Genomic DNA, 72,089 nt, shown 5'->3' on the forward strand with positions numbered 1-72,089 from the left:
TGAGTATCCTTGAATATTTCTTGGAGTGCATGGGGGCATCCCTAAGCTTGAGCGCTTGACACTCATGTATCTTCTTTCATCATCTCTCCCATCGCATACTTCAAAACTCCCTTCATATGAAACTCATCATAAGATGATTAGAGTGGTTAGTACCCTTAATAAAATAATTCATTGTCTGCTGGAAATAAAGATTTGCATGGAAACATACTGCTTACTATTAATGCCAATAGGTTTTTTAAATAAAAAGTAACCTTAGGATTTGCAAAACAATGAAAACGCAAAACATGGCAGAATCTGTGAAAAACAGAAAAGGAGGTAGTAAATAATTTATTCGTGGTATTTCTGCAACTCAAATAGAAAATCTCAGAACATATGCCAGAAAGGAAATTGTATAGATCATGCTTTCAAAAAAAATCAGATAAAAACGATGATCTGGTGATTTTTGGCGAATTTTTCCGTCAGCCAGACAAAATCTGTTTCTAGACAGCATGTCACAATTTTTGAACTTTCTTGCAATCGGAGGCTATAACTTGGCACAAGGCTTACAAATAAAGATACAATGATGTTGCTACAGTAGTAACACACATCAATACCACTAAAACAGAAAGTAAAAAAACAAATTGGGTTGCCTCCCAACAAGCGCTTTCTTTTATGCCTTGGAGCTAGGCATAATGCAAGAAGATCAAGTTGTATCAATTGAACCATCATTAAGATAATCAAAGAGCTCTTCAATAATACAACTAGTCTTAAGAGGACTCTCAAAGAGAGGCTTAGTGGCAACACTTCTAGGAGAAAAATCAAAGGTGGTAAGACCGATTGATATTTCATTTCTAATTCTATTTAAGAGAGGTATCTCTTCCAAGGTCTTCAAAGTTTCAACACCCTTAGCAATAGGTATACTTGTTTTGTGTTGAGGAACCTTGGGTAAGTTAGTGAACCTAGGTCCCTTCCTTGCGGGGGTTTCTACCTTTTTAGTCTTGATGGAGGATAGAGTAGTTCCTAAAGTTTCAAAAATATCCTCGATCTTATCAATCCTAGAAGGATCCACGTCATGGGATTTAAGGGTCTCCAAAATTTTGTAAATTTTGTTCATGGAGCTATCAAGTCTATTAAAGTTCCCTTGAATCCTACGGTGTACTTCATTAATTTTACTCATGATTGGCATCTCTAGCTATATTTTCTCAAGTTTACTCATAACATGAGATAAAGTGATATTATCCTTTATGGCAACAATAGGTGGGATTCCGACAATATTTTCCATAACGTTAAGAGCCTCCCCAACGGGAGCTTCCAAGAAATTCCCTCCTATTGCTGTGTCTAGAACAAACCTATGACAAGAAGTAATACCAGCATAAAATTTTCTAAGCAAAATAGTGGTGGATTGCTTCTTGGTGGCTCTATCTTGAGAATTTTTAATTCTATACCAAGCATCTTTCAAACTTTCTCCAACCCTTTGTTTGAAGGTGAGAATCTCTCCTTCGGGTACAACACTAGAGGCAAATGATTTAGGCATACTGACTAAACAAAGCAAAGTAACTAACTTTTTTTTGTGGTTTTTGGTATAAGACTCTAAAGCAAAAACTAAAAAGCAAACTAACAAGACTAAAAAGCAAAGGTAAAAGATAGTGTGCAACTCCCCTATCTTGAAGACTAGAGTCCCCGGCAACGGCGCCAGAAATTCACTTGATGACGAGTTGATGGATATACTTCTCCCCCTCGTTGGATACCCCAAGTGGAAGGTGGAGATGTAGTCAGCAGGAAATTTGCCTTACACGGAGATTGTAAGGCTTATAGAACCAAGAGGACTCCTAAGCTCAACAAGTAGGTGTCTCATGTCCTGGTTAGTAGAAGACATGGACCTGCACACACAACAAATAACTTTGCTCCCAACAAGTACAGAGAGGTTGTCAATCTCTTCGGCCTTGTAGTTTGCAAAGGATCAAAACACAAGCGGGAAGGTAGTAGTGATTGCAACGGAAAAGTAAATGAAAGCGGTAAATGATGGAGGTGTAAACAATGATGGTGATATGGACCAGAGTCACATGATGTTCACTAGTGATGTCTCTCTCCCAAAATACTATAAAAAACTATGCTTGGGTAAACAAATCACAGTTGGGCAATTGACAAAATTATGATCGCACCGCAATGCTAATTATGCTACTTGATAGTTAGAGGTTCAATAGTAATGGGCAGTACGCCAAGACAAGTAGACCGTTTATTCATCAGCATCTACTTACTAATCATCCACCTTGAGATATCTATCCAGAACATCTCTCCGGTATTAAGTTGTGAGCCCCACCCAAAGTGTAAACTCAAAGCAACGGACAACTGCATTAACGAACTATGCGTAAGGTAAACAATCCTTGCAACCATGGTCACAAGCACCGTTGTTTTCTCCCTGGTGGCAACAAGCACATCCCCTAGTCTCATGTTTCTGTCACTCAAGCTAGACATCGAGGGGCCTGAACCCACAATCATGCATAACGCTCCCTCTTGGAGTTACAATCTACTACTTGGCCTAAGAAATAAAAAGCAACGGAGAACATGCATGAATCACTAAGGAACATAATATAAAAGGATAATCAAATATATAACTCATAACAATCTGAACATAATCTCATAATCCATCGGATCCCAACAAACCGAGCATAAAAAAAGCAAGAGAATTGCATAGATGCCTTGATCATGTAGGGAAGCTCACAAGGACATCACATAGTTACTGGTCATGGACTCATGGTCCAAGGAGGACTACTCACGACATGTCCAGGAAGCGTCCATGGCGGTGGAGAAGCTCTCGGAGGTCAATCCTCCCTCCGGCAGGGTGCCGGGAAGAGATCTCGTGACGCTCTCGATCTTGGAAGCGCTGTAGCGGCAGAACGATGGAGAAATTCGTGATTCCAGAAAGTCTGGGAGGGTTTCCTCTCGGGACCCTAAATATAGGCCAAAGGAGGATACCGGAGGAGGTGGGACCCACCCAGGCGACCTCCTGGCGCGGCCAGCAGGCCGCCTGGGAGGCCCCTGGCCCCCTCTGCCCTCCTTCGCTGATCCGGAAGCTTCTGTTTCGTTGATTTTTTATCTATTTTTTCTGGATTTTTTCGAGCTTCAGAAAATTGGGTAAAAGCCCCTGCAAAATAGACATCAGCAGACAGAAACTGGGATTGGGTGCACTGAGTTAGTAGGTTAGTCCAAATATGTGTAAAATGATATAAAAGTGTAGCAAAACATATAACAATGTCACCCAAAAGATCATGGAACAAGCAGAAATTATAGATATGTTTGGGACGTATCAGTACTCAACATAAATACGAATGAAAACTATCATGATGTATGCAAATGTATGCCTCTGCCAGTGTAGCAATATATGCAATGAAACTAGCACATCATGTAGCAATAATAAGGGCAAGCCCCAACTAGCATGCGACTCCTCGATCAAGCAAAAGCATGTATGACATGAAGATCAAGTCATGAGATGGTGGATGTTGCATGGCAATGTTGTTGGAATTATGCCCTAGAGGCAATAATAAATGTAGTTATTATTATAATTCCTGTATCAAGATAATCGTTTATTATCCATGCTATAATTGTATTGAATGAAGACTTATATACATGTGTGGATAAATAGACAAAACACTGTCCCTAGCAAGCCTCTAGTTGGCTAGCCAGTTGATCAAAGATAGTCAGGGTCTTCTGATTATGAACAAGGTGTTGTTGCTTGATAACTCGATCACGTCATTAGGAGAATCACGTGATGGACTAGACCCAAACTAATAGACGTAGCATATTGATCGTGTCATTTTGTTGCTACTGTTTTCTGCGTGTCAAGTATTTGTTCCTATGACCATGAGATCATATAACTCACTGACACCGTAGGAATGCTTTGTGTGTATCAAACATCGCAACATAACTAGGTGACTATAAAGATGCTCTATAGGTATCTCCGAAGGTGTTCGTTGAGTTAGTATGGATCGAGACTGGGATTTGTCACTCCGTGTGACGGAGAGGTATCTCGGGGCCCACTCGGTAATACAACATCACACACAAGCCTTGCAAGCAATTGACTTAGTGTAAGTTGCGGGATCTTGTATTACGGAACGAGTAAAGAGACTTGCCGGTAAACGAGATTGAAATAGGTATGCGGATAATGACGATCGAATCTCGGGCAAGTAACATACCGAAGGACAAACGGAATGACATACGGGATTATATGAATCCTTGGCACTGAGGTTCAAACGATAAGATCTTCGTAGAATATGTGGGATCCAATATGGGCATCCAGGTCCCGCTATTGGATATTGACCGAGGAGTCTCTCGGGTCATGTCTACATAGTTCTCGAACCCGCAGAGTCTGCACACTTAAGGTTCGACGTTGTTTTATGCGTATTTGAGTTATATGGTTGGTTACCGAATGTTGTTCGGAGTCCCGAATGAGATCACGGACGTCACAAGGGTTTCCGGAATGGTCCGGAAACGAAGATTGATATATAGGATGACCTCATTTGATTACCGGAAGGTTTTCGGAGTTACCGGGAATGTACCGGGAATGACGAATGGGTTCCGGGTGTTCATCGGGGGGGGCAACCCACCCCGGGGAAGCCCATAGGCCTTGGGGGTGGCGCACCAGCCCTTAGTGGGCTGGTGGGACAGCCCAAGAAGACCCTATGCGCCATAGGAAGAAAATCAAAGAGAAAAAAAAGGAGGTGGGAAAAGGGGGAAGGACTCCTCCTTCCAAACCTAGTTGGATTCGGTTTGGAAGGGGAGGACTCCCCCCCTTGGCTCGGCCGAACCCCTTGAGGGTCCTTGGACCCCAAGGCAAGGCTCCCCCTCTTCCCCCTATATATACGGAGGTTTTAGGGCTGATTTGAGACAACTTTGCCACGGCAGCCCGACCACATATCTCCACGGTTTTACCTCTAGATCGCGTTTCTGCGGAGCTCGGGTGGAGCCCTGCCGAGATAAGATCATCACCAACCTCCGGAGCGCCGTCACGCTGCCAGAGAACTCATCTACCTCTCTGTCTCTCTTGCTGGATCAAGAAGGCCGAGATCATCGTCGAGTTGTACGTGTGCTGAACGCGGAGGTGTCGTCCGTTCGGCACTAGATCGTGGGACTGGTCGCGGGACGGTTCGCGGGGCGGATCGAGGGACGTGAGGAAATTCCACTACATCAACCGCGTTCACTAACGCTTCTTTTGTGTGATCTACAAGGGTACGTAGATCGAATATCCCCTCTCGTAGATGGACATCACCATGTTAGGTCTTCGTGCGCGTAGGAAAATTTTTGTTTCCCATGCGACGTTCCCCAACAAATGTATCTCGGAAAGGCTATGGAAATGCCTTAATAGGTACGTATGGTGGCTGTCTTGAGGAAGGATATAATGAGGCTTATGATGACATAGCATATCATGCCAAGGGTTTGGATGCACCAACGAAGTTTGCACCAACTCTCAAGATGAGAAATGGCAATGCACGGTACCAAAGAGGCTAGCAAAATATGGACGATGGAAGTGCCAACTATCGTATACTCGCATTAGTCCTAAGAACTCATGCACTCATTATAGGTAAATCTCTATCTAGTGAGGAGATTCACAAAGAGACAAGTACCCCGAGGAGGAGTGTTTGGGGGTTTGGTTATCCTTGCGCATCCTCAACCCATGATAACGTGAGGGTACTCTATATATTCCAACCCCTCCAGAGGTTAGCGATCCATATAGTAGCTAGAGTTCTCCACTAATTTTTTAGATTTTGAAAATACACAAGGATTTCCCAAAATACGACACCTATCACTAATAGCCTCAAGCTCTTGACACCAATAGTCCAAACATTACTCAAATCAATAGCTCAAAACTATTGCAAGTTACTACTACACTTAAATAGCAACCTCAATTACCTACCCATGCAAGACACACAACTCAGTGCAACAAGCCAACTCTCTAAACAAGATAAGCATGATAACTCAAGAGAGTTGCAAAAGCAACCTAAATAAAAGCTCTTAAAGAGATAAAGCATGAAAACTAAGAACTAAGCATGACAACAGCTATGAAAAGATAAAGAACACACAAAAAGATAAGCATGAAAACCTATGTTGTGTTCTAGGGTGGAGTGGAGCGTGTTTCTCTCTCAAACAAAGAATGCTAGGTTCCAACTTGTTATGAAGAGCAAGAAAAACTAAAAAAAGTAAAAAGTAAAGAGCGGGACGCTCCAAGCATAGCACATAACATATGAAGTGATAAAAATATAGCATGGAGAAGGACGAACTGATAATTGTTGATGGAGAAGGGGATGCACGTCGGCGTCCCCAAGCTTAGACACATGAGTCTCCTTGAATATTTCTTGGGTGTGCATGGGGGCATTCCCAAGATTGAGCGCTTGACACTCCTGGATCTTCTTTCATCATCTTCCATCGCATACTTGAAAACTCCCTTAATACAAAACTCATCATAAGATGATTAGAGTGGTTAGTACCCATAATAAAATAATTTTTCTCCATTGTAAATAAAGATTTTTCTCCACTGTAATTCTTCCAACAACTATGGAAATTCCTATGGTGATCCCTATGAAAATTCCTCTACAAATTATAATAGGACACCCTCTGATCTTGAGAACACAATTAAGGAATTCATTAATTCTCAAAATGTTTTCAATACTATGGTAGAGGAAAAATTGCATATTGTGGATACTTTGGCTAAGAATGTGGATATAATTTCTCTTGATGTAGAGACTCTTAAAAGTAAAACTTTGCCTCCTAAGCATGATTTTAATGAGACTATTAAATCTATCCAAGTTTCAATCAATGAGAGTAAGGAGAGGACCGCTAAGTTGAGAGCTAAGTGAGAATTCCTAGAAAAGGCTCTTCCACCCGGTTTTTACCGTAATCATGATGAAGACGTTAAAATGATTGGTACTTTTCCTATTTAATCTTTGTTTACTTCTCGAAATGCTAATGATAAAGGGACTGGATATGAGTCAACTTTAGTTAAGGAGTGCCCCGTTTGCTTGGAGGGTGATGATTTCAATGATAAAATTGAAAAAGTGGATTTGGAGAGCCCACTATCTTGGATTACAAGGAATTTAATTATGATAATTTCTCTTTAATATATTGTATTTCCTTGCTACAATCCATTATTAGATCACCCAATGCTTATGAACAAAATAAAGCTTTTACTCAACATATAGTAGAAGCTATGGTAAAAGCTTATGATGAGAAACTTGAGCTTGAAGTTTCTATTCCTAGAAAGTTGCATGATGCGTGGGAACCTACTATCAAAATTAAGATAAATAAATATGAATGCAATGCATTGTCTAACCTTGGTGCTAGTGTTTCAACTATACCTAAAGCTTTATGTGATGTGCTTGGTCTCACTAGTATTGACGAATGTTCCCTTAACTTGCATCTTGCGGATTATACCATTAAGAAACCCTTATGTGGAATTAATGATGTTCTTATTATTGCAAAAAAAATGTGCGTGTAGATTTTATTGTGTTTGATATTGATTTCAATCCTACTTGTCCCATTATATTTGGAAGACCCTTCCTACGAACTATAGGTGCAATCATTGATATGAAAGAGGGCAACAGAAGATTCCAATTCCCATTAAAGAAAGGGATGAAACACTTACCTAGAAAGAGAACTAAACCACCTTATGAATCTAGCATGAGGGCCACTTATGATCATTCCTTCAAGGATGAAAACACTTGAAACTATGCAATATGACCAGCTAGGGGCGTAAAACAATAATGCTTGTTGGGAGGCAACCTAATAGTTATCTTTATTTTTTTGCTTTCTACCTTCTATTAAGTTGTGATAACATGATTTCTGCTAATGTAATGATTGTGTTTTTATGTTTAAATTAGTGTTTGTATCATGTAAAGCCGTTGAGATGATTCGCATGATGAGTAGAATTGATAGAGTGCAAAAAACAAAAACTTTTACGTCTAGTGCAGAATTTCTATGGTTTTACTGGAACGTCTTTTAAGATAAACTCTTACACAATACTTATATAAAAATTCATCATGTCTTCCTAATTTTTCAGAATTTTTGGATTTACAGAAGTATGTAAATTAAATATATTACTACTGACTGTTTTTTTAACATAATTTGTTGTTGTATGCATAGTTTGCTTGTTTTGATTATGCTATGAATTATATCGGGGGTATAAACCATGGAGAACTTACAATATAGTACCTTATGCTAAAATAAAAGAAGAATAAATTTATAACAATACCTAAAGGTATTCATTATGTTGCCTATACTAACGGATCTCACGAAGTTTTGTTGAGTTTTGTGTGGTTGAAGTTTTCAAGTTTTGAGTATTATCTCGATGGACAAAGGGATGGGAAGTGACAAGATCCTAAGCTTGGGGTTGCCCTTCGCCGTCGGTTTGTCGGTGAGCGCCCTTGTCGACCTTCGATTCCTTTCCTCGTCATTCGGGCGCTACCTTTATCGAAGGGTTGGCCCTCTCCCAGCCGCGGTCCATCGCTTGTTTCGCGCCTGGTGGCAGGACTAAGCTCGTCTCGTGCCCGGCAGCATGACCAGACTCGTCTCGTGCCCGATAGAAGGACCGAGCTCATCCCGCGCCTGGCACCAGGACCGGACTCGTCTCGCGCCCGGTAGCAGGACCAAGATCGTCTCACATCCGACAGCAGGATGGGCCGATGGCGGCCAGTTTTGGTCAGCGCTAGGGCAGCTCAGGGGTGCTGAAGGCGGGGCCTTTCCACTCGTCTCTTTGGTTAGGGTAGCGGTGGGTGATGGGTGAGGTGGCGTCGAGGTCTCTAATGTCTGGGCGGCGACCCTGGTGGTGGTATCGTGGTGCTCTTGGGCAAACCCGTGGCTTGGTTCTGCTCGATGACTGCTACTGCAACAACAGACCTTCCCTCGCAACGGCGCCAGGAATCCTTCTGTCACGGCCTACGCCTATAGGGACTTCCTTGGCAAATATGCAAAGGATTTCTCCGTTGCCTTGGAGCCTTGCGTTGGTGTTCCCTTGAAGAGGAAAGGGTGATGTAGCACAGCGGCGGTAAGTATTTTCCTTAGTTTTGAGAACCAAGTTATCGATCCAGTGGGAGGTGCACGTCGAGTCACAAGTACCTTCACAAACACAAAGAGCTTGCACCCAACGCTATGAAGGGGCTGTCAATCCCTTATAGATTGTTTGCAAAGTGAGAATTGAAAGCAAAAAGAAAACAAAGCAAAGTAAAAGCAAAAGTGGAGACAATAGTTGTGAGTAGACCCGGGGGCCATAGTGTTCACTAGTGTCTTCTCTCATGAAAGCAAGTAGACGGTGGGTGAACGAATTACTGTCGAGCAATTGATAGAACCGCGCAAAGTTGTGACGACATCTATGGCAATGATTATATCTATAGGCATCACGTCCAAAACAAGTAGACCGATACTTTCTGCATCTACTACTATTACTCCACACGTCGACCGCTATCCATCATGCATCTAGTGTATTAAGTTCATAAGAACAGAGTAACGCCTTAAGCAAGATGACATGATGTAGATGGACAATCTCATATCTATGATAAAAGCCCATCTTGTTACCCTTGATGGCAACAACACGATGCATGCCTTGCTGCCCCTTCTATCACTGGGAAAGGTCACCACACGGTATGAACCCAAAACCAAGCACTTCTCCCATTGCAAGAATCATAGATCTAGTTGGCCAAACAAAACCCAAGACCCGGAGAGACTTACAAGGATATCAAATCATGCATATAAGAAATCAGCAAAGACTCAAATATATATCATAGATAATCTGATCACAAATCCACAATTCATCGGATCTCGACAAACACACCGCCAAAGAGGATTACATCGGATAGATCTCCATGAAGATCATGGAGAACTTTGTATTGAAGATCCAAGAGAGAGAAGAAGCCATCTAGCTACTAACTACGGACCCGTAGGTCTGAAGTGGATTACTCACGAGTCATTGGAGAGGCGATGCTGTTGATGTAGAAGACCTCCAACTCCAAAGTCCCCTCCGACACGGCACCGGGAAGGGTCTCCAGATGAGATCTTGCAGAAACGGAAGCTTGCGGCGGCGGAAAAGTGTTTTCGTGGATGCCCTGATTTTTTTCTGGATTTTAGGGAATATATAGGCGAAGGAGCTAGGTGAGGGGGGCGCCAGGGAGGCCACAAGCCTGGTAGCCACCGCCCCCCTGGTGGCGGCTACAGGGCTTGTGGCCCCCCTATGGCTCTCCTGCCTTGGCCCTCAAGTCCCCCGATCTTCTTCTTTTCTGGAAAAATTTATTTCGCGGATTTTATTCCATTTGGACTCCGTTCCAAAATCAGATCTGAAAAGAGTCAAAAACACAGAAAAAACAGGAACTGGCACTTGGCACTGAATTAATAAGTTAGTCCCAAAAAAGATATAAAAGGTACATAAAACATCCAAAATTGACAAGATAACAACATGAAACCATCAAAAATTATAGATACGTTTGAGACGTATCAAGCATCCCCAAGCTTAACTCCTGCTCGTCCTCGAGTAGGGAAGTGATAAAGAATGAATTTTTGATGCTTTCATGCTACCTAGCATAGATGTCCTTTGTAACTCCTCTTATGTGACGTGAATGTTCAGATCCATTAGATTCAAAACAATAGTTTGCTATTGATGTGGAGACAATAATAATTCAAGCAAACTAGCAAGGTAATCATGAACTTTCAAAATAACAAGGCCAAAAGAAAGTTATCCCTACAAAATCATATAGTCTGGCTATGCTCTATCGTCCTTGCACAACGAATTTAAATCATGCACAACCCCGGTATTGGACAAGTAATTGTTTTCACACCTTTACTTTCTCAAACCTTTTCAACTCTCACGCAATACTTGAGCGTGAACCATGGTTTTAGCACTATAAGTGGAATGGAATGTGCTGGAGGTTGCAAGGCAAACAAGGAGAAGATGGTCACATTAACTAGGCATATCAATGAGCTATGGAGATGCTCATCAATAGATATCAATGTGAATGAGTAGGGATTGCCATACAAATGATGCACTAGAGCTAAGAGTATGTGAAATCTCTTAAAGAAAACTAGTGGGTGTGCATCCAACTTGCTTGCTCACGAAGACCTAAGGCAATTTTGAGGAAGCCTATCATTGGAATATACAAGCCAAGTTATATAATGAAAATTTTCCCACTAGCTATATGGTGGTGACAAAATGAGAGACTCTCAATCATGAAGATCATGGTGCTTAATAAGCACAAGTGTGGAAGGATAGTAGCATTGTCCCTTCTCTCTTTTCTCTCATTTTTTTGGTGGGCTCTTTGGCCTCTTTTTTTTGGTGGGCATCTTTGGCCTCTTTTTGTATATGGGCTTCGCTGGCCTCTTTTATTTCCTCACATGGGAAAATGCTCCATCAATGATGATCATCACACTTACAACTCAAAACTTAGAGCAATGATGACTCTATATGGAATGCCTTCGGTAGTGTACCGTGACAATGATCTAGCATGGCATAGACATTAATGGAAACATCATGCTAGCTATCTTACGATCATGCAATGGAAATGTAGAAGTGGTGGCACATGTCATGGTGCTAGTTGCATGGCAATATATCAAGGAATGGCTTTGAAAAAGCCATAGTAGGTAGGTATGGTGGTTGTTTTGAGGGAGGCTAATGGTGGGTTTTGTGCACCGGCGAAAGTTGCACGACACTAAGAAGATAGTGATGGTGAAAGGTGAAAGTGCATCTAAACCATGGACTCAACATTAGTCATGAAGAACTCATATACTTGTTGCAAAAGTTTTAGTAGTAATCGAAACAAAGCATTCAACGCATACTCCTAGGGGAAGGGTTGGTAGGTATAAACCATCGCGCAATCCCGACCGTCACACAAAGGATGACAATCAATAGACTAATCATGCTCAGACTTCATCACATAACGGTTCACCATACGTGCATGCTACGGGAATCACTAACTTCAACACAAGTATTCCTAGATCCACAACACCTTACTAACAACTTAAATATTACCACAACCACAACTCAAAACTAATTGAGATGAATCAAACTTCTCTTACTATTCAATGCACATGAAGGTGGAAGTTTTCAGATCCCTTTGGATAACTACCCCTTTTGAGACTACTTTCATAGCATAGATCAACTACCAAGCCACGCGCTTCCATGCTCTAAAAGATATAAGTGAAGCACACAGGGCAAAATCAACTAGCTCAAAACATATAAGTGAAGCACATGTGAGCTGAATTGTCTACCAAAGGATATAAGTGAAGCTCGACAAAATCACGGTGAGTGCATGTCTCTCTCTCTCTAGGTGTGCAGCAAGGAAGATTGTGACACAACAAAAATAAAAGACTCCTACGATACAAGACGCTCCAAGCAAAACTCATAACATGTGGTGAATAAAAATATAGCCCCAAGTAACGTTACCGATGGATTGAAGACGAAAGAGGGGATGCCTTCCCGGGGCATCCCCAAGCTTAGGCTTTTACGGCATCCTTGAATCAACTTGGGGTGCCTTGGGCATCCCCAATCTTGAGCTCTTGCCACTCTTTATCTCTTGGTCCATAAGAACTTCACCCAAAACTTGAAAACTTCACAACACGAAACTTAAACAGAAACTCGTGATATCATTAGTATAAGAAAGCAAACCACCACTTCCTTAGGTACTGTGGCAAACTTAAATTCTACTTATGTTGATGTTGGGTTACTGTATTTTCAATCTTCCATGGCTAATACCCCCCCCCCGATACTATCCATAGTTTCATCAAAATAAGCAACCAACTCAACAAAAACAGAATCTGTTAACAGAAGACCAGTCTGTAGCAATCTGTATACTTCGTATACTTCTGGTACTTCAAAAATTCTGAAAAATTACTACAGTCTCAATAATTTGCGTAGCAATCAGCAGCAAAAAGAATCAACTCAAAAGCTCTTACAGAAAAAAAAATGAAAATTATTTTCGTGAGCAGAAAGTTTCTGTCTTTTCCAGCATGACCAAACGATCATCCCCAAGACTAATCATAACGGTTTTGCTTGGCACAAACGCAAAAATAAACACAAAAAACACAATCATAACAGAATTATGAAAGTGTGTAAAACACAAAACAGAAAGAAAAAGGGTAGTTTCGATGGGTTGCCTCCCAACAAGCGCTATTGTTTAACGCCCTTTAGCTAGGCAAAAGGTGATGGAATCACGTATAGTCATCTTTGGTGCTCAAACCATAAGTAGCCCTCATCATAGATTCATAAGGCAATCTTATTTTCTTTCTAGGAAAATGCTCCATGCCCTTCTTTAGAGGAAATTGAAATCTAATATTCCCTTCCTTCATATCGATGATAGCACCAATAGTCCTTAGGAAAGGTCTACCAAGAATAATGGGACATAAAGGATTGCAATCTATGTCAAGTACAATGAAATCCACGGGTACATAGTTCTTATTTGCAACAATAAGAACATCAGCGATCCTTCCCATGGGTTTCTTGACAGTAGAATCCGCAAGATGCAAATTAAGAGAACACTCTTCAATCTCATGAAAACCAAGAATATCGCATAAAGACTTTGGAATCGCGGAAACACTAGCACCCAAATCACACAAAGCATTGCATTCATAGTTTATGATTTTGATTTTGATAGTAGGTTCCCACTCATCATGAAGTTTTCTAGGTATAGAGACTTCCAATTCGAGCTTCTCTTCAAGAGATTTCATCATAGCATCTACGATATGAGCGGTAAAGGCTTTGCTTTGGCTATAAGCATGTGGATAGTTTGCAATGGATTGCATCAAATAAATGCATTCAAACAAGGAGCAACTATCATAATTGAATTCCTTGAAATCCAAAGTGGGAGTTTCATTACTACCCAATATTTTGATTTCTCCTACTCCACTCTCCACACCTTTATCATCAAGATAGGTGGACTCCGAATCATTGGGGCGTTTTTCAACCAAAGTGGATTCATATCCAGCCCCTTCATCAATAGGTTTGACACGCGAAAACAAAGATTCAAGAGGAGTCGCACCAAGCATTTTAAGATCTTCGTGATTTGCATCACTAGAACGCACCCTTTTAAACCATTCATGCCTAGCGCGAATTTGGGCGGTTCTTTCTTTGCTCTCATTCATGGAGACACGCATAGCTTTTAAAGTTTCATCCAAGTTGACCTTGGGAGGAGCACATCTAACTTTCAAAGCATCAATATCACAAGACATCCTATCAACGCTCTTAGCCAAATCGTCTATTTTGAGTAGTTTTTCCTCTATGGACGCATTGAAAATCTTTTGAGAGTTGATGAACTCTTTGATATTACTCTCTAAATCAAAGGGTAATTTGTTGTGATTTCCATAAATGTTCTTGTAGGAATTGCCATAATTGTTAGAGGAGTTACTAGGAAAAGGCCTAGGAACATAGTTTCCTCTAAAAGCATTGTTGTTGCCAAAATTGTTCCTACCAATAAAATTAACGTCCAAACTAGCGTTGCTACTCTCAATCAAGGAAGATAGTGGCATGTCATTAAGATCTAAAGGAGTATTTCTACTAGCAACCAAATTCATCAACTTGTCCATCTTAGCACTAAGCGAGTTAATTTCTTCTATAGCGTGTACCTTTTTGCTAGCACGTGACCTTTCAGTGTGCCACTGAGAGTAGTTGGTCATGATATTGTCGAGGAGTTTTGTAGCGTCTCCTAATGTGATTTCCATGAACGTTCCACCTCAGGTGGAGTCCAAGATATTGCGAGAAGCAAAATTCAAGCCAGCGTAAAAGATTTGTATAATCATCCACAAACTCAAGCCATGAGCGGGACAATTTCTAATCATTAAGTTCATCCTCTCCAAAGATTGTGCAACGTGTTCATGATCAAGTTGCTTGAAATTCATGATATCGTTACATAAGGAGATAATATTAGCCGGCGGAAAATACTTGGATATGTAAGCATCTTTGCACTTATCCCAAGAGTCGATACTATTTTTAGGCAAAGAAGAAAACCAAGTTTTTGCGCGATCTCGCAACGAGAAAGGAAAAAGCTTCAACTTAATCACGTCATTATCCACATCTCTTTTCTTTTGCATATCACAAAGTTCAATGAAGGTATTGAGATGGGATGCGGCATCTTCACTAGGAAGGCCAGAGAATTTCTCTTTCATAACAAGATTCAGCAAGGCAGCGTTGATTTCATACAATTCCGCACTAGTGGCGGGAGCAATCGGAGTACTAATAAAATCATTATTATTGGTACTCGAGAAGTCGCAAAGTTTGGTGTTTTCAGCCATGATGACTTCAACAAACCAACAAGAACACAAGCAAGCAAGAAAACTGGCAACGGAAAACAACAAAAGGCAAAAGAAAACGGCAAAGGAGAAAGGCAAATGAAAACGACAAATGTGAAGTGGGGGAGAGGAAAACGAGATGCAACTGGCAAAAAAGGTAAATGCAAGAGATGAGTTTGTGACACCTACTTGGATAGATCTTGACTTGATCTCTCATTGGCAAGCGATCCTCCTCCCCGGCAACGGCGCGAGAAATCCTTCTACTACTGCGACAACAGACCTTCCCTGGCAACGGCGCCAAGAATCCTTCTGTCACGAGCTACGCCTATAGGGACTTCCTTGGCAAATATGCAAAGGATTTCCCCGCGGCCTTGGAGCCTTGCATTGGTGTTCCCTTGAAGAGGAAAGGGTGATGTAGCACAGCGGTGGTAAGTATTTCTCTCAGTTTTGAGAACCAAGGTATCGATCCAGTGGGAGGTGCACGTCTAGTCACAAGTACATGCACAAACACAAAGAGCTTGCACCCAATGCTATGAAGGGGTTGTCAATCCCTTATAGATTGTTTGCAAAGTGAGAACTGAAAGCAAAAAAGAAAACAAAGCAAAGTAAAAGCGAAAGTGGAGACGATAGTTGTGAGTAGACCCGGGGGTCGTAGTGTTCACTAGTGGCTTCTCTCATGAAAGCAAGTATACGGTGGGTGAACGAATTACTGTCGAGCAATTGATAGAACCACGCAAAGTTGTGACGACATCTATGGCAATGATTATATCTATAGGCATCACGTCCAAAACAAGTAGACCGATACTTTCTGCATCTACTACTATTACTCCACACGTCGACCGCTATCCAACATGCATCTAGTGTATTAAGTTCATAAGAACAGAGTAACGCCTTAAGCAAGATGACATGATGTAGATGGACAATCTCATATCTACGATAAAAGCCCATCTTGTTACCCTTGATGGCAACAACACGATGCGTGCCTTGCTGCCCCTTCTGTCACTGGGAAAGGTAACCACACGGTATGAACCCAAAACCAAACACTTCTCCCATTGCATGAATCATAGATCTAGTTGGCCAAACAAAACCCAAGACTCGAAGAGACTTACAAGGATATCAAATCATGCATATAAGAAATCAGCAAAGATTCAAATATATATCATAGATAATCTGATCACAAATCCACAATTCATCGGATCTCGACAAACACACCGCCAAAGAGGATTACATCGGATAGATCTCCATGAAGATCATGGAGAACTTTGTATTGAAGATCCAAGAGAGAGAAGAAGCCATCTAGCTACTAACTACGGACCCGTAGGTCTGAAGTGGACTACTCACGAGTCATTGGAGAGGCGATGATGTTGATGTAGAAGCCCTCCAACTCCAAAGTCCCCTCAGGCAGGGCACCGGGAAGGGTCTCCAGATGAGATCTCGCGGAAACGGAAGCTTGCGGCGGCGGAAAAGTGTTTTCGTGGATGTCCTGATATTTTTCTGGATTTTAGGGAATATATAGGCGAAAGAGCTAGGTCAGGGGGGCGCCAGGGAGGCCACAAGCCTGGTAGCCGCCGCCCCCCGGTGGCGGCTACAGGGCTTGTGGGCCCCCTGTGGCTCTCCTGCCTTGGCCCTCAAGTCCCCCGATCTTCTTCTGTTCTGAAAAAATTTATTTCGGGGATTTTATTCCGTTTGGACTCCAATCCAAAATCAGATCTGAAAAGAGTAAAAAATACAGAAAAAACAGGAACTGGCACTTGGCACTGAATTAATAAGTTAGTCCCAAAAAAGATATAAAAGGTACATAAAACATCCAAAGTTGACAAGATAATAGCATGAAACCATCAAAAATTATAGATACGTTTGAGACGTATCAGTGACCATGGTCGTGTGGGCGGCATGGTTGCTGGGGTGTGGCGTTCGGTGATGGTGAGTATTGGCCGGGGTGAAAATCTGTTCTATCTACGTATGCACCGACGGCGGCGAAGCTCTTCTCCTTCTTGAAGGCGTCATCGCGGCCATCACTGCCTGTCATGTTGCTCTAGGGGAAACTCCGACCCTCGGGTCGGGCGGTGATGGTGCTCCAGTGTAGTATCCTTCGTGAAGGCGTCGTATGCGGCTTGGGGTGGCTTCACCTCTTCGCGGTGGCGTGTTCATGGTCAAGGACCCGACTGCTCTTGTAGTGTTTGGGACGGTGTTGCTGCGCTCAACGCCTTTGTATCTTGACTTGGGTGTGTGCGTGTGTGGTTGTGGCGTGCGTTATATCGAGTTGTTGTTGGTCGTTGCTTTATATATAAAACGGGACGAAGGCCTTTTTCGGTTAAAGGAGGTTGAGTTCCTTCAGCGAGGAAATTCCCATAAATCAATCAGGAGGCTACCCTGATAATTTGAAGTAAACATGAACCCGGAGACACAGTATAAAGGTGCCTTCGGTTCATGATGAGACTGCGTTCAGAAGTGAATTATCGGAATTGAGTGCAGCGTTTGGTGCCCAAGCTCATCTGCATCCGGCTAGAAAATAAATAACAAAAACATTCAAAAAATCCCCCCATAAAATTGCATGGTAAAAAAGTTTTTGTGTGTGGTCCATTTCAATTTTTAGATCATTTGAACATGTGAGCAGCTCTCAGCAAAAAAGACAAATCGAATTAGAACAATGCATAAACAATAAAAAAATTACAGACTGCGAATTTGTCTTTTTTGCCAAGAGTTGTTTAGATGTTCAAATGATATGGAAATTGTAGCAGACCTCACGCATCAAATTATCTAGCATGCAAAAGAAATTGGAATATTTTGAAATTTTCTAGTATTTGTTTTGATTTTTTTCTTCAGCGCTGGTGCAGATGAGGCTGGGTTCAGAAGTGGATTATTGGATTTCTGAAGCAAAAACAGATCCTAATTGGATTTCTTATTAACTTTCATTCATCCGTCATCAGAAGTTTGTAATCCATTGTCATGTAGATTTACAACTGTATGAGAGGTATGATACAGTGATTGGATTTCATCTTTCGAGAAACTGAGGGGTGCAGGTTTGTAACCCCTTTAACACATACAGAACAATCAGGCAATCAGCTATGCTGCTCTATACAATGGCACTATATATCAATATATGTATGTACTCGATACAAGAGAACAATGGCAGTGTTTTCGCAGTGTTATGTGCAACCAAACCCTGAATTCTCAAGGCACATTATGGTCGAGCTCCCACCCCTACAACTCCGGTTTGCTTCATCCAGAGGGACCACTTGACTGCTTCTAGGAAATTCTCATTCCTCTGTAGAGCTGCTATGAGGTTAGTATACGTTACTCGATCAGCGTTGATACCTTTGATCCTCATCTCTTGCATCAGCTTGACAGCATCTTCGGGCATTCCCGCTATCCCGTAAGCCTTTATCAAGGTATTGTAGCTGTACAGGTCTGGCTCAACGCCACGGCTCTTTAGTTCTGAAAGAACATAGGCGACGCCTTCGATCCAACCCTTTCTGCCATATATGTTCATCATAATATTGTAAGTGTAATGGTCGAAGTCACATCTTGCTCTCCTCATTTTCTGCAAAACAGCAGAGAACTTCTCCAGCTGGCCTGACTTTCCATAAGCATTCAGCATGCAATTGTACGCCTCGAGAGAAACAGGAAACCCTGCGTCCTGCATCTTTTGAACGAAGTAATTCATGCTGCGGAAATTCCCACTTTGCGCGTACGCCGCGATGATGGTGTTGTATGATATGGTATCTGCAAGTCCTTGCTTCCGGGCCATGCTAAATACCTTCTCAGCCCTGTTGAAAAGCCCAGCTTTTCCATATATATCTAGCAATACATTCAGGGTGACAGTGCTAGCCAGGTGTCCTAGTTGAATCATTTCGTCGAAAATTCTCGAGAGCTCATCAACTGGTATCGCTGGCCCACAGCAGTTAATAATGCAGTTATACATGGCTTCATCCCATTCAACTTCGCTCTTGAGTATCCGATAATATGTATCAGTCAACTTCTCGAGCATACCGCATTTTTGGTAAGTCCGAAGCATGTCAAGGAAAAGGTATTTATCAGGAACTATTTCCTTTTGCTTCTCCATATCTTCCAGAACTGAGCAAGCATCTTCTGGTCTCCCAGCTTTATTATACATCCTCACAATTACACTATAAGCAATCATGTCAAGAACACAAGCCGAAACCTTCAGCTCAAGGTACAAAGTTTCAGCATGAGTAAATCTCTCCATGGCGCTGAAAACATCAATCATAGTGCAGCAAATGCGGAGATTTGGATGCGTTTGGGATTCTGGCATTTGGTTGTATATCCTTACAGCATCTTCATAACTGCCAGTCTCTTTGCAAGAACATATCAAGATATGATACAGATTGTCTTCAAAATCAGAATCTTGCCACTTCTTTTCACGCAAAACACAAAGAGCTTCTTCTAATAAAGAATTCTGAACAAGCGTTGTTACTAAAATAGAGCATGAGGTAGCATCATACAAAACCTTCTTGTAGAAGCATGATTGCAGAATTGGTAGAACTTTATGCATTCTCCCAACAGTTCTGTATGCGCGGACAAGAATAGTGACAATAGACGAACACTGGCAACCTGCTGCCCTCATGTCCCTAAGAATTTCAGCCGCACTTTCACTGTCATCATGCCTTGCTATTAAGTTAATCATTGTGTAGAAGTTGGACGCGTTTGGTTGAAAACCGGAACTCTTGAGCTTTTTGTAATAGGAAATTGCCTCTTTGTGTTTATCTGCTCTACCAAAACCTTCTATCATTGATCTGTAAGTGGTTTCATCGGGAGCTAAACCAGAACTTCCAAGTCTGTCGAACACCTCTTTCGCTTTTTGCATGTCAGAAACCTTCCCATACCCTGTAATCACGGTATTGTATGCCACCACATTTGGGGAAACACCACCATCTTCCATGGACTGCAATACCAACTCTGCTTCTTCCATTTTGCCCTGCTGACTGTAAGCATTTAGCTGCACTAACCAATTCTCCATGTTTGGAACAACTCCATCATGTTTCATCAATGTGATAACCTCCTCAGACTTATCGAAAAGGCGTGAACGCGTGTACAGAGTAATCATAGCTGAGTAAGCATTGACACACTTGACATTGCATTCCCTCGTTTTCACGAAAGCGAATTCGGCCTCCTTAAGGTTCCCAGTCTTCTGGTAAAGGCCCATGAGCATACCGACTGTGGACACATTGGGCTGCACCTTCCTCTCCAGCATCATATGAAACCACTTCGTCCCCCAATCAGCAAGCCTCCTCTTGGCACAGACATAGATCAGCCCATTGAACGCCCCGGCATCGAGCCGGCAACCCGAAACGGCGACCATCTCGTGGAGCAACAGCTCGGCTCTCCTCCAGTCCTCCTTCCAGGCAATGGCTTGGAGAGCCAGCCGGTACGCGTCGGCGTTCCTCTCGAGCTTCCCGTTGGCCTTCATCCACACGAAGAAGTCGAGGGCCTTCACATCGCTGTGCTTCTCCAGACGGATCAGAACGGAGTTGCACTCCGCGATGCTGGAGTCCCGGCTGACACCGGACAAAATCGCATTCACATCAGGATTATTCACTAGAACTCTGCGAACTTGTGGATCTTCTCTCACAGGGGCGCGCCTGGGAGCTCTCGCCGGCTTGTCACCGCCCGACGGTCTCCTCCATAATCTCCCCCCTTTCTTCCTCCCCATGGAACTCGTCTGGCTGGCAGTGATGCCGTCCGCGATACCCCGGCCAAGATCCGCTGCCACTCCACCGGTGGCGCGGCTGGCATTTTCAGACGGACCGGACACGCACAGCGTGGACTCCGCGCCGCCGCCGCCGCCGTCCTCAGTAGAGCAAACCACGCTATCCTTGAGAGTTGTCCTCGGATGGCTACGCCAGGCAAAGAAGCCGTGGGATGCGGCGGCTCCACCACGGGCGTGGCGCCGGTCCGCGGCGTACCCGGCGCTGGTTGGCAGCACCCGAGAGCTGAAGCCGACCAAATCCAGCCCCATCTCAGCTGGGTTCCCGGCCGGCAGCAATCACCAGGACCTAGCGTGGGGGCATGGAGGTTCCGAGTGGAGCTCCACTCCACTGCAGTAGAGCGGAGGGAGTGGGGGCTGGGTAGGCGCGCGGGGTGGTGGTGGTGGGTTCTGGGTGGGGTGGCCGGATAGAGAGCGGGTGACGCAGGAGGAGCAACCGTTGGACCTGGAGAAGTGGAGATGCAGCTGCTGCCGGCCAGGAACCCAAACAACATACGTGCTCTGATCTTTTTTAGAAAGAGGTAATATACTGGTAATCATTAAACTTGCGATTTGATGCGATTTGATGTGCAGTTTGATGCTAAAATTAAAAATAAGGTTTTTTATTATTAAATCTGCATTTAGATGCAGGTCAGTCGACTGCGCGCATATTCTATGCATACGTGGCATGCCCATGCAAGCATAGGCCCACTCTCAGCGTCATGGGCTGCGGGAGGGCGATACAGGTGTTTTTTTATAGGGGTCTTTAAACTTAGCATTTTTATTGAAAAAGGTCCCCGCTGACAGCGGCCCCAACAAATCATGGTTTGTCTGCTTCATTTGCAACTCCCCTCCCCCGTCCCGATTTGATCCCCAATTTAGAACCCTAGGCGCGCGACATCGGCTGGTGCTAGCTATGGGAGGGGGTCGTGGTTGAGTTTTGTCGGCATTGAGGTTTGGAAAAGGTCACCGGCGGCGAGATCTTGTGTTCCCATCTATCTCTAGCGAGATGGACGACGCCGGTGCCGGGGGCAATCACGACGGAGATGGGGAATGGAAGGCCATGTTTGTTTAGCATTTTGGATCGAAGAAAAGCTGGGAGGCAATGGACATGGAGTATCTGCTCCCGAGCTCATTTGAGCTCGCGTGAACAGTAAAATCGGAAAAAATTCAAAAAATGTTTTAGAAAATCTGAAATTTTTTTGAGACCAACTTTGACAAAAGTCCTAGGTGCATGCAAAAATTTGGCATGAACTAACATTTCTACAAGGCGTGGCAAAATAAACAAAATGAATGCTCTGAAAATGCGCATTTTCAGAGTGTCTATTTTGTTTATTTTTCCACACCTTGTAGAAATGTTATTTCATACCAAATTTTTGCATGCACTTAGAACTTTTGTCAAACTTGGTCTAAAAAAATTCAGATTTTTTTGAATTTTTTTTGATTTTTTTTTGATTTTACTGTTTACCCGAGCTCAAATGAGCTCGGGAGTAGAAAGGCACTTTCGGGAGGCAATGCATCTTTCTCCTGTTTGAATCTTGCTACAATGGTTCTTCCGTTTGATTTGACTAAAAGGAATTGCTTGCTTTTTTAGGTAGATGAGCTCCCGCAGATTGAGTTCGAGATGCGGCGCCCCAAGTATGATGCCCAGTTCAGTGTTGTGGAGCTGATTGCTGATAAGTGTGGGCACATTACTATAATTTCTGATCTGGCTAGGAAGAATTAGGTCTTGGAGAAACTAATTTAGAAGAATGAAGAAGAGAACCAATCCATCTGGGACAGGCACAAGGTGGAAAAGAAGATGTTTGCAAGGATTCAGAAGGAACAATTGATGTGTAGGGATAGGATGCTAGTGTTTGCAATTAGCATTTGTTTTGGCATGTGTGCCATTCTGTATGCAGTAGCAAGTAGGAGGCAGGATGTTGTGTGCCCTTTTGTTAGCCGCATGAGAATGAAGTGATGTGTGATGTAATGCTTGCATTTTGAACATGATCATGATATTGGTTTGAATGGCAAGGATTTATTTGTTTTCTTGAAAATTGACACTTCTTGTATATGACAGATATTAAAACTGGATTTAAATATGATATACATTAGAGCGAACATAATTCGGGAATTTGGGCATGGAGGGATACGTTGTTTAAATTTGGGCATGCAAATCTTAGTAAATCAGCAGTATATTAAATGAACACAAAAATGCATATGTAGAGGCATATATATAGCTCCAAGATGAATATTAATAGAATATCATCCATAGTAAATAGGGAAATTACTAATGACAAAAGCATGGTTCATTTGTCATCTCGAACCTAAACAGGGCAATATTTTTTTCTTCTTTACCACAACAAAAGGAGCAGTTCATGAACTATTTTACACAAAAGTTCATTCATGAACTTCATCACTTGGCCATCTAACTCCAGAGATAGGAAATCATGCATGTCTTGAGGCCAACCATATGCAAACAGACCATCTTTGGGGTGCATTTTAGCTCACGAGAACCTCTTATTCTCCCTACATAAAAAGTGGTGGTTGCTGGCTACTTTGTCCATCATATCCAAAAAGCAAGTTGTAGAATCCTGGAGTAGCAGCCCTTGCTCCTCTGGGAGGATTGCCACGAGCACTTGGAGCTATGACTCCCCTTGTTGCATTGCATCCGCTGCTGCCACCCTTGTTGCATTGTTTGCATTTCTCCACCCCTTGTTGCATTGCTTTCACTTCTTCCATCCCTTGTTGCATTGCTTGCACTTCTTCCTCCCCTTATTGCATTGCTTCCACAGATGCCACCCCTTGTTGCATTGCTTCCACTTCTGCCTCCTCTCACCCTGCCCCTGGACATGGTTGCTTCCACTTCTTCTTCCTCCCTAGGAGTAGCAATAAGCTAGACTCGGATAGGGGGCCAAAGCCCATAGGTGCTACGTATGTAAATTTTCCTGCCAATATAATAAACACATAATATATCATATGAGCAGGTGATAACACTCATTTTAAAAAAAAAATAACAACACTGAATATTTTACCCTTTCCTGCATCTTGTAAACCATAAAGTCTGGAGTTTGTGTTGGATCAAGCTATCGGTAAACTCTGTGTGGCATAATGTTCTACAAAAGTACAAGTACTATATCAATGTACTGCATGCATGAGTAAAAATAGAAATTAACGCAATAACTACCAAACTTACAACAATGATGCTTGGATTATCATATTCTTCTTCCGTTTCCCCAGGTGCTTCCTCAGTAGGTGGTTGATTGACATACTTGTAATGGCCTTTCTTGTTATGATCAACACCCCCAAAAACCGAGCAATGCATGCTGACACCATGCTTGATCAAATTTCTCACTCCTTCCTTATCCTTCTTCTCCTTTGGATCTTTTTTCCTCCTTTTCTTTGGCATGCCCATCACTTCAGTGTATATGGGTGAAAGAACAGGAGTGACATGCATCTTCCCCCATTCCTTTTGATCTCTCATTAGCCTCATATTGAAGCCATATCACTTCTTGTAATCCTCAACGGCGTAGCGGGAATACACTATGCTCTCAGAGTCAATTCTCTCATGGCTAAAACAAACTATTGCATGATGACAAGGTATGCCACACAATTCCCAACTTTTGCAGTTACAACTGAGCATATTCAGATCAACTATGTAAGTGTTGTTCAATGAGATAATGTAACACCCCACTATTTTCTCCATGATTTTATTCCCCTCCATAAAGAAGCTTTTGAAATTTTTTGTGGAACTTGAGTACTTGCTTAAAAATACTTCATGTCATTTGGTAGCTTCAGTGGAAACATTATTATAATAAATCTTGCCAAGTTTTACTTCTTTTAAGTGGCATTTTTATTCTTTAAAGGGCCTCCATTGCACTAGAACCTCTTTATAAATTCTTTCAAAAATTCTACAAAAATTTGGAAATGTTAAGTGATGCATGTGGCTCACTTTTATGCAAAAACCCTTCTTGGCCTTTACTAAATTTTGAGCACGACATCCTCATTTCTGTTCTGGTCCATTTTGGTGATTTGTACTGCGGCCCTATTTTATTTTGCCTCAATCCCCATGAGATTTTTCCTTCTTGTAGTAGATCCTACCAAACCCTTAAGTCCAAGAGATTAGAGTAATTGGAATATTGTTAGCCCATACAATAATGCCCTAGAGTTTCTGTCCACAAAAGCTTTTCTCCAAAACTTGTACTAGCAACTTTCTCCTTCTCTCAAACTAACCTTGCCATCATTCTTATCCTCTAAAGAGACCTTGTTCTGGAAATTTTTGGTGGCCAGCAAAGCTCCCTAGATTCCCATGGCATTCTGTTGAGCACCTTGTGTGCCTCGCCAGAATTGGCATGGACATGAGATTGTATTGTGGATTTGTTTTTTTGCCAAACCATCATGTCCACTGGATCCCTAGCACCCACACTGGTGAGCCTGTTAATTGCCAACCTCATCCAAGTCCTCTAGCATGCTCTAGCATTTTGTCGGGCACATGCCGTGCGTGCCTAGAGTGCGTCCAGAGCGCGCATATTGCATGACAGCGCATCCAAGCCGCCATGCCCACCTACCTCGCGCCCGTGACTTTTCCATGGTGTCAAGCCTTGCAGCCTTTCCCCTGATAGCCTCGCTGACCCCCTGGCGCCGCCTAGAGCCTCCGTTGTAGGCGGTTGCCTGCACGCCGGCGACCGCGTCCGCCCCTCTGCCATTGCAGCGCCTCCCACCCTCTCCCCACCAGCCAGCTAGCCCCAGGAGCAGTGTAGAGCCCGTCCTCTAGCTCCTATCAGCGTGAGCCACCGCCACATTGCCCTGCAACCCACAGTAGCGATGAGCCGCCATGCTTACCCTCTCGACGTCGCGGCACCAACGTCGCCACGCTATAAATAGGCTGCCTTAGCCTCCCCTCGACCTCACAAGCACCCCTACTGTCCCTGTGAAGCCCTTGGTAGACGGTAATTGAGACCGAGAGGACCATCCTATCCGCCTCGTGTAGCTATGGATGTCGCCGTCATCCAGTCGACTCCGACCTGACCAGAGCGTCCCCCTCCTCTCTCTCGCCACCTCTAGACTCCCCATGACCCCACGAAGCTGTCCCACCTCCCAAATTTGAGCGGAGGCCGTCGTAGGCCAATTCCCCCTTTGCTCCCAAAGCCACCGTCCGCCTTGAAGCTCGCTGCCGACGACCCTGCCCACCTCTCCGGTCATAGTGACCACCGGAAGGATCGCCCAGACCGTCTCCATCTATTACCACATCAAGGGCCCTGAAGGAACCGCCAAATTGCCGGCGACGATCACTGGAGCACCGCCTCTATCCAACCGCGAGGAAGAAGACGCGGGCGACTAGGCAAACCTGACCAATAGGCCAGGAGGGCGAACTGACAGTGACCCCGTGTCGGCACGCATTGACTTATGTGGTGCTGTAATCTTGAGAGTATGTCTCCTCTCTCTTGAAAGCGTATTCCAATGAAGTGTTTTCTTTTTCTGTTTATTAATAAAATCAGAAATTTTACCACACTTTGACTAGCCTTATCTTTTAAACTACAACTCGGATTGATATGATTCTTTTTCCCGCCTCCTTCAAATTTCCTCTAGTTTATTTTAGTATTTATTTGAAAAATTTCCAACCAAATTTTAGGTACTGTTTTTGGATTGTGTGTTGATTCAGATATTTCAAAAATAGGATTAGAGGGGAGAATAAAACTTTCAAAGATTTGGAGTGCACTCTACTCTTATACATACAAGGCAAGCATATTGAACACTGATATGATTTGGTGAAGGGTAAATTTTGGTGGTGCTTGATTTGCACGATTATGGCGATGAAGTGAGCATGTTTACATGGTGATAATTCATGCATATTTATTGTGCTGAAAACTTCATCTCTATTCAACATGAAGTGCATGTGACAGTATTCACTTCTTCAGGCCACACATGCCAATGCTAACTGGATGAAATCTAGAGGAAGTTCACGTCTCGGGTAGACACGATCGTGGGATGGGTATCCCGTTGTGATGGGGATGATCCGTCGAGGCATGGTGGGGCATGATAGGAGTGACTATATCAGATAAACTGCTAAGAAAATCTGTTGTGCTAACGATACAGGAAAATTATAAGCCTCCTTAGTCGACCCTAGATCAAGTCTTGTTCCAGTAACCTCCCCTACTTGCTTCGTACTACCACTTGTCTCTGCCATGGGTAGGGTTAAGGATGACAATTTTACCCATGGGTACGGGTACCCGTGGGTACCCTACCCGTATGGGCAAGGTACGGGTACAATTTTATACCCAAGGGTAGTACCCGTACCCTATCCGTTAAATTATGGACAGGGCATGGGTATTTTTTTACACCCGTGAGTATACCCGTACCCTATCCATATATACGTATATGTGAAATTTCTTTAAGAGTCGTTCAATGCAGCCCAAATAAATGTAGCCTACGCATTGACAGAGCAGGTCGGTCAATGAAGATGGCCGCTTTAACTAGAAAACAGAGCTCGTCGCTGGTATTCTTGGTACTCCCTCCGTTCCTAAATATAAGTCTTTTAAGATATTTCACTACGAGTCTACATACGGAGCAAAATGAGTGAATCTACACTCTAAAGTATGTCTATATACATCCGTATGTAGTTTATTATAAAATTTCTTTAAAGACTTATATTTAGGAACAGAGGGAGTAGTTTATCTCCTCGTATTCTTATCCCTCAATTAAGGATCAAAATTCCAGGAACTTGCCATCTATTCGAGCGACATCTTAGGCTTCAATTTAGCATCTCCCATTCTCCCCGTCAGCCATCTCTCATTCTCCCCGTCAGCCCGTCTCTAATCAGGTTGCTGCTCCTTCCTGTAGATCATGCACCCCTCCCCCATCTCTCTCTGTTTTCACTCCGGCGACGAGAGGAGCACGACAGGGCTCGCGGCTAGCCGGTTGGCGGCATGGCGGCGGTGACGTGCGCGCCAGCAAGAGGGCGACGCCAGGGCTTCGTTTCCAACTTTCCATGGCGCGGGCGAAACGACGAACAGTCACAAGATCTCCGTCTATCCGATCTAGTGATAACCAGTAAGGGCCTCTCAGTCTAAATTTACTGATCTTATTCTCAATTGTTAGTACTCTGACGGACTTGTGATGCATTTTTCATTTTTCATCACCGTGTACTAATTATTCTGTATAGAGTACTTGTCATCCTAAATGTACTAATCGGTATACTCGTAAAATAGCTATTGTCTACTTGTAAATTAGTACTAAACTAATGATCAGTTCATGAGAATCATGACTAGTCACCGTGGCTGGCTCCCTGTAGCCCTTTTTGCCGGCCAAGGAAATTAGTACTAAACTACTGCTGTGGCCTGTGGCTGTACTTGTCATCCTAAATGTAATAATTTATTATGTGTCATGTATAGATCAATGGCTTCCAGATGGAGCAGAAGGCTCGGCTGTGGCTGCTGCCAGCAATGGAAATTCGGCTCTTTCAGCATCTCTGCATGGTACTCCAACACCTGAAGTTGTTCCGACACTTGCAAATAACTTGCCATTTGCGCTTTAATGTTGGTTCTTTCTTCATCAGATGGTTGGAATTCTACTCTCTTTGCTACATTTCAGAATGTTCTTGATGATGAAGAAGAAGAGATGGTAAATTACTAAAATGCTATGATCTTAAATTTTAGGATATTGCAACATCATAATTTACTCATATTTTTCTCATTTGGTTGATGCGAAGGATAAGTCTACTTCAATCATCATTCAGGAGTGAAGATGCAGTTGATGTTTGTGTTGGATGGTGGCTTCTACCTATTTTATGCGATGGCTGCTAGCTTCTGCTTGTGTTGGGTGATGGCTGATAGTTGTTGGATGGTGGCATGGTGCCAACTATTGTATCAATTTTTATTTTGTTACATGACTTGTACTCAGTTGAGTTATTTGCCAACTAGCTTATGTTTGTATCGGATGATGGCTGTGTTGCGTAACGTAGCATAAATTTAAAAAAATTCCTACGCATATTCAGATCTTTCTATGAAGAGACCAGTAACGAGAGAGGGGTGAGTGCATCTTTATACCTTTGAAGATCGCTAAGTGGAAGCGTTGCTAGAACGCGGTTGATGGAGTCGTACTCGCGGCGATTCAGATCGTGGTGTGATTCCGATCTAGTGCCGAACCACGGCACCTCCGCGTTCAACACACGTGCAGCCCGGTGACGTCTCCCGCACCTTGATCCGGCAAGGAGGAGGGAGAGGTTGGGGAAGATCTTCGGCAGCACGACAGCGTGGTGTCGATGGAGAGACGAGGTCTCCCGGCAGGGCTTCGCCAAGCACCGGCAGAGAGGATGAGAAGGAAGAGCAGGGCTGCGCCGAGGGAGATGGAAAACTACGTGTGAAACAGCCCCAAAACCCCCACTATATATAGGAGGAGGGGAGGGGGGTGCGCCACCCCTAGGGTTCCCACCCTAGGTGGTGCGGCAGCCCACATGGGAGAGGGGGGCGGCGACCAGGGCAGGGAAAGGGGGGGGGGCGCCCTAGGTGGGCCTTGGGCCTCCCCTGCGCCTAGGGTTTCCCCTCCCTCCCTCTCTGGTGCGCATGGGCTGGGTGTGGGGGGCGCACCAGCCCACCTAGGGGCTGGTTCCCTCCCGCTCTTGGCCCATGTAGCCCTCCGGGGCTTGTGGCCCCTCTCGGTCGGCCTCCGGAACCCTTCCGGTGGTCCCGGCACTTTGCCGGTGGTGCCCGAAACATTTCCGACGTCCAAACCCATCCATCCTATATATCAATCTTTACCTCCGGACCATTCCGGAGCTCCTCGTGACGTCCGGGATCTCATCCGGGACTCCGAAAAACTTTCGGTAACCTCGTACACCAATTCCCTATAACCCTAGCGTCATCGAACCTTAAGTGTGTAGACCCTACGGGTTCGGGAGACATGCAGACGTGACCGAGACAGCTCTCCGGCCAATAACCATCAGCGGGGTCTGGATACCCATGGTGGATCCCACTTGCTCCACGATGATATCATCGGATGAACCACAATGTCAAGGATTCAATCAATCCCGTATACAATTCCCTTTGTCTGTCGGTATAGAACTTGCCCGAGATTCGATAGTCGGTATACCTATACCTTGTTCAATCTTGTTATCAGTAAGTCTCTTTACTCGTTCCGTAGCACGTCATCGTGTGACTAACTCCTTAGTCACATTGAGCTCATGATGATGTTCTACCGAGTGGGCCCAGAGATACCTTTCCGTCACGTGGAGTGACAAATCCCGATCTCGATTTGTGCCAACCCAACAGACACTTTCAGAGGTACTCGTAGTGCACCTTTATAGTCAGCCAGTTACGTTGTGACGTTTGATACACCCAAAGCACTCCTACGATATCCGGGGGTTGCACAATCTCACGGTCGAAGGAAAAGACACTTGACATTAGAAAAGCTTTAGCATACGAACAATGCGATCTAGTGCTATGCTTAGGATTGGGTCTTGTCCATGACATCATTCTCCCAATGATGTGATCCCGTTATCAATGACATCTAATGCCCATGACCAGGAAACCATGATCATCTATTTGACTAACGAGCTAGCCAACTAGCCAATGATGGGACACATTGTGATCTATTTATTCACACATGTATTACTGTTTCCTGTTAATACAATTATAGCATGAACAATAGACGATTATCATGAACAAGGAAATATGATAATTACCATTTTATTATTGCCTCTAGGGTATATTTCCAATAGTCTCCCACTTGCACTAGAGTCAATAATCTAGTTACATTGTGATGTATCGAACACCCATAGCATTATGGTGTTGATCATGTTTTGCTCGTGGAAAAGGTTTAGCCAATGGCTCTGCAACATTTAGATCCGTATGTACTTTACAAATCTCTATTACTCCACTCTGGACATGGTCCTGGATGGAGTTGAAGTGGCGTTTGATGTGCTTCGTCTTCCGATGAAACCTGGGCTCCTTGTCAATGGCAATGGCCCCAGTGTTATCACAAAAGAGTGTCATTGGACCTGACGCGCTTGGAACCACTCCAAGGTCGGTGATGAGCTCCTTCATCCAAATTCCTTCATGAGCTGCTTCTGAAGCAGCTATGTACTCCGCTTCACATGTAGATGCTACCACGACTTCTTGCTTGCTGCTGCACCAGCTCACTGCCCCACCATTCAAAACATATACGTATCCGATCTGTGACTTAGAGTCATCCGGATCAGTGTCGAAGCTAGCGTCGACGTAACCCTTTACGACGAGCTCTTCGTCACCTCCATAAACGAGAAACATTTCCTTAGTCCTTTTCAGGTACTTAAGGATATTCTTGACCGCTGTCCAGTGTTCTATACCGGGATCACTTTGATAACTCCCTACCAAACTTATGTCAAGGTTTATATCAGGTATGGTACACAACATGTCATACATAAGAGAGTCTACGGCTGAAGCGTAGGGGACATAACTCATCTTCTCTCTATCTGCTGCCGTGGTCGGCGACTGAGTCTTACTCAATCTCATACCTTGCAAAACTGGCAAGAACCCTTTCTTTGATTTTTCCATATTGAACTTCTTCAATATCTTGTCAAGGTATGTACTTTGCGAAAGACGTATGAGGCGTCTCGATCTATCTCTATAGATCTTGATGCCTAATATGTATGCAGCTTCTCCAAGGTCCTTCATTGAAAAACTCTTTTTCAAATAGGCCTTTATGCTCTCCAACATCTCTATATTATTCCCCATCAATAATATGTCATCCACATATCGTATGAGGAAAGCTACAAAGCTCCTCACTTTCTTGTACAGACAGGCTTCTCCGTAAAACTGTATGAACCCAAACGCTTTAATCACCTCATTAAAGCGAATGTTCCAACTCCGAGATGCTTGCTGTTGGAATCATGCCCTAGAGGCAATAATAAATATAGTTATTATTATAATTCCTGCATCAAGATAATCGTTTATTATCCATGCTATAATTGTATTGAATGAAGACTTATATACATGTGTGGATACATAGACAAAACACTGTCCCTAGCAAGCCTCTAGTTGGCTAGCCAGTTGATCAAAGATAGTCAGGGTCTTCTGATTATGAACAAGGTGTTGTTGCTTGATAACTGGATCACGTCATTAGGAGAATCACGTGATGGACTAGACCCAAACTAATAGACGTAGCATGTTGATCGTGTCATTTTGTTGCTACTGTTTTCTGCGTGTCAAGTATTTGTTCCTATGACCAGGAGATCATATAACTCACTGACACCGGAGGAATGCTTTGTGTGTATCAAACATCGCAACGTAACTGGGTGACTATAAAGATGCTCTACAGGTATCTCCGAAGGTGTTCGTTGAGTTAGTATGGATCGAGACTGGGATTTGTCACTCCGTGTGACGGAGAGGTATCTCGGGGCCCACTCGGTAATACAACATCACACACAAGCCTTGCAAGCAATGTGACTTAGTGTAAGTTGCGGGATCTTGAATTACGGAACGAGTAAAGAGACTTGCCGGTAAACGAGATTGAAATAGGTATGCGGATAATGACGATCGAATCTCGGGCAAGTAACATACCGAAGGACAAAGGAAATGACATACGGGATTATATGAATCCTTGGCACTGAGGTTCAAACGATAAGATCTTCGTAGAATATGTGGGATCCAATATGGGCATCCAGGTCCCGCTATTGGATATTGACCGAGGAGTCTCTCGGGTCATGTCTACATAGTTCTCGAACCCGCAGAGTCTGCACACTTAAGGTTCGACGTTGTTTTATGCGTATTTGAGTTATATGGTTGGTTATCGAATGTTGTTCGGAGTCCCGAATGAGATCACAGACGTCACGAGGGTTTCCGGAATGGTCCGGAAACGAAGATTGATATATAGGATGACCTCATTTGATTACCGGAAGGTTTTCGGAGTTACCGGGAATGTACCGGGAATGGCGAATGGGTTCCGGGTGTTCATCGGGGGGGGGGGGGGGGCAACCCACCCGGGAAAGCCCATAGGCCTTGGGGTGGCGCACCAGCCCTTGGTTGGCTGGTGGGGCAGCCCAAGAAGGCCCTATGCGCCATAGGAAGAAAATCAAAGAGAAAAAAAAGAGGAGGTGGGAAAGGGGAGAAGGACTCCACCTTCCAAACCTAGTTGGATTCGGTTTGGAAGGGGGGGACTCCCCCCCTTGGCTCGGCCGACCCCCTTGGGGCTCCTTGAGCCTCAAGGCAAGGCCCCCCCTCTCCCTCCTATATATAGTGGGGTTTTAGGGCTGCTTTGAGACAACTTTTGCCACGGCAGCCCGACCACATACCTCCATGGTTTTTCCTCTAGATCGCGTTTCTGCGGAGCCCGGGCGGAGCCGTGCCGAGATCAGATCACCACCAACCTCTGAAGCGCCGTCACGCTGCCGGAGAACTCATCTACCTCTCCGTCTCTCTTGCTGGATCAAGAAGGCCGAGATCATCGTCGAGTTGTACGTGTGCTGAACGCGGAGGTGCCGTCCGTTCGGCACTAGATCGTGGGACGGATCGTGGGGCGGATCGAGGGACGTGAGGATGTTCCACTACATCAACCGCGTTCACTAACGCTTCTGCTGTGCGATCTACAAGGGTACGTAGATCGGAAATCCCCTCTCGTAGATGGACATCACCATGATAGGTCTTCGTGCGCGTAGGAAAATTTTGTTTCCCATGCGACGTTCCCCAACAGTGGCATCATGAGTTAGGTTCATGCGTAGATGTCTTCTCGAGTAGAACACAAAAGTTTTTGTGGGCGGTGATGTGCGTTTTGCTGCCCTCCTTAGTCTTTTCTTGATTCCGCGGTATTGTTGGATTGAAGCGGCTTGGACCGACATTACTCGTACGCTTACGAGAGACTGGTTTCATCGTTACGAGTAACCCCGTTGCTCAAAGATGATTGGCAAGTGTCGGTTTCTCCAACTTTAGTTGAATCAGATTTGACCGAGGAGGTCCTTGTATAAGGTTAAATAGCAATTCATATATCTCCGTTGTGGTGTTTGCGTAAGTAAGATGCGATCCTACTAGATACCCATGGTCACCACGTAAAACATGCAACAACAAAATTAGAGGACGTCTAACTTGTTTTTGCAGGGTATGCTTGTGATGTGATATGGCCAACGATGTGATGTGATATATTGGTTGTATGAGATGATCATGTTGTAATAGATAATATCGACTTGCACGTCGATGGTACGGCAACCGGCAGGAGCCATAGGGTTGTCTTTAAACTAACGTTTGTGCTTGCAGATGTGTTTACTATTTTGCTAGGATGTAGCTTTAGTAGTAATAGCATGAGTAGCACGACAACCCCGATGGCGACATGTGGATGGAGATCATGGTGTGGCGCCGGTGACAAGAAGATCGTGCTGGTGCTTTGGTGATGGAGATCAAGGAGCACGTGATGATGGCCATATCATGTCACTTATAAAATTGCATGTGATGTTAATCCTTTTATGCACCTTATTTTGCTTAGAACGACGGTAGCATTATGAGGTGATCTCTCACTAAAATTCAAGACAAAATTGTGTTCTCCCCGACTGTGCACCGTTGCTACAGTTCGTCGTTTCGAGACACCACGTGATGATTGGGTGTGATAGACTCAACGTTCACCTACAACGGGTGCAAAACAGTTGCACACGCGGAACAATCGGGTTAAGCTTGACGAGCCTAGCATGTGCAGACATGGCCTCGGAACACATGAGACCGAAAGGTCGATCATGAATCATATAGATGATATGATTAGCATAAGGGATGCTTACCACTGAAACTATACTCAACTCACGTGATGATCGTACTTGAGCTAGTGTAAGTGGGTCATGAACCACTCAAATGACTAGAGAGATGTACTTTTTGAGCGGGAGTTTAGCAAGTGATTTGATTAAGTTAAACTCTAATTATCTTGAACATAGTCTAAGTCCACTTTGAATATATTTGTGTTGTAGATCATGGCTCACGCGACAGTCACCCTGAATTTTAATACGTTCCTAGACAAAGCTAAGTTGAAAGATGATGGAAGCAACTTTGTAGACCGGACTCGTAATCTTAACTTAATCCTACAAGCTGGGAAGAAGGATTATGTCCGTAATGCTGCGCTAGGAGATGAACCACCCGCTACGGCTGACCAGAATGTTAAGAACGCTTGGTTAACACGTAAGGAGGACTACTCAGTAGTTCAATGTGCAGTCTTGTATGGCTTAGAACCGGGACTTCAACGTCGCTTTGAGCGTCATGGAGCATATGAGATGTTCCAGGAGTTGAAGTTCATCTTTCAGAAGAACGCCCGGATCGAGAGGTATGAGACCTCCGATAAATTCTATGCTTGCAAGATGGAGGAGAATTCGTCTGTCAGTGAACATGTGCTCAAAATGTCTGGGTACTCAAACCGTCTAGCTGAGCTGGGGATTGAACTCCCGCAAGAGGCTATCACTGACAGAATCCTTCAATCACTGCCGCCAAGCTATAAGGGCTTTGTGTTGAACTACAACATGCAAGGGATGAACAAGTCACCCGGCGAGTTGTTTGCGATGCTGAAAGTCGCAGAGTCTGAACTCCGTAAAGAGCATCAAGTGTTGATGGTGAATAAGACCACTAGTTTCAAGAGAAACGGCAAAGGCAAGAAGGGTAATTCAAAGAAGAGCGGCAAGCCTGTTGCCAATCCGACGAAGAAACCCAAAGCTGGACCTAAGCCTGAAACAGAGTGCTACCATTGCAAGGGTATGGGTCACTGGAAGCGCAACTGCCCCAAGTATCTGGATGATAAGAAGGCGGCCAAAGAAAAATCAGGTATATTTGATATACATGTTATTGATGTGTACTTAACCGGCTCTCGTAGTAGTGCCTGGGTATTCGATACCGGTTCTGTTGCTCATATTTGCAACTCGAAACAGGAACTGCGGAATAGGCGAAGGCTAGCGAAAGATGAAGTGACGATGCGCGTAGGAAATGGTTCCAAGGTTGATGCAATCGCCGTCAGCATAGTTTCACTTCAGTTACCATCAGGATTAGTTATGAACTTGAATAATTATTATTTAGTGCCTGCGTTAAGCATGAACATTATATCTGGATCTTGTTTATTGCGAGACGGTTACTCTTTTAAGTCAGAGAATAATGGTTGTTATATTTCTATGAGTAACATCTTTTATGGTCATGCACCCAATGTGAGAGGATTGTTCATATTGAATCTTGATAGTGATACACATATACATAACATTGAGACCAAAAGAGTTAGAGTTAACAATGATAGCGCCATATTTTTGTGGCACTGCCGCTTAGGTCATATTGGTGTAAAGCGCATGAAGAAACTCCATGCCGATGGACTTTTGGAGTCACTTGACTTTGATTCACTTGACACGTGCGAACCATGTCTCATGGGCAAGATGACTAAAACTCCGTTCTCCGGAACAATGGAGCGTGCCACTGACTTGTTGGAAATCATACATACCGATGTGTGCGGTCCGATGAGCGTAGAGGCACGCGGCGGATATCGTTATTTTCTCACCTTCACTGACGATTTGAGTAGATATGGTTATGTCTACTTAATGAAGCAGAAGTCTGAAACATTTGAAAAGTTCAAGCAATTTCAGAGTGAAGTTGAAAATCATCGTAACAAGAAGATCAAGTTCCTACGGTCTGATCGTGGTGGTGAATATCTGAGTTTCGAGTTTGGTGCTCACTTAAGACAATGTGGAATTGTTTCACAGTTGACACCGCGTGGAACACCACAGCGTAATGGTGTGTCCGAACGTCGTAATCGTACTTTATTAGAGATGGTGTGATCTATGATGTCTCTTACCGATTTGCCGTTATCGTTTTGGGGTTATGCATTAGACATAGCTGCATTCACTTTAAATAGGCACCATCAAAATCCGTTGAGACGACACCATACGAACTGTGGTATGGCAAAAGGCCAAAGTTGTCGTTTCTTAAAGTTTGGGGATGTGATGCTTATGTCAAAAAGCTTCAGCCTGAAAAGCTGGAACCCAAAGCGGAAAAGTGCATCTTCATAGGTTACCCAAAAGAGACAGTTGGGTACACCTTCTATCTCAAATCCGAGGGCAAAGTGTTTGTTGCTAAAAACAGAGCTTTTCTCGAGAAGGAGTTTCTCTCGAGAGAATTGAGTGGGAGGAAGATAGAACTTGATGAGGTTGTCGAACCTCTCATCCCTCTAGATGGTGGCGCAGGGTAAGGGGAAACCTCTGTCGTTGCGACGCCGGTTGAGGAGGAAGTTAATGATGATGATCATGAAACTCCGGTTCAAGTTCCTGTCGAACCACGCAGGTCGACGAGACCACGTGCTGCTCCATAGTGGTACGGTAATCCCGTGATGTCAATCATGTTGTTAGACAACAATGAACCTGCAAATTATGAAGAAGCAATGGTGGGCCCAGATTCCAACAAATGGCTAGAGGCCATGAATTCCGAGATAGGATCCATGTATGAGAACAAAGTGTGGACTTTGGAAGTACTACCTGAGGGCCGCAAGGCTATTCAGAACAAATGGATCTTTAAGAAGAAGACGGACGCTGACGGCAATGTGACCGTTTATAAAGCTCGACTTGTGGCAAAGGGTTTTTCACAAGTTCAAGGAGTTGACTACGATGAGACATTCTCACCCGTAGCAATGCCGAAGTCCGTCAGAATCATGTTAGCAATAGCTGCATTTTTCGATTATGAAATCTGGCAGATGGATGTCAAAACGGCGTTCCTTAACGGTTTCCTTAAGGAAGAGTTGTATATGATGCAACCCGAAGGTTTTGTCGATCCTAAGAATGCTAACAAGGTGTGCAAGCTCCAGCAATCCATTTATGGACTGGTGCAAGCATCTCGGAGTTGGAACAAATGCTTTGATCAGGTGATCAAAGCATTTGGTTTTATACAAGTGGTTGGAGAATCTTGTATTTACAAGAAAGTGAGTGGGAGCTCTGTGGCGTTTCTAATATTATATGTGGATGACATATTGCTGATTGGAAACAACGTAGAGTTTTTGGAGAGCATAAAGGATTACTTGAATAAAAGTTTCTCTATGAAGGACCTAGGAGAAGCTGCTTACATTCTAGGCATTAAGATCTACAAAGATTGATCAAAACGCCTGATAGGACTTTCACAAAGCACATACCTTGATAAAGTTTTGAAGAGGTTCAAAATGAAACAGTCCAAGAAAGGGTTCTTGCCAGTTTTACAAGGTACGAGATTGAGTAAGACTCAGTGCCCAGCAACGGATAAGGATAGAGAGCATATGAGCACCGTCCCCTATGCTTCAGCCATAGGTTCTATCATGTATGCAATGTTGTGCACTAGACCGGATGTTAGCCTGGCCATAAGTATGGCTGGCAGGTTCCAGAGTAATCCAGGAGTGGATCACTGGACGGCGGTCAATAATATCCTGAAGTACCTGAAAAGGACTAAGGAGATGTTTCTCGTGTATGGAGGTGACGAAGAGCTCGCCGTAAAGGGTTACGTCGATGCAAGCTTTGACACAGATCCGGACGACTCTAAGTCGCAGAACGGATACGTATTTATTCTTAATGGGGGTGCGGTAAGCTGGTGTAGTTCCAAGCAAAGCGACGTAGCAGATTCTACATGTGAAGCGGAGTACATGGCTGCCTCCGAGGCGGCTAAGGAGGGTGTCTGGATGAAGTAGTTCATGACGGATCTTGGAGTGGTGCCAAGCGCACTGAATCCAATAACCTTGTTCTGTGACAACACGGGTGCCATTGCCTTAGCAAAGGAACCACGGTTTCACAAGAAGACCAGACACATCACATGACGCTTCAACCTCATCCGCGACTACGTCGAAGGGGAGGACGTAAATATATGCAAAGTGCACACGGATCTGAATGTAGCAGACCCGCTGACTAAACCTCTTCCACGGGCAAAGCATGATCAACACCAGAACTGTATGGGTGTTAGATTTATTACAATGTAATTCGCATGATGATGTGAGGGCTAGATTATTGACTCTAGTGCAAGTGGGAGACTGTTGGAATTATGCCCTAGAGGTAATAATAAATATAGTTATTATTATAATTCCTGCATCAAGATAAACGTTTATTATCCATGCTATAATTGTATTGAATGAAGACTTATATACATGTGTGGATACATAGACAAAACACTGTCCCTAGCAAGCCTCTAGTTGGCTAGCCAGTTGATCAAAGATAGTCAGGGTCTTCTCATTATGAACAAGGTGTTTGTAGCGATCCGACTCAAGACGAGTCAAGCCTCTGTGTTTCTGTGCCATCCCTGGATCAGTATGCTGGCACACACAGTACATCATTGTATATATCAAAGTGCAATCACATGTAAATAGCGTAAAACTGATATATACCTTAAATATCACAGCGGAAGCAGTAAAGGGAGTGGAAGCCCAATAAACACCAACGACAAATTGAGTGTAGACCGTAACCCTGAATCGTACTCTTACTCGTCGAAGAAAAATATCTGCAACATAAGACGTTGCAGCCGTGTAGGTCAGCATATTGAATATGCCGGCAAGTCACATATGAGAGGGGTGAAAAGTAATCATCTATACTATATGCATATATGGCAGGTGGGGCTATAAGTTTTAGCGTAAAGAAAATTTTCTCCTACAACAAGAGGGGCTAAAAGCAACATGCTACTACATTGTTGGTTGTTAACGAGATGGTTCCACCAACCAATTCTCGTACCCATGTTGTCAATAATACCCACATCAATATTATTATTTGTGTTGAGAATTTCAGATAACTTCAGTTCCTTTGGCTCAAGTTGTCCATGACCGTGGACACGGCTAATCGATTATGTTTGAGTACTCTGCAGAGTTTTGCACACGTTCCCCACAAGATTTGATCGCCTCCGAGCATGTCCTCGCACTTCAGGGTGTTTGAAGACCGAATGATCAAAACATGGTCTTTCAACGGGTCCCTCTGAATCCCTGTCGGTGCCCATCCAATCCTACCGTTTTCTAGATCTGCTAGCACCGCCTGTCTAGAGTCGCCGCGTTGTCCAACCAAGGCAGGGCCCATAATGACTTGTGGCTGTGCAGGTAAGCCTTGGGTCTTGAAAATATCCGTCCGTCCCTTTGAGCCTGGGTGAAGCTTTCCGCAGGATGTCATGACCTCTCCAGCATCCCGGGTCATCCACTGGGTTCTCCAGGGAGCCGATCAACCGTCCTTCACCCAGAGTTGCATTGCGTCCGAGGTCTTGAAAATCTTGTCTTAACCTGTCTTGATTATTTAATCAACCTCGCATCACTCGTGTTATGCACTCAACCGAAATCCCGTCTACTCAAGCATAGCAATATGAAAGTTGTCGTCCCGGGGCCAAGTATCGGGGTTGTTGTGTGCCTACCACATGATACTACAATCTATACTAAAATTTCCAAGTACCTAAGCAGCATGTAATTGGGCATAGGATGGTGGAACTACGATGCATAAAACATAGGTGATAGTATGATCAAAGTGACTTGCCTAGTGATGTTGACGAAGAAGAATTTTCGTTCTCGCGAAATACGTGATAGAACTATTCGTCACTCTTCGATGAAATCTATATAATCAAACATAGTATTCACATAAGCGCTCACACTAGCAATCATTCTAGCAATCAATTAACAAACAACAATAAAAGTTGATGCAATCAAAAATCAATAAGAGAGAGCGGATAAAAATCCAAACGAAACTTCAAAGAAGCTAGGAAGCCTTCTATTACATCAAACACTATATAGTTTTTGTTCTAACTGAAAATAAAACACTAAAATAGAAAAAAATAACAGAAAACAAAATATAAAATAACTAAGATAACATAAGTAAAATTTACAAAACAATATTATTTTATAAGTGTTTTCAAAATAGGAAATCAAACTAGCAATGCAATCAATTCGCAAGTTAGTATAGAACTAGAATTGATTCCATGCAAACAAATAAGAATAAATAAAATAAAATTTTGTTGTTGTTGAAAAGTCACGGATATTCCCCAGGAAATAGTCACGGATGCGATGCCAGAGATCGAAGGTGGTGGTAGCCCCAACGACATGGTCGACGAGGTTGTCGGCGAGGGTGGCATAGATCCAGAGTACGATGTGGGCGTCGATCTCGCGCTGTTGGGGGGTGGCGGTGGCGGGGAGGGGTTGTTCGATGAACTGGGCGACCCCGTAGCGGATGAGGACGAGCAGGAAGAACGACTTCCATTTGTGGTAGTTATGGTCGTCGCGGTTGAGGAGGAACTTGATGTGGTTTTGAATGCTGTCGAGGAAGATGGGATGACGCGGAGCCGGCGGTAAGGAGGACGGCAAGGAGGCGGGGGGAGAGGAGAAGAGGGGCGCAAAGTGGGAGGGTGGTGAGGCGCCGCTGTGAGACGAAGGAGTGGTGCCGAAGACGAAGGGGGAGGTGGCGGCGGTAGTGATGCCGTCGCTGGTGGTCGAACTGGAGGAGAGCGCCGACGAGGGGGCAGAGCTGGTGCCGTGGGAGACGGCGGCGGCGGGATCGGCCATTGGGTTGGTGTATGATACCAAGTAGGAAGGAGAATTATCTCTTGTATATTGATCCTTCCTCACCTCTCTCTTATATACACATGAGTTGGTTACATGGCCCTATCTAGATGGCACGCAGGCCAGGGCATGGGAGTAGTGGATGCTATATACAAGGAGTGTAGTTACAACACGTAGTGGTACATCATGTGTTAACAATTACTACATTTAGGATGACAAGTACTCTATACAGAATAATTAGTACACGATGATGAAAAATGAAAAATGCATCACAAGTCGGTCAGACTACTAAGAATTGAGAATAAGATCAGTAAATTTAGACTGAGAGGCCCTTACCGGTTATCACTAGATCGGAGAGACGGAGATCTTGTGACTATTCGTCGTTTCGCCCGTGCCATGGAAAGTCGGAAACGAAGCCCTGGCGTTGCCCTCTTGCTGGCGCGCACGTCACCGCCGCCATGCCGCCAACCGGCTAGCCGCGAGCCCTGTCGTGCTCCTCTCGTCGCTGCAGTGAAAACAGAGAGAGATGGGGAGGGGTGCATGATCTACAGGAAGGAGCAGCAACCTGATTAGAGACGGGCTGACGGGGAGAATGAGAGATGGCTGACGGGGAGAATGGGAGATGCTAAATTGAAGCCTAAGATGTCGCTCGAATAGATGGCAAGTTCCTGGAATTTTGATCCATAATTGAGGGATAAGAATACGAGGAGATAAGCTACCAAGAATACCAGCGGCCAGCTCTGTTTTCTAGTTAAAGCGGCCATCTTCATTCACCGACCTGCTCTGCCAATGCGTAGGCTACTTCCTACTCATCATTTATTTGGGCTGCATTGAACGACTCTTGGAGAAATTTCACATATACATATATATGAATAGGATACGGGTATATCCACGGGTATAAAAAAATACCCATGCCCTGCCCACGATTTAACGGGTAGGGTATGGGTACTATTCATGGGTATAAAATTATACCCATACCTTGTCCATACGGGTAGGGTACCCGCGGGTACCCGTACCCATGGGTAAAATTGCCATCCTTAGCACTGGCCCGCGAGGTGAGTGCACGCTGCGCTGGTAGCTAGCACGCCGCACACTACCGTAGTACGGCCCTAGATGCCATACGCACTAGGCGTTGCAGGTGGAGAAAGCGTGAAGAGCGCACGAGAGAGAGAGAGAGAGAATGAAGAGGAGATTCAGGGGAAGGAGAAGAGACTGGCAATGGGCCCGGGTTCGACATGTCAGCCACAAAGAGCACTGTGCACTCGGGTGCGACAAGCACAATTTGGAATTTCAATTTTTTTCTTTTCTGAAAATTGTCGTAGCCCTCAGTAGTAACGTCTTGATTGCCCAACCGTAGATTTTATTCACAGCACCGGTAACAGAGCATAACTCCACCAATTATTAGCATTTTTTTACTATAACTATGTGAGACCGCGTGTTTAAATATTCAATTTTCATATTATCACCGCATCATAGTAGGATTAAAATTTCTGCAACCACCTTGACAAATCTCGAGGACGAGATTTTTCTTAAGGGGGATAGAGTTTGTAACACCCCAAAATTTTCTCCATGATTTTATTAATTTAAAATTTTGCCAAGCAATTAAATATTTAAATTCTGGATTTTCTCATGATGTTGGAACCACCTTTTTCTTTATATTCTCACATTCTTCCCTTCCATACAGAGGCTTTTGAAAACTTTTCTGGAAATTGTGTACTTGCTTAAAAACAATTCATGTCATGTGGTAGCTTTAGTAGAAACATTTTTATAATAAATCTTGCCATGTTTTAATTCTTTTAAGTGGTATTTTTATTCTTTAAAGGACCTCCATTGCACTACAACCTCTTTAAAAATTCTTTTAAAAATTCTAAGATGTTAAGTGATGCATGTGCGTCACTTTTATGGAAACCCCCTTCTTGGCATTTTGTAAATTTAGAGCACAACATCCTCATTTCTGTTCTAGTCCATTTTGATGATTTGTATTTCAACCCTATATTATTTTGCCCCAATCCCCATGAGATTTTTCCTGCTTGAAGTAGACCCTACCAAAGCCTTAAGTCCAAGATATTAGAGCAATTGGAATATTTTTAGCTCATCCAATAATGCCCTAGAGTTTTCGTCCACAAAAGCTTTTCTCGAAAACTTGCAGTAGCAAATTTCTCCTTTTTCCCAAATTAACCTTGCCATCATTCTTATACTCTAAAGAGACCTTGTTCTGGAAATTTTGGTGGCCAGCAAAGCTCCCTAGATGCGCATGGCTTTCTATCAAGCACCTTGTGAATTGGTAGGGACATGAGATTGCATTGTGGATTTTTTTGCCAAACCAGCATGTCCGTTGGACCCCTAGCACCCACAGTAGTGAGCCTGTTAATTGCTGGCCTCATCCAAGTCCTCTAGCATGCTCTGGTATTTTGTCGAGCACATGTCGTTCGTGTCCAGAGCGCGCATATTGCATGCCAGCGCATCCGATCCGCCGCGCCCACCTACCCCGTGCCCGTGACTTTTCCACGGTGTCAAGCCTTGCAGCCTTTCCCCTGCTAGCCTCGCTGACCCCCTGGCGTCGTCCAGAGCCTCCAGTGTAGCCGTTTGGCTGCACACTGGCGATCGCGTCCATCCCTCTACCATGGCAACGTAGCCCAGCCTCTCCCCAGTAGCCAGCTAGCCCCAGGAGCCGTGTAGAGCTCGTCCTCTAGCTCCTCGCAGCGCCAGCCACCGCCACATCGCCCTGCAATCCACAATAGCGATGGGCCGCCGTGCTTACCCTCTCGACGCCGCGACACCGACATTTCCATGCTATAAATAGGCCGCCTCAGCCTCGCCTCAACCTCAGAAGCCCCCCACTATCCCTATGAAGCCCTCGGTAGATACCAATAGAGACCAAGAGGACCATGCTCTCTGGCTCTAGTAGCTATGGCCACCCCGCCATCCGGTTGATTTCGACCAGACCAGAGTGTCCCCCTCCTCACTCTCGCCACCTATAGACTCCCCATGACACCGCAGAGCCATCCCACCTCCCAAATTCGAGCGGGGGCCATCGTAGGCCAATTCTCCCTTTGCTCCCGAAGACGCTGTCTGCCTCGAAGTTCGCCGCCGATGACCCTGCCTACCTCTACGGACGTAGCGACCACCGGAAGGATCACCCAGACCGTCTCCATCCTTTCTCGCATCGAGGGCCCCGAAGGAATCACCAAATGCCGGCGAGGTCACCGGAGCACCGCCTGTGTCCAACGGCGAGGAAGAAAACGCGGGCGACTGGGCAAACCTGGCAGTAGGCTAGGAGGGCCCACTATCACCAACCCCGCGTCGGCATGAGTTGAGTTAAGTGGAGGCGTAATCTTCAGAGTACGTCTCCTATATGTTGAAAGCATATTCTGATTGAAGCATTCTCTTTTTATGTTTATTCTTAAAATCGGAAATTTGACCAAACTTATCTTTTAAACTACAACTCAGATTGATATGATTCTTTTTCCCACCTCCTTCAAATTTCCTCTAGTTTATTTTAATATTCATTTGAAAATTTTCCAAACAACTTTTTAGTACTATTTTTGGATTGTGTGTTCATTCGGATATTTCAAAAATAGGATTGGAGGGAAGAATAAAAGTTTCAAAGATTTGGAGTGCATCCTACTCTTCTACATACTCAAGGCAAGAATCTTGAACACTGATAATATTTGGTTGAAGGGTAAATTTTGGTGGTGCTTGATTTGCACGATTATGGTGATGAAGGGAGGATGTTTACATGGTGATAATTCATTCATATTGACTGCGATGAAAAGTCCATTTGTATTTAACATGAAGTGCATTTAATAGTAGTCACTTCTTCATGCCACACATGCCGATGATAACTGGGTGAAATCCGGAGGAAGGTCACGTCTCGGGTAGACACGACCGTGGGACGGGTATCCCGTTGTGATGGGGATGATCCATGGAGGCATGGTGGGGCATGATAGGAGTGACTCTATGAGATAAAATGTTAAGAAATCTGTTGTGCTAACCATGCATGAAAAATGGGATTTTTATTCCCATGCTCCTGGTTCCTTAGTCGTACTCAGTTTCCCCCTTTTCTTTAGTTTTTGGTCACTTTTCCCCATGCGGTGAAATTACGCTTTCACATTTTTCTCGCTTTTGCCCCTCAAAAATTGCTCAAAACTTACCCAAAATGAGCATGTGGGGAAAACTGAGCACGACTAAGGAACCAAGGGCATGGGAATGAAAATCCCAAAAATATAAGCCTCCTGAGTCGACCATAGATCGAGTCTTGTTCCCGTAACCTCCCTTACTTGCTTCGTACTACCACTGGTCCTTTCTATGGGTAGGGTATGGTTCAGTAAGTCGTCAACCCCTTCCTTGGCACACACCGTACATAGTGGCCACAGTGGAAGATACCAGGGATGCATTAGGTAGGCATGCCACGTGGTCCGGGGGCATGGCTCTTTCTGGCCTAGGGCCGAGAGGGCGGCACCCCTTAGTAGCGTGCGGTATAAATTTGATCCCATGCAAGTGGAGATTATAATCTTCCCTCTTAGAGTTTTACTTAATGAGGGACGTTGGTGATTCCAGACATCGGGAAGTTAAACTGGTGTGTGCGGGTGAGGTGTGCTTTCAACTCAAAGACCATGATCGGAATTAATTGACATTTCTGCTTAATTAAAGAAATTTGTTACTCGTGGGTAAAGAGTACACCCTCTGAAGAGTTTTATATCTATTCAGATAGACATGTCCATGGTTAAGGACTACAGTCTGTGATAGGTCAAGTGTAGGTCTGAGTGTCGTTCTTGGGAGGAAATTAATTTAACTATGAGGATAACCATAACTCATGGTGGGTGACCATATTTTTATTGTTGTGGACTAATATCTTTTGTATATGAATCTGGAATATCCCTGGGATGGTTCTACCTCCTGGATATTCATTGTTATGACTAATATAAGCTATGTATGCGGTGTCGCTCACACGCACGAATGTGGCAACTGTTATTATTTCATATAAACCCTTTATGAAGTGTCGCTCAAAAACCCGACTGTGGCACACATATCATTATTTGATATAAGCCCTTTATGCGGTGTCGCTCAGAGGCCCGATTGTGGCATGCATTTTATTATTTCATATAAGCCCTTTATGCGGTGTCGCTTAGACGCCTGACTTTGGCACACATTTTATTATTTCATATAAGCCCTGTATGTGGTGTCGCTGAGACGCTCGAGTGTGGCATAAATTTTATTATTTCATATAAGCCCTTTATGCGGTGTTGCTCAGACGATCGACTGAGGCATGTTTTCTATCTTTATCCTTTCGAGGCGTCGCTTCACACACCCGATCAGACTATTTTATGTTCGTGGAAATTTCAGGAGGATTACCGCCCGATGCTCCATTTTTTATTTTCATTCATTGAGTGCTTATTCAATTCTTAGTATGGATAAATTACCTGCTTGCTTGCAATTATGAGTTGACCTTATGACTGACTAAATACAGTTGAATAATATTCCAGTGCATAATAATCACTTGCTATTTTACGTTTGTTTTCTTGATGTTTGCGAGTACATTCAAAGTACTCAGTGGCTTGTCCCTTGCTATTGTCTTGGCCAGATTTGGAGAGGAACATCTTGATGATAGCCCCGAAACGTAGGCACCAAAGACAGCAGCCGTGCGAGATAGGAATTAACCAGGTCAGCTGTTTCTGTGGGAAATGAAGTCCCGTGATGCTGGAGATCCGCGAACCGCTTCCACCTTCAACCAATAGAGACCTTGTTGTACTCCACAGACCATCTTGGTCTTGTACCCTAAAATTATGTATTTGCTTGGCTATTTGTATCAGGGAAGTGTGTATGAGCTAACAGTATTTCTCGGGCTGGTATGCACATGGGTCTTTTGATGGGAATTTAATATCCAAAAAATGGGCCCTGGCAAATATCGTGGAATAAACCTCTGCCATACTACCTCACCCTGCAGTTTTTTGTCCACTCAACATACTTGTCCAACTTGTTCTGTATCTTGGGGCAAAGTGTGATGTCCACTTTTCCGACTCCCTTTGCTTGCCAGCAATCCTATTTGTTATCTTCCAGAAGATGTAATCCAACATTGACTTAATTGGCAATTCTCTACCATCCAAAATTTAGCTGCAAAATTGCACAAAATGTGTCAACACAATCAATTGAAGCAAATGCAATAGAAATGAAGCAATAAACCACACTCGCAATCAATGAAATTAACCTATTAAACACTTCATACATGTTATTTAGAAATATCACACTTGCAAAAATGGTCGAAGAAAGCTTCGATCCATGTTCTAGGGGACAAGTTCTCAACCCAACTAAATGTTGCAAAGCTACGATCTTTCACCTTATCCATGTTTCTCATGTAGGCAGCTTCATTACTTGATATCGCTATGGCCTAGAGATCATTCTTCAGTTGTTCACCCTTGTGTACTTTGTGGAAATTCCGGTAAATGTGCCTAACACAGTTTCTATGTTCTGAATCTGGGAAATTTTCTTCACAACATTTATCAGACCCTACAAAACAGCATAAACATCACAGACTCTCATGGTTAGTTGCATAACATTGGAATTCAGTTTTTAAAGTGAAAATGAACAAAGAAACTATATCTTACCTTCTGCTTGTCACTTTATAATGGTGAAGGCTGATCTGTTGATTATATTTAGATCATCCTTCAAAGAGGCTTGAAACCACTCCCAACTATGTGTTGACTCCACTTCATATATGCCAAATGCTACACAAAAGATACAATCATTTGGATCTATCCCAATTGTTGCGAGTATATTTCCCTTATATCTTGTGACAACCATCAAGGAAAATTATTGGTGTGCAACCCTTCCAAAAAAACCTCTTACATGCATCATAAGACGAGTATAATGTTGAGAAGTGGTCCTTTGTCATATTTGCCTTGTCATCTTCGTCTTGTTGTCAAACACCTCTTATGTGCACAAGAAAAATAGGCTTCCTCGATTTCTCCTTCTCAACTCCTGCCCATAGTCCCATAAAGTGTTGTATTGATCATCATCTTCTCCCCTGGTTTCTTTAACATCTATTCTTCTTGCCTTTCCTGGCTTACTCCTATTAGAAACTAAGTTAAATTATTGTTCCACCTTCTCTGGAAATTTCAGTAAGGGCATTTTCTCATTGCCTGTGGACTCTTCTCTGAACTGTTTAGTAAGAAATGGAGCAGTAATAATTTTCAGATCCCAAGCTTTGGTGCAAGTATGTTTGTCAGTATACTTCTTGATGTGAATGTTGTTGGATGTGTTGTGTTTGCCTGCCTTCTAGTACCAAGTACAATCATACTTGCATACAACCTCTAATGACATGCTAGTATTTCTGAGCTTCCTCACCTTCACTCTATTTCTGACAATATATGCGTTGAGAGCATGTATCAGCTTTATCATGTCTACAAATACCATACCTAGCTTAAACACTAGCGCATTCAGGTCCGTGCTAGGGTTGAAAACACTAAATTTATGCTTCAACTTCCTTTCTCTTGACTTGACATATTCAAATGACTATCCTCCGATGCATCTTCTCGAAGTTCTGGTTCATAGTCACGAAATTCAGTCTTCTCTCTATGATCATCTAAATTTTTGTCAACCTGTGCATCAAACTGGTCATCATCACCATCTTGTACATCAAAGTCACTGTCATAAAAATCATCATCTGCTAACTCTTCCTGAACATCACCCTCTTCTTCACTGCTCTCACCATCCTTATCCACTCCAGCTGCAAACCCTGAACTATATATTTCACCATATCTCTGTTGGAAATATGCCCTAGAGGCAATAATAAAATGGTTATTATCATATTTCCTTGTTCATGATAATCGTCTATTGTTCATGCTATAATAGTATTAACAGGAAACAGTAATACATGTGTTAATAAATAGATCACAATGTGTCCCTAGCAAGCCTCTAGTTGTCTAGCTCGTTAGTCAATAGATGATCATGGTTTCCTGGTCATGGGCATTAGATGTCATTGATAACGGGATCACATCATTGGGAGAATGATGTGATGGACAAGACCCAATCCTAAGTATAGCACTAGATCGTATTGTTCGTATGCTAAAGCTTTTCTAATGTCAAGTGTCTTTTCCTTCGACCGTGAGATTGTGCAACTCCCGGATACCGTAGGAGTGCTTTGGGTGTATCAAACGTCACAATGTAACTGGGTGACTATAAAGGTGCACTACGGGTATCTCTAAAAGTGTCTCTTGGGTTGGTACGAATCGAGATCGGGATTTGTCACTTCGTGTGACGGAGAGGTATCTCCGGGCCCACTCGGTAGAACATCATCATGAGCTCAATGTGACTAAGGAGTTAGTCACACGATGACGTACTACGGAACGAGTAAAGAGACTTACCGGTAACGAGATTGAACAAAGTATAGGTATACCTACGATCGAATCTCGGGCAAGTTCTATACCGACAAACAAAGGGAATTGTATACGGGATTGATTGAATCCTTGACATCGTGGTTCATCCGATGAGATCATCGTGGAGCAAGTGGGAGCTACCATGGGTATCCAGACCCTGCTGATGGTTATTGGCCGGAGAGGTGTCTCGGTCATGTCTGCCTGTCTCCCGAACCCGTAGGGTCTACACACTTAAGGTTCCATGACGCTAGGGTTATAGGGAATTGTTATACGAGGTTATTGAAAGTTGTTCGGAGTCCCGGATGATATCCCGGACGTCACGAGGAGCTCCGGAATGGTCCGGAGGTAAAGATTGATATATAGGACGGATGGTTTCGGACACCGGAAGTGTTTTGGGCATCACCGGTAACGTACCGGGACCACCGGAGGTGGCCCCGGGGGTCCACCGAAAAGGGGCAACAACCCCGGGAGGCTAGATGGGCGAAGTGGGGAAGGGAACCAGCCCCTAAGTGGGCTGGTGCGCCCCCCCACTCAGCCCATGGCGCAGGAAGAGTGGAGAGGGGGGGGCAACCCTAGCTCAGGTGGGCCTAAGGCCCACTAGAGGGGTGCGCCACCCCTCCTCCCTGCCCTGGCCGCCGCACCTCCCATCTGGGGGGGCTACCGCACCATCTAGGGTGGGAACCCTAGGGGTGGCACCCCCCTCCCCTCCTCCTATATATAGTGGGCACTTTTGGGCTTTTGGAGATAGACTTTTCCCTCTCCCTCGGTGCAGCCCTGCCCTTCTTTCTCCTCCTTTGTGCCGATGCTTGGCGAAGCCCTGCCGGGAGACCTCGTCTCTCCATCGACACCACGCCATCGTGCTGCTGGAGTTCTTCCCCAACCTCTCACTCCTCCTTGATGGATCAAGGTGCAGGAGATGTCACCGGGCTGCACATGTGTTGAACGCGGAGGTGCCGTAGTTCGGCACTAGATCGGAATCACACCGCGATCTGAATCGCTGCGAGTATGAATCCATCAACCGTGTTCTAGTAACGCTTACGCTTAGCGATCTTCAAAGGTATGAATATGCACTCACCCCTCTCTCGTTGCTGGTATCTTCATAGGAAGATCTGAATATGCGTAGGAATTTTTTTGAATTTATGCTACGTTCCCCAACAGTGGCATCCGAGCCAGGTTTTCTATGCGTAGATTCTATGCACGAGTAGAACACAAAAGGTTGTGGGCGATGATTTGTCAATTGCTTGCCGCTACTAGTATTATTATTTTCCGGCGGTATTGTGGGATGAAGCGGCCCGGACCGACTTTACATGTACGCTTACGTGAGACTGATTCCACCTACAGACATGCACACCGTGCATAAAGGTGGCTAGCGGGTGTCTGTCTCTCCTACTCTAGTCGGATTGGATTTGATGAAAAGGGTCCTTATGAAGGGTAAATAGCTTTGGCATATCACCGTTGTGGCTGTCACGTAGGTAAGAAAGCGTTCTTGCTAGAAACCCAAATCAGCCATGTAAAACTTGCAACAACAATTAGAGGACGTCTAACTTGTTTTTGCAGGGTTTGACATGTGATGTGATATGGCAAAAGTTGTGATGTTGCATGTATGATGTATGAGATGATCATGTTATTGTAATAGGTTTCACGACTTGCATGTCGATGAGTATGACAACCGGCAGGAGCCATAGGAGTTGTCTTAATTTATTGTATGAGATGCAACGCCATGTGCTTACTACTTTTACTTCATTGCTAAAGGTTAGCTATAGTAGTAGTGATAGTAGTAGTTGGCGTGATGACTTCACGGAGACACGATGATGGAGATCATGGTGTCACGCCGGTGATGATGATGATCATGCGATGCGTGAAGATGGAGATCGAAAGAGCAAAGATGATAATGGCCATATCATGTCACTATATGATTGCATTGTGATGTTTATCATGTTTTTCATCTTATTGCTTAGAACAACGGTAGTATAATAAGATGATCCCTCTTAAAATTTCGAGAACGTATTCCCCTAAGTGTGCACCGTTGCGAAGGATCGTTGTCTCGAAGCACCACGTGATGATCGGGTGTGATAGATTCTAACATTCGCATACAACGGGTGTAAGCCAGATTTACACACGCGAAACACCTAGGTTGACTCGACGAGCTTAGCATGTACAGACATGACCTCGAATACAAGAGATTGAAAGGTCGAACATGAGTCGTATGGTTGAATACGATCAGCATGAAGTTGCTCACCATGGTGACTAGTCCGTCTCACGTGATGATCGGACACGGTTTAGTCAACATGGATCATGTATCACTTAGATGACTAGAGGGATGTCGATTTAAGTGGGAGTTCATACTTAATTTGATTAAATGAACTTAATTGTCATGAACTTAGTCTAAAAGTTGTCTTTATAAATATTGTAGATGGCCAACGTCAACCTCAATTTCAACGCATTCCTAGAGAAAAACAAGCTGAAAGATTATGGTAGCAACTATGCAGACTGGGTTCGCAACTTGAAGCTCATCCTTGAAGCAGCTAAAAAGGCTTATGTCCTTGATGCGCCGCTAGGTTACCCTCCCGCTCCTGCAGCAGCCCAGGACATTCTGAACGCCTGGCAGACGCGGAGTGATGACTACTCTCTGGTTAGGTGTTGCATGTTATACAGTTTAGAAACGGGGCTGCAAAGGCGTTTTGAGCAACACGGTGCATATGAGATGTTCCAAGAGCTGAAGCTAGTTTTTCAAGCTCATGCCCGTGTCGAGAGATATGAAGTCTCCGACAAGTTCTTTAGCTGTACGATGGAGGAGAACAGTTCTGTCAGTGAGCACATACTCAAAATGTCTGGGTTACACGATCGTCTGATTTCACTTGGAGTCGAACTTCCGGATGATGCTATAATTGACAGAATCCTCCAGTCTCTCCCACCAAGCTACAAAGGCTTTGTGCTTAACTACAACATGCAAGGGATGGAGAAGACCATTCCCGAGTTGTACTCGATGCTCAAGTCTGCAGAAGTAGAAATCAAGAAAGAGCATCAAGTGTTGATGGTCAACAAGACCACTAGTTTCAAGAAGGGCAAGGGTAAGAAGAACTTCAAGAAAGACGACAAAGCCGTTGCCGTGCCCGATAAGCTAGATACCGGGAAGAAGAAAAAGAATGGACCCAAGCCTGAGACTGAGTGCTTCTATTGCAAGGGAAAGGGTCACTGGAAGCGGAACTGCCCCAAATACTTAGCGGATAAGAAGGCCGACAACGTTAAAGGTATATGCGATATACATGTTATTGATTTGTACCTTACCAACGCTCGTAGTAGCTCCTGGGTATTTGATACCGGTGCTGTTGCTCACATTTGCAACTCAGAGCAGGAACTGCGGAATAAGCGGAAACTGGCCAAGGACGAGGTGACGATGCACGTCGGGAATGGCTCCAAGGTCGATGTGATCGCCGTCGGCACGCTACCTCTGAAGCTTCTGAGGTGGCCCCGGGGGTCCATCGAAAAGCGGCAACGACCCCGGGAGGCTAGATGGGCCAAGTGGGAAAGGGAACCAGCCCCTAGGTGGGCTGGTGAGACCCCCCACTCAGCCCATGGCGCAGGAAGAGGGGAGGGGGGGGGGGGACCCTAGCTCAGGTGGGCCTAAGGCCCACCAGAGGGGTGCGCCACCCCTCCTCCCTGCCCTGGCCGCCGCACCTCCCATCTAGGGGGGCTGCCGCACCACCTAGGGTGGGAACCCTAGGGGTGGCACCCCCTCCCCTCCTCCTATATATAGTGGGCACTTTTGGGCTTTTGGAGATAAACTTTTCCATCTCCCTCGGCGCAGCCCTGCCCTTCTTTCTCCTCCTCTCTGCCGGTGCTTGGCGACACCCTGTCGGGAGACCTCGTCTCTCCATCGACACCACGCCGTCATGCTGCTGGAGTTCTTCCCCAACCTCTCCCTCCTCCTTGCTGGATCAAGGTGTGGGAGACGTCACCGGGCTGCACGTGTGTTGAACGCGGAGGTGCCGTAGTTCGGCACTAGATCGGAATCACACCGCGATCTGAATCGCTGCGAGTACGACTCCATCAACCGCGTTCTAGTAACGCTTCCGCTTAGCAATCTTCAAAGGTATGAAGATGCACTCACCCTCTCTCGTTGCTGGTCTCTCCATAGGAAGATCTGAATATGCGTAGGAATTTTTTTGAATTTATGCTACGTTCCCCAACAATCTCACCCCCCTCTTTGATTTCCTTGATACCCCCTGTCTTGGAATTTTTCATTGCTCTGAGCAGCTAACATTGTCTTTTCCATTGGTTTTGTGGGACTAATGACCCTAGGTAGTTTAGTAATCAGAACATCATAATCTGATGACTGGAAAGTATCACCATGATCTAATACAAGTAGTAGGTTCTTGTGCTGTAGTGTTGTAGTAATCATAAGCACCATATCTGCATCACAAGTCACAAGCTTAAGGCCATCAACAATTGTCTTCCCTGGTTGGCACCAATACACATCTACTTTGGAGGCTTCCATGTCATATCCAAGTTGTGAAAGAAAATCCTTGATCCATAACATTGACCATGTGTCACTCTCACACATGTGTGTAGGGGAACATAGCATGGGAAACAAAATATTTACTACGCTCACTACGATCAATCTATGGAGATCAACAGCTATGAGAGGGAGAGTGCATCTACATACCCTTGCAGATCGCTAAGCGGAAGCATTGAGAAACGCGGTTGATGTAGTCGAACGTCTTCACGATCAGATCACGATCCGTCCCGCGATCCGATCACGAACATCCCGGTCAAGTGCAGAACGGATGGCACCTCCATGTTCAGAACACGTGCTAATCAATGAAGCCTTCACATCCTCAATCTAGCAAGCGGCAGTGAAGTAAAGGCTGAGTTCTTCGAGAGTACGACATCGTGGCATTGGTGGTGGCAGAGTGATCTTGATAGGACCTCGCTAAGTGTTGTTGCGATCATGATGATGGAGAAGTACTACGAGAGAGAGGGAGAGAGGGAAGCGTCGTGGACGTTTTCAGGTGTGGCTGTCCTCCCTCTTCTATAGTATATATAGGATGGATGAAGGAGGGGTGGCGCCCTACGATTTCCCCTGGGGTGGGTGGCAGCCACCAAGCGAGGTGAGGCGGTGGCCATCTTAGGGCCAGCCCACCACCCTGGCTGCATGGGCCTTAGGTGGGAGGGGCGTCCAGCCCACTAGGGGATCATGTGCCACCTCTCACAGCCCATGGGGCCCTCCGGGACAGGTGCACCCTCCCGATGGATCTTCGTAACTCTTCCAGAACCTCCTTCACAACACCGGTAACCTTCCAGAACTTTTCTGGAAATCGAATACCATCTTCCCATATATAAATCTTTACCTCTGGACTATTTCAAAGCTCCTTGTCACATATGGGATCTCATCCGGGACTCTGAACAACCTTCGATCACCAACACAATAACTCAACTATATCTATATCGTCACCGAACATTAAGTGTGCACACCTCGTGGGTTCGAGAACCATGTAGACATGACCGAGACACCTGTGCGGTCAATAACCAATAGCAGGACCTAGATGCCCATATTGATTCCTACATATTCTACGAATATATAAATCGGTCGAACTAACGATGTCAAGGATTCAGCTAATCCCGTATGCAGTTCCCTTTGTCCATCGGTATGTTACTTGCCCAAGATTTGATCATTGGTATCTCCATACACAGTTCAATCTCGTTACCGACAAGTCTCTTTACTCGTTCCGTAATACAAGATCCCATGACAAAATCCTTAGCCACATTTCTTCCAAGCTTACTGTGATGTTGTATTACCAAGTGGGCCCATAGAAACCTCTCCAACATACAGAGTGACAAATCCCAGTCTTGATCCATGCCAACTCCACACACACACCCTCGGAGATACCTGTAGAGCATCTTTGTAGTCACCCAGTTACGTTGTGACTTTTGATACACACAAGGCATTCCTATGGAGTCAGTGAGTTACATGATTTCATGGTCATAGGAACAAAAACATTGACATGCAGAAAGAAATAGCAGTAAACTGGATACGATCAAACGCTATGCTTAAGGTTTGGGTCTTGTCCATCACATCATTCTCCTAATGATGTGATACCATTATCAAATGACAACTCATGTCTATGGCTAGAAAACCTTAGCCATCTTTTATCAACGAGCTAGTTTAGTAGAGGCATGCTAGGGACACTTTGTTGTCTATGTACACACACATGTATTTGAGTTTCAATCAATACAATTATAGCATGTATAATAAACAATTATCATGAACAAGGAAATATGATAATAACTACTTTATTATTGCCTCTAGGGCATATTGCCAAAAATCTCCCACTTCCACTGGAGTCAATAATCTAGTATTACATGGTAATGAATCTAACACCCATAGAGTTCTAGTGTTGATCATGTTTTGCTTGCGGAAGAGGTTTAGTCAATGGATCTGCAACATTGAGATCCATATGTACTTTGCAAATGTTTATGTCCTCCTCCTTGATATAATCACGGATGGAACTGAAGCGGCACTTTATGTATGTGGTCCTTTTGTGAAACATTGGTTCCTTGGCTAGAGCAATGGCACCAGCGTTGTCACGAAATAGGGACATTGGATCGAGTGCACTAGGCACAACTCCAAGATCTGTCATGAACTGTTTCATCCAGACACCTTCCTTTGCTGCTTCCAAAGCAGCTGTGTACTCTGCTTCACATGTAGAATCAGCTCCCATGTTTTGCTTGGAACTACACCAGCTTAACGCTCCATCAATTAGAATAAATACGTATCCGGTTTGAGACATAGAGTCATCCATATCTGTGTCAAAGATTGCATCAACGTAACCCTTTACGATGAGCTCTTGATCACCTCCATAAACGAGAAACATCTCCCTAGTCCTTTTTAGGTACTTAAGGATATTCTTGACCGTTGTCCCGTGTTCCACTCCTGGATCACTTTGAAACCTTCCGAACATAGTTATCGCAAGGCTGACATCTGGTCTTGTGCATAGCATCGCATACATAATAGAGCCTATGGCTGAAGCATAGGGGATGACAGTCATCTTCTCTCTATCTTCTATAGTCGTTGGGCATTGAGTCTTACTCAACTTCACACCTTTTAGGACAGGCAAGAACCCCTTCTTGGACTAATCCATTTTAACTTCTTCAAAACCTTATCAAGGTATGTTCTTTCTAATAGTACAATTAAGCGTCCTTATCTATCTCTATAGATATTTATGCCTAATATGTAAGCAGCTTCTCCGAGGTCCTTCATTGAAAAACTCTTGTTCAAATATATCTTCACGCTCTCCAAAAGTTCTATATTGTTTCCAATCTACAATATGTCATCTACATATAATATTAGAAACGATATAGAGCTCCCACTCACTTTCTTGTAAATACAAGCATGTCCATAAACCTGTATAAACCCAAATACTTTGATCACCTCTTCAAAGCAAAGATTCTAACTCCGGGATGCCTCCACCGGTCCATAAATAGACCGCTGGAGCTTGCATACTTTGTCAGCATTCTCTGAATCGACAAAATCTTCTGGTTGCATCATATACAACTCTTCCTTAAGGAAATCATTAAGGAACGTTGTTTTGACATTGATAACCCACAAGTATAGGGGATCGCAACAGTTTTCGAGGGTAGAGTATTCAACCCAAATTTATTGATTCAACATTGGGGAGCCAAAGAATATTCTCGTGTATTAGCAGCTGAGTTGTCAATTCAACCAAACTTGAAAAACTTAATATTTGCAACAAAGTATTTTGTAGCAAAGTAGTATGGAAGTAACGGTAACGGTGGCAAACATAACAGTAGCAGTTTTGTAGTGATTGTAACAAAAGCAACAGAAAAGTAACTTAGCAAAGACCAATATGTGGAAAGCTCGTATGCAATGCATCAGTGATGGATAATTATGTTGGATGGCATTCATCATGCAACAGTCATAACATAGGGTGATACAGAACTAGCTCCAATTCATACATGTAATGTAGGCATGTATTCCATATATAGTCATACGTGCTTATGGAAAAGAACTTGTATGACATCTTTTGTCCTACCCTCCCGTGACAGCGGGGTCCTAATGGAAACTAAGGGATATTAAGGCCTCCTTTTAATAGAGAACCATACCAAAGCATTAGCACTTAGTGAATACATGAACTCCTCAGACTATGGTACTCACCGAAAAGAATCCCAGTTATTGTCACCCTGGGGGATGCGGATCATAACCCGTAATAGGTGTCTATAACTTGCAAGTTAGGATCAAGAACACACATATATATATATATATATATATTCATGAAAACATAATAGGTTCAGATCTGAAATCATGGCACTCGGGCCCTAGTGACAAGCATTAAGCATAGCAAAGTCACATCAAGATCAATCTGAGAACATAGTGGATACTAGGGATAAAACCCTAACAAAACTAACTCGATTACATGATAGATCTCATCCAACCCATCACCGTCCAGCAAGCCTATGATGGAATTACTCTCGAACGATGGAGAGCATCATGAAATTGGTGATGAAGGATGGTTGGTGATGACGACGGCGTCGATTTCCCCTCTCCGGAGCCCAAATCAGATGCCACAACGGCCCTCGTGATACGTCTCCATCGTATCTAATTTTCCAAACTCTTTTGCCCTTGTTTTGGACTCTAATTTGCATGATTTGAATGGAACTAACCCGGACTGACGCTGTTTTCAGCAGAATTGCCATGGTGTTGTTTTTGTGCAGAAATGAAAGTTCTCGGAACATCCTGAAAATTTACGGAGAATATTTCTGGAAAATATGAAAAATACCTGCGCAAAGATCCACCGGAGGGGACGAGCCAGTGGGCCACAAGCCCTGTCGCCACGGCCACCTCCCTGGCCGCGGCAACCAAGCTTGTGGGGCCCACGTGGCTCTGCCGCCCCCAAACTCAGCTCTATTTCTTCCCTTTCGTCCCGAAAAAAAATCAGAAGAGAAGATTTCATCGCGTTTGCGATACGGAGGCGCCGCCACATCCCGTTCTTCATCTGGAGGGCAGATCTGGAGTCCGTTTTGAGCTCCAGAGAGGGGAAATCGTCGCCATCGTCATCATCAACCTTCTTCCCTCCCCAATTCCATGAAGCTCTTCATAGTTCGTGAGTAATCTATTCGTAGGCTAGCTGGGCGGTGATGAGTAGGATGAGATCTATCATGTAATCAAGTTAGTTTTGACGGGGATTGATCCCTAGTATCCACTATGTTCTGAGATTGATGTTGCTACTACTTTGCCATGCTTAATGCATGTCACTAGGGCCCGAGTGCCATGATTTCAGATCTGAAATTATTATGTTGTCACCAATATATGTGTGTTTTAGATCTGATCTTGCAAGTTGTAGTTACCTACTATGTGTTATGACCCGGCAACCCCGGGGTGACAATAGCCGGAACCACTCCCCGTGATGACCATAGTTTGAGGATTTCATGTGTTCACCAAGTGCTAATGCGTTGTTTCGGTTCTTTATTAAAAGGAGAACCTTAATATCCCGTAGTATCCATTTGGACCCCGCTGCCACGGGAGGGATGGACAATAGATGTCATGCAAGTTCTTTTCCCTAAGCATGTATGACGACACACGGAATGCATGCCTACATCACATTGACGAACGGGAGCTAGCCACATATCTCTCCGTGTTATAACTATTGCATGATGAATATCATCCGACAAATCACCGACCCATTGCCTACGAGTTTGTCCCACTACTGCTGTTACTTGTTTTGCTCTGCTGCTGTTAATACTGTTGCTGCTACTGTTACTTGCTGTTGCTGTTACTTGCTTTGCTCTGCTGCTACTTGCTACTGCTGTCACTACTGCTGTTCCTTGCCACTGCTGTTACTCGTTACACTGCTGCTACCTGCTAAAATACTTTTGCTAGCGCCGTTGACGGGAAAGAATATTTCCCGTCCACGGGCAACCTACTGGCGCCATTGATACAACAGTTAGGAATAGTCTGCCATCAATATATCGTTTCTGGCACCGTTGTTATCATACTACTTTGCTGTTGACACTTTGCTTGCAGATACTAATATTTCAGGTGTGGTTGAATCTGACGCATTCAACTGCTAATACTTGAGAATATTCTTTCACTTTCCGTCGTGCGAACCAACAAATTTGGGTTGAATACTCTACCCTCGAAAACTGCCTCGATCCCACGCGCTGGTGGGCTATTGCAAGACAATTTCTAATTATTGAGCAATTGGGAGTAGCTCTTTTCTGGCTAAGTTGCCGTGGAGGCATCAAGTCAAGAATAGTTGCACGTCAACATCATTTTTCTTGCGCCGTTGCCGGGGAGGCATCAAGTCAGGAATAGTTGCACGTCAACAGCATTTTTCTGGCGCCGTTGCCGGGGAAGGGATTGCTATATTCTCTGAGTCACTTGGGATTTATATCTGTTGATCACTATGAAGAATCTGAAAGATCCAAAAACCAAAGTCTTGCCCTCAACTACGAGGGGAGGTAAGGAACTGCCATCTAGCTCTGCACTTGATTCACCTTCAGTTATGAGTAAGTTTGCGACACCACCTCCTGCTTGAAATCTTGATATGTCGCCTGTGCTTGATGATGCTTATGATGCTACTATGCGTGATACTGCTAGAGATGCTATGCCTGATACTGCTAGAGATGCTATGCCTGATACTGTTAGAGATGCTATGCCTGATACCGCTAGAGATGCTATGCCTGATACTGCTAGAGATGCTATGTCTGATACTGCTAGAGATGCTATGCCTGATACTGCTAGAGATGTTATGCCTCATATTGCTAGAGATGCTATGCCTGATACTGCTAGAGATGCTATGCTTGATACTACTTTGCCTGATGATGCTAGAGATGCTATTTTGCCTGATGATGCTATGCTTGATACTGCTAGAGATACTACTTTGCCTGATATGCCACTAGGGGTATTCTTTGATGCTCATATTGCTAGAGTTACTGCCAATGCTCGTGATGCTTCTGAAACCGCCGATACTATTGAGATAGAACCTGCTTTTGCTCATGCTAGATCTAGCTCTCCTAGATATGAATTGCCTGATATACCTGAGGGTTACGTTATGGAGGGAGAGATAGCTGAGGATTTTCTTGCGTGTAAGGATGCCTATGACGCTGAGAAATTACTTCTCAAGTGGAAGGAAAAAATCTCTGAAAGCTATGATGAAATATGACCCGATGTTTGCCACTTCACCTATCTTTATCACCGATAAGGATTATGAATTCTCTGTCGACCCTGAGATAATCTCTCTAGTCGAATCTGATCCTTTCCACGGTTATGAGTCTGAGACGGTCGTAGCCCATCTTACCAAACTACACGATATAGCCACCCTTTTCACTAGTGAGGAGAAGATCCGCTACTACTATATCCTTAAGATGTTTCCTTTCTCTCTAAAGGATGATGCTAAAGCCTGGTTCACTTCTCTTGCTCCTGGATGTGTGAGTATTCCCCAGGATATGGTCAATTACTTCTGTGAGAAATATTTCCCTGCCCATAAGAAGCAAGCTGCCTTGCAGGAAATATACAACTTTGCTCAACTCAAAGAAGAGAGTCTCCCACAAGCTTGGGGGAGGCTCATCCAGCTACAGAATGCTTTGCCTGATCACCCTCTTAAGAAGAACGAGATACTTGATATCTTCTATAACGGACTTACCGATGCTTCTAGAGACCACCTAGATAGTTGTGCCGGTTGTGTTTTTAGGGAACGAACTGTAGAACAAGCTGAGATCCTACTGAATAACATCTTGATCAACGATAATGCTTGGACTATTCCCGAACCACCTCCTAAGCCAACTCCTAAGAAAAGAGGTATTCTATTCCTCAATCCCGAAGATATGCAAGAAGCCAAGAAATCTATGCAAGAGAAAGGCATTAGATCTGAAGATGTAAAAAATCTACCACCTATCGAAGAGATCCATGGTCTCGATAAGCCGATACAGGTAGTGGAAGTAAATTCTCTGCGTAGGTTTGATGAGAGTGATATTCCTTTTGATAAACCTGCTAGCCTATGCTTTGATGAATTTGACAACTTTGTTGCCAAACAACAGAGTTTCAATGATTATGTTAGCAGACATTTGGAAGAAAGTACTCGTATGCTTTGTCATTTAAGTGCTTGTGTAGACAGAAATGTCAATGATCTGAAGCTTCTAAGTAAACATGCCTCTATGATTACTACTCAGGTAGAACCAAGTACTTAAAGCTCAGAATGACTTGCTCAATGAATTAAATGACAACTCTGTCAGAGTCATTACTACAGGAGGCAAAATGACTCAGGAACCTTTGTATCATGAAGGCCATCCTAAGAGAATTGATCAAGATTCTCAAGGAATTAACGCTGATACACCCAGTCATCCTAAGAAGAAGAAGGATGATAAAAACCTACATGTCAGTTCACCAAATACTGTCACACCTGAAGAACCAAATCATATTTCTACGTCTGATGCAGAAACACAATCTGGTGATGAACATGAACCTGGTGACAATATGGATAACGATGTTCATAATAATGCTCAACCTAGTAATGATAAGGATGTGGAGATTGAGCCTACGGTTAATCCTGATAACCCACAACCTAAGAGATACGATAAGAATGACTTCACTTCTAGGAAGCATGGTAAAGAAAGGGATCCATGGGTTCAGAGACCCATTCCCTTTCCTCCTAAGCCATCCAAGAAAAAAGATGATGAGGATTTTGAGCGCTTTATTGAAATGTTGAGACCCGTCTTTCTGCAGATGCGGTTAATTGATATGCTCAAAATGTCTCCATATTCCAAGTACATGAAAGATATCGTGACTAATAAGAGGAGGATACCTGAAGTTGAGATTTCCACCATGCTTGCCAATTATACCTTCAAGGGTGGAACTCCGAAGAAACTTGGTGATCCCAGAGTGCCCACTATACCTTGCTCCATTAAAGGAAACTATGTAAGAACTGCCTTATGTGACCTTGAAGCCGGTGTTAGTGTTATGCCTCTCTCTATTTATCGTAGACTTGAACTGGATAAGTTGACACCCACTGAAATTTCTCTGCAAATGGCCGACAAATCAACTGCTTTCCCTGTCGGCATTTGCGAGGATGTGCCTGTTGTGGTTGCTAACACCACTATCTTAACAGACTTTGTTATCTTGGATATTCCCGAGGATGATGCCATGGCTGTCATCCTCGGAAGACCCTTTTTAAACACTGCAGGGGTTGTTATAGATTGCAACAAAGGCAATGTCACTTTCCATGTCAACGGTAATGAGCATACAGTGCACTTTCCGAAGAAACGATATCAAGTACATTGCATCAATGCTATCGAAAAAACTTCATTGATTCTTATTGGGAGCTTTGAATGCCCTATTACTCGTGTTAAGATGAAGTATGATTTGCTTGTTGGGGAGATACATATCCCCATTGAGGTGACTTAGTGGCTATTCGAAAATTCTTCGTTTCCTTTTGCAATTTGAAAAAGTTTTGTCGAGGGGATTTGATCAACCCCATTGACGGATTTCTTTCGATGACCATGAAATGGATGAATCAAAGAGTCACATGCCTCTGTTTTAAGCTTTCACTTTCTGTTGCTTAGAAGAAAAATGATAGATTTAGTTTAGTTTTCCCTGTTTCGTGTTTTAGCGTCCTGGAGAAAAGTACCCCGAAAATAAAAGTTCTCCGATGGTCCTGAAAATCTAGTATGATTTTTTTTCTGGAATATTTGAAAAATAGTGGGACTGAGAGCTGGCCTGGGGGCCACACCAGTGGGCCACAAGCCCTGTCACCGCGGCCACCCCCTGGCCGCAACAACCAAGCTTGTGGGGCCCATAGGGAAACCCTCCACTCATTCCAGCTCCCATCCTCTTCTTCTACCTCCAGAAAAAATTGTTTCGCAGCTCAAACCCGTGTTCTTGCTCATTTGTCTGTGATTTTCGATCTCCTTGCTCAAAGCACCATTCTCCAAACCATTTTGGGGAAATTACTCCTTTGTAAGTGACTCCTCCATTGGTCCAATTAGTTTCTACTCTAGTGCTTTATCCTTCGCGTATTCTTGCTACCTTGGTGACCCTGTTCTTGACCTTGAAATGTTGATTTTAGCTGGTCCCAAGTAGTTTTAGCGCGTGATACGGTCTCTAGGCACTAGTAGGAGTAGTTGCTACGAGTTGGGTTAATCTTTATTCACTTTTCTTTCGAAGTCTCTAAAAATTTCAGAATTTTTCAGAGCTAGAAAAGGAAAAACATGAGGAGGTTCTTGAGAGGCTCTTCAAGCCGTAACCCCAAGGAGGATGAAAAGAACCACCCCAAGTACGTGGTTCCTCGAGTCACAGAAGTTCGAGCGTGCGAGTGGCCAAGTGATGAATTTTTGCGCGCCGCTGGGCTTTATGAATACTTTTATTACTTGGTGGAGAACGCAGGTCTTACCGCGTTTGTTGAAGATAAGTGCTCACAATACCTCCTCCTCACCAATATTTTCATTCAAGGCTTCAACTTTTATCCGAGGAAGAATCCTCCCATGGTTGAGTTCATGTTATACGACATCCCCCAGTGCATGACACTACAAGATTTTTGCAATGTATGCAAATTACCTTATGTTGGGGATATTCATGATCCTCGTCCACGGGCCTTGGAGGATTTCATAGGTACTATTGCTGTTGGAGAGCAGAGAGGAGTGTCTCGCGCTAGAATTGCTAGCATACATTTTCCTGTGCTTCGGTTGTAGCGACCCGACTCAAAACGAGTCAAGCCTCTGTGTATCTGTGCCATCCCTGGATCAGTATGCTGGCACACACAGTACATTAATGTATATATCAAAGTGCAATCACATGTAATAACGTAAAACTGATATATACCTTAAAATATCAGCGGAAACAGTCAAGGGAGTGGAGTCCCAAATAACACCAACGACACGTTGAGTGCGGACCGTAACCCCTGAATCGTACTCTTACTCGTCGAGGAAAATATCTGCAACATAAGACGTTGCAGTCGTGTAGGCAGCATATTGAATATGCTGGCAAGTCATTAAAGAGAGGGGGGTGAAATAATAATCATCTATTCTACATGCATATATGGCAGGTGGGGCTATAAGTTTTTAGCGAAAAGAAAGTTTTCTCCTACATCAAGAGAGGGTTAAAAGCAAAATTTTACTACGTTGTTTGTTGTTAACGAGATGGTTCCGCCAACCAATTCTCGTACCCGAGTTGTCAATAATTCCCACATCATTATTAAATTGTGTTGAGAGTTCAGGAAAATTTCAATGCCTTCGGCTCAAGTTGTCCATGACCGTGGACACGGCTAATCGATTAGGTTTGAGTACTCTGTAGAGTTTTGCACACGTTCCCCACAAGATTTGATCGCCTCCGTGTATGTCCTCGCACTTCAGGGTGTTTGAAGACCGGATGATCAAAACATGGGCTTTCAACGGGTCCCTCTGAATCCCTGTTGGTACCCATCCAATTCCTACCGTTCTTCTACATCTGCTGGCACCGCCTGTCCAGAGTCGCCGCGTTGTCCAACCAAGCCAGAGCCCGTAATGACTTGTGGCTGTGCAGGTAAGCCTTGGGTCTTGAAAATATCCGTCCGTCTCTTTGAGCCTGGGTGAAGCTTTCCACAAGATGTCATGGCACGTCTCCAGCATCCCGGGTCATCCACTGGTTTCTCCAGGGAGCCGATCAACCGTCCTTCACCGAGAGTTGCATTGCGTCACGAGGTCTTGAAAAATCTTGACTTAACCGGTCTTGGTTATTAAATTATTCTCGCATCACTCGTGATAAACTCTCAACCAGAATCCCGTCTACTCAAGCATAGCAATATGAAATTTGTCGTCCCGGGCCAAGTAACGGGGTTGTTGGGTGCCTACCACATGATACTACAATATGTAACCATAATTTCCAAGTACCTACTCAGCATGCAATTGGGCATAGGATGGTAGAACTACGATGCATAAAACATAGGTGATACATGATCAAATGACTTGCCTGGTGAGGTTGATGAAGAAGAATTATCGTTCTCGAGAAATAACTTGATAGACTATTCGTCACTCTCCGATGAAATCTATATAACAAACATATCATTCACATAAGCACTCATACTAGCAATCATTCTTGCAATCAAAACAAAAGAGAGAGCGAATAAGAATCCGAAAGAAACTTCAACTAAAACTAGGACTCTTCTACTACATCAAACACTAAATAGTTTTTTTTGTTCTAACTGAAAATAAAACATTAAATAACAGAGAACTAAGATATAAATTTAACCAAGATAAAATAAAGTATTTTACATAAAACTATTTTGAAAGTATTTTCAAATGGGAGTTGAAACAGTAGAGAAATCAATTGCAAGTTATTAGAGAACCAGAATTGATTTCATGATAACAAATAAAAATAAAATAAAAATTTGTTGAAAACCTACTGTTAACTAGCAGAAACAAAATATAAACTTTCTGAAATATAAAAGAAAACAATTTAAAAACAATTATAGAAAAAGAAATAGCCATAATCCTAAAAGAACTAAAACATAATCTGTTTTGGTAAAACCCCAAGTAAAAATATTTGAAAAAAATTGAAACTTAAACTACTGAAAGATATGATGACTAGGAAACAACACCAAAAATAATTAAATTAAAAGCTATTTTTAAACTCCGAGAATAAGCAAAACAAGAATTCAACTAAATCTGGTCTAATTCAAATTTGAAAATTTCAAACATAGGCAAATAATATGTTTTCGGAAACTACAAGAAAATTGTGATGTAATGCAAAAAGAATCACCTAATTCGGAGTTATAGTCTAATAGATATGAATTTTATAGGTTTGCTCTTTTTCTGGAAAACAAAACTGTGACGGGATTTCTATGAAGCTCACCGTGGCTGGACAGGCTTGGAGGTGCTCCGGCGAGGTGGGGCTGCTCCGGCGAGGTGAGGTCACCGGTGGGGAGGGGGGACGGCGGAGGAGGTCGGCGCTGTGGAGAGGAGCGTTAGGGGCTCCTGGAGGCGAGGGGGGGGGGGTGGTGTCCTGGCGATGTGGGCGTGCTCCTTGTGAGTTTCTGTAGACACGGAAAGGGGAGATGGTGGCGAGGTGGCTACGGCAGGGAGGAGGCGAGTTGATGGGGAAAATGGAACGAGGAGGAGGAGGGGGTTCTTATAGGGGGCTCGGGAGGCACCGGGAAGGAAGGGAGAGGGAGATCGGGAAGGTGGAGGTTCTTTGTCTCCATTGCTATGGAAGTTCTTGGAAGAGAGGGAGTACGTGAGGAAGAAGAAGGTCCTATTGGGTCAGATTTGGAAAGGCTTTAATGGGCCAGGGCAAAGTTTCCAATAAATTGCGATTTCTTTCCTATTTTCAAAAACCAGAAAGTAAACGATAAAAGGGAAACTAAATAATTTCGGAATATAGAGTTTCTATATACTAAAATTATCAGAAAAATAAAATCTAAATGATAGGCATTTTTCCACGGCCAAAATAAAAACTTAAAAAAATGTTTTTCTAGAAAATCCCTAAAAGCATTATTTCTTTTTGCAATTATTTTCTCAAATTAAATTTTTGTTTTTTCTTGGCTCAAAATATTTCAATGAATGCCCCTGGTTTTTGGAGGGTCATGTTCCTCCTCTCTTTCTTGCTTGGCAAGAATTTATTCCTGGCATTTCTTGAGTGGAGAAAAAATAGAATTGCAAAACAAAAATCGAAAGAAATTCAAATGCCACCTTCATTCAAATTCTTTATAGTTGAAGAAGTCATGCTATCTCCTCTCATTGATTTTAAATGGATGAATTTGAATTCACCGGAAAAAGGGGAAAGTCATTTTATTCCCTCTCATTCAAAAGTTTTTGAAAGGTTTCAAATTTCACTCAAGTTTCAATCACTCAAACAAACAAACAATCAATCTAATAATTTTATTAACATTCCAAAATTTGGAATGTTACATCGGTACTTCTCATTATTTGTGGGAAAATGTTTGATTGGCCGTGGGGAGGCTGGATCACTTAGCTCTCCAGACCTTGCGGTTTTGCGCGAAGGCCTTTATAACGATAAGACTTATAGCCTAGGTGCTATAGTAGCTCAGCGTTGAACACAAACCGTTCCAAAGGTGTCGTCTATGGAGGTATCTATGCTTCCCGTCTTGCCAGACACTTTGAGATACCCGTTAGACTGGGGGAGGAAGAAGAGATGCTTCTTCCTGAGAAATATCTGGATTATGACAGCATGGTTCGCCATGATTTTCTAGATAGAGATGCTAGTAGACGGATGATTTGTAACCTGGTATTTAGTCAGGGTACTCGAGAGACTATTACTTTGCCTGCTCCTTCTTTGTTCGATCTTCATGCAGGCAGGTACACTATTATGCCCTCGGACATCTACGCGTATTGGGGCTTGGCCCAACCACAGGTGCCCGTGCCCGAGCCGCCAGTCGAGTACCAGACGCCAGTTTATCAATGGGAGCCAGAGGAGCTCACACAGCAGTGGCATCCACAGTCCGCTTCGGAGTATCCCAGAGCTGGTTCTTTCCCGCCTTGGGAGTAGACCAAGCTAGGCCAAAAGCCTAAGCTTGGGGGAGTACGTGTTCTCACCGACCTTACATTCATGCTTATGCTTTCACTTTGTTAATCGGTGTTTACACTTTGCCACTGTATTATCCATGCTAGTTTATTTTCATTTTCTTGTTATCTTTTTTTGTGTCCTTTTGAGAAAACCCAAAAAGATTTTCCTTTCTTCTTTTGCTTGTTGGGAGCTTTCCCGTGTAAATAGTTTTCTTTTTCTTTGGGTCAAGGTAGAAGATATTGGTTACAATGTTTAGTGGCTCTTGCATGCATACCTGTTTAGCTTTCAAAGAGTCATATTACTTTGTCTTCTCCTTTGTGTTTGCCTGCATATTCCAGCTTTAGTCCAATGCACGAGCACTCTTATTATTGTTCACATCGTTCGATCGTGCAAGTGAAAGGCAATAATGATGATATAGGATGAAGTGACTGAGACCGGAAAAGCTGGTATGAACTCTATCTATTTTGTTTTTGTAAAAATGACTAGCTTGTCGTCCCAGATTCAGCTTTGTTGTGAGAGAAACATGTTTGCAATGACAACTTAGAGATCATTGTTTCTGATGGCATGCTTAATTAGCTAGGAGCTTATAATGGTTTGTCTTGAATGCCAACATAGATTTTGAGATGACTATGATGTAGTATGATAGGATGGTATTCTCCTTTGAATGATTCAAGTGGCTTGACTTGGCGCATGTTCATGCATGTAGTTGAAACAAAATCAACATAGCCTCTATGATGCTCGTGTTCATGGTGATTTATGTCCTACTCATGCTTGCACTCAATGTTAGTCAAACTCATTGCATCTTGATGACTGTTGTCGCTCTCTAGTTGGTCGCTTCCTAGTCTTTTGCTAGCCTTCACTTGTACTAAGCGGAATACTGCTTGTGCATTCACTTCCATAAACCCAAAAGTTTTTCCATAAGATTCCACCATACCTACCTATTTTCGGTATCTATCTGCCGTTCAAAGAAAATTTGCATGTGCCATTCTCTAAACCTTCAAGAAATAATCTGTTTTGCATGCCCGAACCGCTCATGTGGTGACAGGGGGCTATTGATATCTTCCATGTTAGGCGTGTTATCCTCGACATGTGTTTATTCACTGTCATTCACGAGAAAGGGGCCGGTAATTGGAATGCCCAATTCCACGCTTAAATCGAAAACATAACTGTAAAACAAGACTCCCCCCGGATTGATGTTAGTATGGACGGTACCCGAGGATTCGGCTAGCCGTGGAGTGTGATTGATTGGTGGTCGGGGAGTTAAAACTTTACTTTTCTGTTTGGGAACCGCCTATAGCATGTGTAGCATGGAAGATATTGAGAACTCTTGGTCATTCCGTTGACAATGAACGCATGCCACCCAAAATTATTATCTCTGTTTTCAAAGCTTGAGCTCTGGCACCTCTGCAAATCAATGCTTCCCTCTGCGAAGGGCCTATCTATTTATTTTCCTGTTGAGTCATCCTCTTCTTATAAAAGCACCAATTAGAGAGCACGTCTGTCATTTTTATGCTTTGCTTTTGATTGATATTGAGTATGACTATGACTGGATTTTCGTTGCTATGAATTACAATGTTTAGTGAGCCCTTGATCTTTGAAAGTGCTCTGCATTTGTGTTTTGCGGACTCAGAAAGAGCTAGTGAGATACCACCTATTCATATTGCTTCATGCTTGTTTTGATTGAATTGTTGGTATCTGAAACTCATTATTATTTGCTCGCTAGCTGATTATGCCATTGCTATTAGTTTACCGTGAGACCTTTGTGTCACTTGCTCATGTGGTTAACTTGTGATCTTGCTGAAATTCTCGTTATGAGTTAAACATAGTTGCAACAACAAGATCAAATAGAGTTTGTCAAAGTTTTTCTTTCTCTTTTAGTTTGTCAACTGAGTTGCTTGAGGACAAGCAAGCTTTTAAGCTTGGGGGAGTTGATACGTCTCCATCGTATCTACTTTTCCAAACTCTTTTGCCCTTGTTTTGGACTCTAATTTGCGTGATTGGAATGGAACTAACCCGGACTGACGCTGTTTTCAGCAGAATTGCCATGGTGTTGTTTTTGTGCAGAAATGAAAGTTCTTGGCACGTCCTAAAAATTTACGGAGAATATTTCTGGAAAATATGAAAAATATCTACGCTATTTATTCCCTTTCGTCCTGAAAAAAAAATCAAAAGAGAAGATTTCATCGCGTTTGCGATACGGAGGTGCCGCCACATCCTATTCTTCATCTCGAGGGCAGATCTGGAGTCCGTTTTGGGCTCCGGAGAGGGGAAATCGTCGCCATTGTCATCATCAACCTTCTTCCCTCTCCAATTCCATGAAGTTCTTCATCGTTTGTGAGTAATCTATTCGTAGGCTCACTGGGCGGTGATGAGTAGGATGAGATCTATCATGTAATCGAGTTAGTTTTGACGGGGATTGATCCCTAGTATCCACTATGTTCTGAGATTGATGTTGCTACTACTTTGCCATGCTTAATGCTTGTCACTAGGGCCCGAGTGCCATGATTTCAGATCTGAAATTATTTTGTTGTCACCAATATATGTGTGTTTTAGATCCAATCTTGCAAGTTGTAGTTACCTACTATGTGTTATGACCCGGCAACCCCGGAGTGACAATAACCGGAACCTCTCCCGGTGATGACCATAGTTTGAGAAGTTCATGTGTTCACTAAGTGCTAATGCGTTGTTCCGGTTCTTTATTAAAAGGAGAACCTTAATATCCCGTAGTATCCATTTGGACCCCGCTAGCACGGGAGGGATGGACAATAGATGTCATGCAAGTTCTTTTCCCTAAGCACGTATGACGACACACGGAATGCATGCCTACATCACATTGACGAACGAGAGCTAGCCACATATCTCTCCGTGTTATAACTGTTGCATGATGAATGTCATCCGACAAATCACCAACCCATTGCCTACGAGTTTGTCCCACTGCTGCTGTTACTTGTTTTGCTCTGCTGTTGTTACTACTATTGCTGCTACTGTTACTTGCTTTGCTCTGCTGCTACTTGCTACTGTTGCTACTTGCTACTGCTGTCACTACTGCTGTTCCTTGCCACTGCTGTTACTCGTTACACTGCTGCTACCTGCTACAATACTTTTTCTAGCGCCATTGATGGGAAAGAATATTTCCCGTCCACGGGCAACCTACTGGTGCCATTGATACAACAATTAGGAATAGTCTGCCGTCAACAGATCGTTTCTGGCACCGTTGTTATCATACTACTTTGCTGTTGACACTTTGCTTGCAGATACTAATCTTTCAGGTGTGGCTGACTCTGGCGCATTCAGCTGCTAATAGTTGAGAATATTCTTTCACTTCCCGTTGTGCGACCCAACAAATTTGGGTTGAATACTCTACCCTCAAAAACTGCCTCGATCCCACGCGCTGGTGGGCTATTGCAAGACAATTTCTAATTGTTGAGCAATTTGGAGCAGCGCTTTTCTGGCTCCGTTGCCGTAGAGGCATCAAGTCAGGAATAGTTGCACGTCAACACCTCCCAAGGAAGAACATGAGGTGGCGGCGGCTCCGGATGGTAAAACGCGACGAACTCTTCTCTCTACTTATTTTTATCCACAGATAGGAATATATAGGACTGGAAAATAGGTCGATGGAGCTTCATGGGACCCACAAGCCAGGGGCGCGGCCTAGGGGGGCTGCGCCCTGCAGGCTTGTGGCCTCGGGGTGGCCCCTCTCTGGTAGATTCTTTCACCATTATTTTTTATTAAATCGAGAAATAGTCTTTGTAAATTTCTAGGTCAATTCGAGAACTTTTATTTCTGCACAAAAATAACACCAAGGCAATTCTGCTGAAAACAACGTCAGTTTGGGTTAGTTCCATTC

The 72,089-nt window shown here is 43.8% G+C and overlaps 2 protein-coding genes across 4 annotated transcripts; one reads left to right on the plus strand and one right to left on the minus strand.

The window, feature by feature from the left end:
* Positions 1-18,116: 18,116 nt before the first annotated feature.
* On the minus strand, positions 18,117-21,409 carry LOC123397979 (pentatricopeptide repeat-containing protein At4g30825, chloroplastic). The gene has a single exon (XM_045092488.1). The coding sequence runs from the start codon at positions 21,209-21,211 to the stop codon at positions 18,416-18,418; it is 2,796 nt and encodes a 931-aa protein (XP_044948423.1). The 5' UTR covers positions 21,212-21,409; the 3' UTR covers positions 18,117-18,415.
* A 4,411-nt stretch (positions 21,410-25,820) lies between these two features.
* Positions 25,821-28,916, plus strand: LOC123397433. 3 transcript variants are annotated; one of them, XM_045091965.1, is made up of 5 exons: positions 25,821-26,348; positions 27,761-27,970; positions 28,312-28,395; positions 28,476-28,540; positions 28,629-28,916. In XM_045091965.1, the coding sequence occupies exons 2-5, from the start codon at positions 27,847-27,849 to the stop codon at positions 28,659-28,661; spliced, it is 306 nt and encodes a 101-aa protein (XP_044947900.1). In that variant the 5' UTR covers positions 25,821-26,348; positions 27,761-27,846; the 3' UTR covers positions 28,662-28,916. The 3 variants fall into 3 exon arrangements, 2 of the variants coding, with proteins under 2 accessions (XP_044947900.1, XP_044947901.1); XM_045091966.1 differs by having other exon boundaries at positions 28,656-28,916; XR_006609948.1 differs by lacking the exon at positions 27,761-27,970 and having other exon boundaries at positions 25,823-26,348.
* Positions 28,917-72,089: the final 43,173 nt, after the last annotated feature.

This window comes from Hordeum vulgare, chromosome 5H (assembly GCF_904849725.1).
Source record: "Hordeum vulgare subsp. vulgare chromosome 5H, MorexV3_pseudomolecules_assembly, whole genome shotgun sequence".
NCBI classification, from domain to species: Eukaryota; Viridiplantae; Streptophyta; class Magnoliopsida; order Poales; family Poaceae; genus Hordeum; species Hordeum vulgare.

Coding starts and splice junctions, on each gene's coding strand:
- LOC123397979 (XM_045092488.1), bottom strand. CDS start 21,211: ATGGGGCTGGATTTGGTCGGCTTCAGCTCTCGGGTGCTGCCAACCAGC.
- LOC123397433 (XM_045091965.1), top strand. CDS start 27,847: ATGGCGGCGGTGACGTGCGCGCCAGCAAGAGGGCGACGCCAGGGCTTC. Junction 28,396..28,475: donor TCTTTCAGCATCTCTGCATG/GTACTCCAACAC, acceptor TTTCTTCATCAG/ATGGTTGGAATTCTACTCTC. Junction 28,541..28,628: donor ATGATGAAGAAGAAGAGATG/GTAAATTACTAA, acceptor GTTGATGCGAAG/GATAAGTCTACTTCAATCAT.